Source organism: Python bivittatus, unplaced genomic scaffold (genome assembly GCF_059951505.1).
Source record: "Python bivittatus isolate LINGU-HERP-01145 unplaced genomic scaffold, Pbiv_v1 ctg000440_np1212, whole genome shotgun sequence".
NCBI classification, from domain to species: Eukaryota; Metazoa; Chordata; class Lepidosauria; order Squamata; family Pythonidae; genus Python; species Python bivittatus.
The window spans coordinates 4,708,398-4,762,504 of record NW_028277063.1 but is presented as its reverse complement, the minus strand read 5'-3'; the positions used below and the strand labels follow the sequence as shown (position 1 = coordinate 4,762,504).

General features: G+C 42.1%; 1 protein-coding gene across 2 annotated transcripts; it reads right to left on the bottom strand.

Annotated features, from left to right (window-relative positions):
* Window positions 1-18,252: 18,252 nt before the first annotated feature.
* On the bottom strand, window positions 18,253-37,754 carry LOC103059163 (osteoclast-associated immunoglobulin-like receptor). Of its 2 annotated transcripts, XM_088142702.1 has the most exons (9): window positions 37,620-37,754; window positions 37,464-37,499; window positions 34,246-34,548; window positions 33,173-33,463; window positions 32,352-32,408; window positions 28,453-28,509; window positions 25,326-25,424; window positions 24,066-24,103; window positions 18,253-22,675 (listed from the first exon to the last, which is right to left on the bottom strand). In XM_088142702.1, exons 1-9 carry the CDS (start codon window positions 37,648-37,650, stop codon window positions 22,517-22,519), a joined length of 1,071 nt encoding a protein of 356 aa, XP_087998828.1. In that variant the 5' UTR covers window positions 37,651-37,754; the 3' UTR covers window positions 18,253-22,516. The 2 variants fall into 2 exon arrangements, with proteins under 2 accessions (XP_087998828.1, XP_087998829.1); XM_088142703.1 differs by lacking the exon at window positions 24,066-24,103 and having other exon boundaries at window positions 22,529-22,675.
* Between the last annotated feature and the right edge of the window lie 16,353 nt (window positions 37,755-54,107).

Genomic DNA, 54,107 nt, shown 5'->3' with positions numbered 1-54,107 from the left:
CTCTCTCTGCCTTTACTTAGTTGTACCCACAAAACATTTCAAAGGACCCAAGACAGACCCAGGCCCAATAAAGGTCACCTTCTCCTGCCCTATCCACTACTAAGATATCTGCCCCATTTCCAGGTCTTCCAGAAATCCAGTCCGTCTATGATTCATTGACGGGGGGAATGGAGAAAAGGAAATATGCTAAGTTTGCTATGTTACCTCCCCAAGGCAGCTCCAGTGGGTCACTTGGCTCTGACCAGACAAAGGGCCTGCTTCTGTGGTGGTACTGGCAGGTATAACTTTATGCCTCTTCCAACCTCCTCTGGTGGAGAAAAAAATCCACTGCCTTTTCCTCTGGCTCTGCAGCCTTGTAAGCTATCTGCTTCCTTGATTTCAGAAGAGCAAAAGCCAGATCTTCTTTTGTCCTATTGCACCGTATAGAGACATTTGCTTCTAGAGCATCTTCTTTTTGATTTATAATCTGGATGGAAGGCTTGGTCAGGCTGGGATCTAGGAGGAGGAAGGATTCAGTGAAAATCAGAGATCCTTGTAAGCAAATATCTCCTGCTGAATTCAACCATGAATAACATCCCTTCCACCTCCAGTTTTCAATCTTTTTGCCAGAGAAGGATCCTCTTCACATTCTCAGATACAAGCTTGTCAAATGCTGATGAGAAAGCTTGTTGTATTGTCTCCCCTTGTCCCATCAACCTATCCCAGATCCCAAATTTCCCATATATATATATACCTTTGGTGGGGCCCCCCTCCAGTATGTACTGTCTAAATAAACACTGCAATGAAGCCTTGATTATTTTGCCTTTGTGTCCTGTGCTTTGATTCCACAGCAATAATGCCTCATGTTCCTTGGCCTTTTCTAAAACCAGCTTGAACGTCTAGCAGCTCTTTTTCTATGTTGGGCTGTAATCTGCATTGGACGATCCTGAGCATTATTTTGCTAGCATGTGAAATTGAGGATATTACATGATACTTTGCACACTCTGTAAGTCTCCTTTTTTTGGTATGGGAATGTAGATTGACCTCTTCCAATTGGTTGGCCAGGGTGTTGTTCTCCAGATTTGCTGGAATAGCTTGGCTAGAACCTTGACTGCTTTTTCTTCTCTGGCTTGCCATATTTCAGTAGATATTCCATCAGTTCCTGTAGCTTTCCAACTTGGTAATGACTGGAGAACTTCATCTTCTAGTATTAGAGGTTCTTGTAAGTAAAAAAAAATCTTCGAAGGTATCTTGGATTTTGACATTTCTACTGTATAGTGTTTCAGTATACTTCTTCCACCTTCCTTTGATCTCCTTTGAATCGGTTACTATCTGTCCATTGGCGTACTTTAGCATAGCAATTTGAGGTTGGAACCTCAGAGATCTTTTTAAAAACCAATATACAAACATATAAAACCCTCATAACCATCATAACCATGGTCAGTAGCCAAAGTCCATCCTTGCATCAAACTCAACAAAGCCATTGTAAAAGCTCCTTGAGTCAAGATTCTTGATTCAATCTCTTCTTTTTTTCTTACCTGCTCCATTCCCACTGCATTCAACTTAATGTCATGTTTCTCATGACGTACCCAATCTATTTTCATATAAATCAGAGCGGGCAGAAGCTTTTATGCAGACCCAGTTTCTCTTGGTTCAACAAACATTCCTTCCTCACCACAGATAATACATTATCCACTACCTGTCTACCAGCATTTGCATATCTTAACAGTTTTTCCATTCATTCCCCTATCTTTCGTAAACATTTTATCAAGGCACACACATGTATTTCCTTGCTTTAGTTTTCCACTATTTATGTAGAACTTGCAATCATTTGCTCTTTATTTCCTGCCACATACCTTGGTCTTTGATCCATGATATTCCAGATCCATATTCCTTAATGCATCATACAACCTTAACACATAATAAAAGTACCTCTTTTTTCAATGCTTTTATGGAATTGGTATAGTGTATGGTCCTTTAACAGGGCTTAGAGTGTAATGAATTAGCAGATTTCATAGTATGCATGTACGTACGTACGTACATATGTATGTATGTATGTATGTATGTATCCAGAGCCAGTTTGGTGTAATGGTTAGAGGAACGAGACTAGAAACTGGGAGACCGTGAGTGCTCGTCCCGCCTTAGGCACAAAGCCACCTGGGTGACCCTAGGCCGGTCCCTCTCTCTCAGCCCTAAGAAGAAGCAGGCCAGGGCAAACCACTTCTGAAAATCTTGCCAGGAAAACTGCAGGGACTAGTCCAGGCAGTTGCCAGGAATCAAAAACTGGCTCGAAGGCACCAAAGGAAAAAAAAAAAAGGAATGCAAATGCTTTTGTATTTGCTAGTTTGCTACCAAGGCCTTCATTCTACAGCATGGTCTGTCACCCTACAACAGAGGGGAGCATCACGCTATCATTATGACTTTTGTATATTCTTTGATTTGCAGGAGAAGAATAAAAGTTTAAAGAGTTGCAGATGCATTAAGAGATGGATGAAAAAAAGAATTTGGGTACTAATATTATTTGTATTCTATGTACAGAAAATGCAAAAACATTGAAACCTCTTTTGTGAAAGAACTCTGAAGAAAATGAATCCTGTCCTTACCTGTTATATTGATATACAGTACGTTCTGTTACTGAATTCTGAATATCTGTCAAAGCCCTGGTATAATCAATAGTCACAAAAATAGACCCCTCCGTCTGATTCTTGGGCACTGGGAATAAGGAATTCGGCTATTTTCTGCACTGTGCTTTTGGTTTCTGGTTGTTCTGAAGCCCCTTGTTTGATGAGGCTAAATTCTGCAAGTTGGTCATATTCATTTGTGCACTGGATGGTGACTTTTTCTCCTCGGACAACCAGGTCACCGGGGATCACTGAAATGGAGGGGCTGGGATGAATTTGTTCTGAATGAGGGGAAAAAAGTGAGATTTTAATACTGCAATATTTGCAACAGCCTGAGTCTTTAAAATGGCAGATTTTTGCATTTCTAAGCAGAAACAACTACGATGAGGTCAAAACCCACCTGGGGTGGGAGGCCAAGAATCAAGACAGCAGCTGTGACCATGAGGTGATCCAAGCCAGCCTTTTTTTTTCCTGTGTTGAGCATGAGATGAATGTAGAAAAGGGTCAAGGCTTCAATCATATACTTGCAGCCATCATCTTGGCTTAATGATCCCAACCTGGAGACATTCTTGAGACTGCAATTGTTTCAAAAGGCTTTGATCAGGCAAGTGCATAAAATGAGCACCTTCCTAATCTTTTAAAATCCTTTTTGCTGTCAGTGACATAGAATGGATGGTGTCAAGAACCGAAAGGCCTAAGGCAATATTCCCCCCCCCCCACTTATTCTGACCCCGGCCATGGACAATCTGTAGAGAAGTAAGGTCCATTTGGCTTTATCCTCCACTATCCTTGGAGGACAGTCAAATGACTGGGAACAGGAGTAATAGGGCAGGTTAGGTATCAGCAAAAGGACAGCACAATCATGCCAGTATAATTTCCTGCTGGCTTAGATGGAGAGATCGCAGCGGTTTAATGACGCTGAAAGTTGCCGGCCAGAAATGGTCGACGCTTCAGCAGTTCGAGTCCAGCCTTCGCGTTAAACAGGGTGAGCTCCTGTTTCCTCCCCAGTTCCTGTCAACCCAACAGTTTGAAAACTTACGTGAGTAGATAAATGGGGACTCTCACTTCGGTGGGAGGAAAAATGCTGGCGGCGCCTTGCAAAAAGGAGTTGGGAGCAGTTGTGGGTAAGCGTGAAAAACCGCGCACGCCCGAAAAGGGCGCGAAGCAACGGAAACCCCGCCTCCTGCGCTCGCCAGCTGGGCTCTGCCCTAGGAAGGAGGCTCTGGCAAACCACTTCCGAAAAACAGTTGCCTTGAAAACTGCAAGGACTTGTCCAAGCAGTCACTGCAGGGTCAGCAATGACTGAGCGCAGACAAAAAAAAAAAAAAGTTTCTTTAAACTTGCAGGGATGAACCAAATCCATGCAAATTAGTGTCCTCTTCTCTCCCTTTTTGGGGGCCGGGAGGGGGGAAGGGAGAGATGCAACAGCAGCCACCTTAGAAAATCTTCTTAATTTAATTTATTAATTGACACTGATGGCTAAATTGGCTCCTTGGCTTCAGAGGTTTTGTACTAAGATTGACAGAATTTGACCCAGAAGGATAATCTCTCCCTGCAATTTGAAATACCAGCATTCAAAATGGTAACCATGGTCCCACAGGATTCTATGATTATTAAACCTGCTGGTAGAAAAGATACTGATTGCCAAATATCCAGCTGGGAAAGCTTTGACTAATCAGTAGATATTTCTGCTTTTCAGTCTCACAGGCATAACAACACCTCTTTCATCCAGGAATCAGCATTGGTGTAAATCTCTGTGGTCAAAAATTTTCTGAGCTTTCTGCTTCAATGCCCATTGAATAAAGAACAAAGAAGTTCAGTTTATTTAGGCTAAATGATTACTGCCCAGTTAGCTACCCTGGAAAAGACCCCTGAACAGATCTAGGAACCATCCACAAGATGAGGGTTAATGAAAAGAGGGACTCATCTGCATTGATAACTACAAATATAATTAACCTAAACAAGAACAATAAATCAACAAAGAAATACATGATACAAATAGGTTTATTCCTATTGTTCCAGGTATTCTATTTCCCCTTTAATTGTATAGAAAACATGTGTTTCATATACTGTTCTGTCTTGATCCTGAAATTTAGAGGGCATTATTTCCGAGTTCCCCCTACATGGAGGTATTGGGGTGGTTGGAAAAATGAGGAGGAACAAATGGATTACAGCCCAAGGGGGCATATTAGTTGTTCAAGAGCACACACCCAGCCTGCTGAGTTTGGCTGCACAAGAAGTTTCAGTTTGGACTGATCACTTGTGAACTCTGCAGGAATCAGCCTTAGTGAGAATAATGGCTATTTCCATCTCTCTTGCATCTTGGAGAATGCAGATTTTCAATTCCCTTTACAGGTGTAGGAAATAACCAGTTTAGTCTCATTGATGAAAACAGCATGGAAGAACCCTTACCTCGTACAAAGATAGAAGCTGGGCTGCTGTAGTATGACCAAAATGAAAATACCTTGCATATACAACTGTATTTTCCCCCATGTGATTTTTGGGCATTGACAATATGAAATTCAGCCTCATTGCTGTGTGTCGCAATGGTAGGGAATCTCTCATACCACTGACCAGAGATTTCTTTCATTAGAGCAAAAGTTAATGCTATTCCTTGGTTCCCTTCCTTTTTACAACTGATGCTTATATTCTCTCCAGCAGCAACCACGTTACTGGGATTCACTAAGATGGAAGGTTGGGGATACTGTCTTGGATAAGAGGAGAGAACAAGAGAGAGGTTATAACATGGAAATCCTGCAAGCAGTTGTTTGTGTAATCTGGGAGAGATTGGTAGGTTATTTATTTATTTGTATTTGTAAACTTTATTGTCATTGCACCTTGTACAACGAAATTAAATGCCACCCCCAGAGCAACCTTATAAATATAAAAAGCATAAAATAAAAATACACATCCTTCACATTCTATTCACCATTGCACAACCCCTGATGTTACATTAATATTGCACTATACAGTAGAGTTCAATATAGTTGCAGCTCTGGGATAAAAGCTATTTTTCAGCCTATTTGTCCTTGTTTTTATTATCCTGTACCGTCTGCCAGATGGTAATAGTTCAAGAAAAGAATGTCCCAGGTGGGATGGGTCCTTAAGAATGTTTTGAGCTTTCTTAAGGCAGCTGGAGCTGTAAAGTTCTTCCAAAGAGGGGAGAGGGCAACCAGTGATCCTCTGGGCAGTGATGGTAACCCTCTGGAGCGCTTTCCTATCTGCCACTATGCAGTTAGCAAACCATACACAGGTGCAGTAGGTTAAAATGCTCTCTATAGTGCAGCAGTAGAAGGTCACCAGCAGTTTTTCATTCAGTTGTTGTTTTCTGAGAAGTCTCAGGTAGTATAATCTCTGCTGGGCCCTCTTAACCAAGGCTGCAATATGAGCGCCCCAGGTCAGGTCCTCCTTTATGGTAACACCCAGAAACTTAAAACTGGCCACCCGCTCCACTTGGTCTCCATTGATAACGAGGGGCTGGATGTCTAATCTATTCCTTCTATAGTCCACTATAAGCTCCTTGGTCTTATTGATATTAAGGGCCAAATTATTGTCTCCACACCACGAAAGCAGCCGGTCCACCTCATCCCGGTAGGCAGACTCATCCCCCTTGGAGATAAGCCCCACCACTATTGTGTCATCTGCAAATTTAACAATAATATTGCTGAAGTGAGTGGGGGTGCAGTCATATGTGTAAAGAGTGTAAAGTAAGGGACTCAACACGTAGTCCTGTGGTGAGCCAGTGTTGAGAGTAAGAGCTGAGGAGATATAGTTGCCTAATCTAACCCTCTGGGAGCAGCCAGACAAGAAGTCCAAAATCCAAAAACAGATTGAATATGGAAGCCCAAGATCCATAAGTTTAGATACTAGTCTATGTGCAGAACTAAAGTCTACAAAAAGCATCCTCACATAGGTCCCCCGCTATTCCAGATGAGTCAGAGCAGTGTGGAGAGTGATGGCTATAGCGTCCTCTGTGGATCTGTTAGTTCTATATGCAAACTGATGTTTATCAAATGTATACGGAAGGCGGGAAATGATGTGCCTGCAGACACATTTAGTGAACAAACAATATTTAATGTGCTGTGAGGGCTATAATGGAAGCCTGCAAAATATGAAATATTCCATATATGAAAGAGCAGCAGTGTTTCCCTTGCTCAGTGACTCACACTCACGTGAGTTGCCGCAGATTGAGAGAGAGAAAGGCTGCACTAGTGCAAGATACTGTAGTTGCTAGGAGAGAAGAACAATTCCGGGTCCCTCTGGTTCCAGGAGTGAAACCCAAAGGACTGGGGGTGATTTTTTCCCCACTTTAGAAGGGAGAGCATCTTCCACTTTGGTTTCAAGGGCACAGGGCAGATTATGAAGATAGCCCTCTCGTCTCTAACAGCTTGCTTTGACTTTAGGCATCTGCCTTCTGAGGAAAATGCTCCACTCAGCCAAATCTTAGGACAAGTAACTCAGGAGAAGTAGCAACTCTTAGGACAAGTTGTGAGTAATGAGTTTTGGAAACTCCATCCACACAGTTCCTCTGGACTTAAGGCGACAGGAACACCCAGAGTTCTCCCTTTAAAGAACTCGGCTCTCATCATTGTCACTCTCCATTAATGCCGTTTCCGTGGTTGCCTGCTTGCATAAACCAAGACACAGAAAGATATTTGAACCCACCAACTGATATCAATATGTGTACTCAGGGGAGGGGTTTCAGCACTTTTGTTACCGTTCACCCTGAGCAGGTCCTTCTCCCTTCCTATTGGCAACAGCAAAAAAGATGAGAGCCCTGGATTGCACCTCATCAGAAAACAGTCACGTATTCACTTATTTATTTATTTGTTGTATGATCATAGACAAGGAGAGAGAATCTTGTATTATGCTGGGGGAGCTGTGTATAATCCAATGAGAGGTGAGAAACACTGGACTTGCTATAAATTATAAAAGATATCTAGCTGCCCTGCTGCGATAAGAAAAATGGATTTGCTATGAGGAGGCCGTGACATGTAATTCCCATTTTGCATCCATCCAACATTTGTCTCTCTAATGATACTCACCTTCAGCCATCCACCTCTGCCTGGCCAGCCACCATCCTGAAAAGATTCCATTAGTGTCAAGATATCTGAGCAGCAGGAATTGATCCCGAATCTTTGATCCTGGCACCAGGCCACCGATGCCCACCACTCCCACCTTCTGCCTACCGGCAATACCAACCCAGGAGGAACAGGTTGAAAATGAGCCTCATGTTGGGAGTTCGGTAGGCAGCAGGTCTTCCAGCTTCCAAGCTCCTCTGTCTCATCCTGCCCTGTTGCCCAAATGAACTTGCCAGTTTGTTGCTGGGATCTCTGAAATGCAACAGGAATCTATGGAAGAGATCTTCTCCTGCTCATGCAGCCCCAAAAATGCAGCATAATTCAGATAACAGCCTCCCTATTCTGCCTGATAATAATCTAAAACTTCAGCAACAGTTGTGAAAGAAAAAGAAGAAAATAGGAGGAGATTCAGTACTGGGCAGTGGAGCTGAGTGAATTAAAGGCTTTGATTGGCAGCAAGATAGCCAGGAGATCTCTTACAGACATCCCAGGATCAGCCATCGCGATAAGGAAGGATGAAGGAAGCCGAAATACAGCACAAGCAAAAGTGAGGGAAAGAGAGTTGGGAGGGTGGGAATGAAGTAGCATATTCCTTCCGTGATAGGTACCTATAGACATTGTTCTGAATATAGGTTTTGTAAATTATATTTTCACTTGTATATATGAGCTCACACTATTATATTTGTATAAGAATCTTAGTGTTTAGAATAATTTCCCTCCTTTGTTTAAGAGCTGGCTGTGTGTGGGTCTGTATCAGCTCCTATCCTGACCCGCCCTCCGACATGATCTATCCTTGGAAATGGGCAGTATAAAAATATGCATAAATAAATAAATTAGGGGAAGCATTTCAACACATTTTCAATCATGGCTCAACTGTCACGGCCACCTGAGACTCAGAAGATGAAGAGGAGTTACAGGAGGGTTATCAGTCTGAGGGGATTGAGCTGGAAGAGTCGCAGGCAGGGAAAGCAGCGTTGCCTAGCAACCAGGAGAGGCAACCATTGCTGGCCTCTGAAGACGAAAAGGCGGAGCTAACACCTGCCCCCAGTGCAAGGACCCGCAGTGAAGAGAGGAGGGCTAAACAAAGGTGCTCAGCAAGACCATTGGTCAGAAAGAACCCCGCCTTGCAAAAGGAACAAATCCGGGTCATGCTACCACTGTATAAGGAGAGCCGCATGCCTCACAGATCCATTGGTGACAACTCTGTTTACCTCATCATTGTGTTCCTCCATTCCCTAGCTTGCCTTCTCAGGTAATGACCCCGAAACCTCATAGCACATTTATTTGACCCTCTAGTACCTTACTTACAATTTGAACTCTCTCTTGCCTCTCATTTAAGCTGGTTGAGTTTTTTGTGGTCTGGGTATTTTGGGCATGAGGGACTACGACTGATAGTTCAAAACTTTTTGCCTTTAGAGTTGTGTTAGAAAAACTTTTTAGTAAAGATATGAGACTCTCCTGTGTGCTGTGATTTCCGTGGCCTGGGACAGGACATTGTCGCCAACTTATTCCCAGTCACCTTGGGAGAATAATTAACTGCTCACGCAGCAGGTCATGCTACTTATAGCACAGCTACAAGCTCTGCAAACTGAGTTGCTGTAGGCAGCAGCAACAGCGCCGCCCCCTCCCCACATCAGAAATGTCCGGTAGCATGCCCAGAAAAATTCAGTGGGATGCTGACTCAATTTCCCGCCTTTTGGGGACAATGTAACCTCTATATGAGCCTGAGAAATGAAGATTTTACCTCAGACTTAAGATCGGATTTATCATTAGTCTATGGATGGGAGATGCTGCTAAATGGGCCATGCCATTGCTAATGCAGTAGAGCCCCCTGCTGGACAACTTTGCTGAATTCAGTAGTCAGTTTCAGCCATCTCCTAAAGGCCTAAACCATGAATCACCACATTACAGAACTAAGACAAGGGTGCTGCTAAGTGGCCAAATATGTAAGTGAATTCAGATTAATTATTTAGGATTTGGCTTGGAACGAAACTGCACTTTAGATTAATTTCAGGAAGGGTTGGCAGATGAAATTTTAGATGAATTCACCAGAACTGAATGTCCAGGCACCTTGCAAGAATTCATATAGTTATAGAATAGATGGGTGTTTACAGCAGAGGAAGGCCAGAACCTGAGTGTACAAGCCTGTAACCAAGCCCACAGCATTCCTGCCGCTGCCCATCTGGGAACAATCATCCACAGAAGAACTTATGCAGATTGGGGGCATGTGCTCTCACCTAAGACAGAAAAGACCTGAAGGATACAAGGAGGGCCTGTTTGTACTGGGGCCAGGGACACATAGCTGCCACATGCCTTGCCAAGAGACCAAATTCAGCTCCATCGGGAAACAGAACCCATCTGGTTTAGATGGGCTGCTAAATTGGGAACAAATTTTTGCAACTCAAGCCCAAAGACCCCACATCACCCCATCCAAGCACCTAGTGATCTCTGTCCTGCTGAGAATACCAGGAAAGTCTGCCTTGCAAACCCAGGCCATGATAGACTCAGGAGTTACTGCCAATTTCATGGACATTAATTTTGCTGAAACCAAAAGGATTCCCAAGCATCCCATTCAATCACCACTGGTTGTAGAAACCACTGATGGCCAGACTTTGATATCTGGACCTGTGGCCTGTGACCGAGAAACTGCAGATGCAGATGGGGAACCATTGTGAAAAGATGGAATTCTATTTAACCTCTGCATCTCACTTTCCCATTGTGTTGGGACTGGAGTAGCTACAAACTCATGACCCTTACATTATGTGGTTCTCACTTTTGCTTCCTCCCGCTGTAAGCCACACGTTAATGCAGCACCTGAAACCCTTGCAGTGGAAGGAATGAAGGAACCACTTCCAGATCTTCCCTGCAAGTATGCAGAGTTTGCAGATGTGTTCAGTGAGAAGGAAGCAGACCAACTGCCTCCACACCAACCATATGACTGCCCTATTGATCTGCCTGGTGCCAAGATTCCAGTAGCCCAAATTTACCCACTTTCAGAGTCAGAGTTAGCAGCATTGCGAGACCTCATTGAGAAAAATCTGAAGAGGAGGTTTATAAGGACTTCTTCCTCACCGGCAGCTGTTTCTGTCTTGTTTTTCAAGAAAAAAATCAGGGGAGCTCAGGTTATGTAATGGCCACCAGCTGCTAAACCAGACACCATCAGGAATCACTACCCACTGCCTCTCATTTTGGAACTTTTGGAGAGGTTACGGGGTGCCAACGTTTTTACCAAACTCGACCTCTGTGGAGCTTACAACCTGATACATATCTGTAGTGGTGACAAATGGAAGACCACCTTTTGCACCCGCTAGGGCCACTTTGAGTACACTGTCATGCGTTTTGGACTATCTAATGTTCCTGGGGTATTCCAGCATTTTATGACCGATATTTTTCAGGATCTTCTTGACTAATATGTTCTTATTTACCTGGATGACATCCTCATTTTCTCTTTATCTCTGTCTGACCATGAGAAGTATGTCAGGATTATATTGAGTTCCTCAGGGAACATCAACATTTTGCCAAACTAGAGAAATGTGAATTTGAGAAGAAGACTATTTGGGGTCACTGCATTTCTTCAGATGCCATCACCATAGACCCTGATAAAGTAAAAGCACTTCTGATTTGGCAACTGCCGTGCAGCACTAAAGATGTTCAACCTTTGCTCGACTTCGCCAATTATTATAGGAGGCTTTGCAGATCTCACTGCAACTTTGACTCACCTTTTGTTTGGGATGCAAATGCACAACAGACATTTTCATCCCTGTTGGGATGAACATGCACAACAGGCAAAGACAGCTTTCGCATCAGAACCCATCCTCCAGCATCCAGACCCTGCATGACCTTTCATTGTGGAAACCGATGCTTCTAATGTGACATAGGGGCAATGCTATTACAAGCTGGCCAGCATTCAACCACCTTGTTCCCATGTGCATACTACTCATGGAAACTTACAACATCCAAACAGAACTACACCATATGGGACAAAGAACTCCTTACAATTAAGGTGGCCTTTGAAATGTGGTGACATCTCTTAGAGGGGGCATGGCACCCTGTGGAAGTTCATACTGATCACCAGAACTTAGAGTATCTGCAAACAGCACAAAAGTTACACCAATGACAAATCCGGTGGTCTTTATTCTTTGCTTGCTTCAACTTCAAAATCACCTATATTCGAGGGCGGAGCTGGCGTCGCGGCGATACGGCGGGCGATCCTGGGCTCCCAGGATCGCAGCCGATATCTCCTTCCCCGGACGGTCCCGATGGACCTAAGCCGTCCCGTAGAGATGGCGATCGCAAAGGGCGCGTCCCGTGGATCTCAGGGATACCGCAAGTCCCAGATTGATCCCGGGAGAAGCTCTTGAAGCCGGTGGAGGAGAGCCAGCCAAAATGGCTGCGAAAGCCGGGACAGCTCCAAAGGAAGAAGGAAGAGAGGGGTGTCAACTGGGTGAGATGGACTTTTACTATTCAACTATTCTTAGAGAACACCTTAAGTAACTTAAAGAGATTTTTAAAAGTGAAGAAAAGTGGATTAAGCGGCGAGGTTGAGCCTTATAAAAAAAGGGGGGGAATTTTTTTTTTCTTTTCAACTTTCCCTTTTTAGTGGAATTGGCAAGATGTTTTTCTCTTAAAAAAATATATTTTTAACTGGATTGGCTTTTTCTTTTTAATACTTAATAACTCTTTATCTTAAGCCTTTTTTTTTTTACTAAGATTTCTTTATTGTTATAAGAAATTTATACTTTTTGATTTTGAAATGGGGAAAGTGGAGTTAAGAGAAAGTAAATGAAAGAAAGTTGCACTGCCATCTAGAGGCTCGACATAGTGCCTTTTTTCTTCCATTGTGACGCATGCTCAAGGACCCTGGGCTTTCTAAAAAGATAGTGGGATGTGCATGTTTATACAGGTGCCATCCGTAACTATAAACAAGAAAGTGGAGTTGAAAGTGATTTTGAAAATATCAAGATGGAAAGTTTGAGCTAGTCACAAGAGCCCTGATTAGTGGCAGTAGCTCTTCTTTCTGCTAGAAGCTCTGCTTTGCTCTCCATTCCCCCCTCAGTTGGATTTTTTTTAAAGAGACTTAGTCTTTTCCATCCTCTTCTTTTTTTTTCTTTTTTCTTATTTTTGGCAAGAACAAAGATAAAGAATCCTTTGACTCAATGAAGGTTTATCAAGATAATAAACTATACGAGAAACACAATGCAGAAAAAGATCTTTAAACTATTGAGGATGACTATAAAAAACTGGAAGAAGAGCTGCAGAAATTCCCGCAAAAAAAAAAGAAAAAAAGATATTAAAGCTAAAATGGACTTAATTAAACATAAAACGGGATCAATGGAAAAGGAAGAAATAGTACAAGAAATCAGAAACATTAAACAGAATTATTGTGAGGCCTATAAACTGAGAATTAAAAGGGTTAATTAACTGATAAATGAAGAGGGACAGACTTATTCTTGGCACTAAGGGTGAGAAAAAGATTATACAAGATTATAATGGAAAATCGTACTAAGAGAATGCACAAAAAGAAGAAGTAAAACAATATTGAAAGAAACTACTTCAGATGTTTAAAGAAAAAACGAGGGGAATACAACAATGATGGAACTGACAGAAGCTTCAAAAAGCAGAATGTTTGAAAGGACATTTATTATTGCTTTCTTTTATTCAATAATATAGAAAAAGGAATAAACAGCTAGATATTTTGGGATATTGAATGAAAAGGGTGAACTCAAAATTATGCAAGCACTGGAATAAAGTATAAATCCGAGATATATAGTTAAAAATTGTATTTGATTGTAAATGTTTCAAGAGATTAGACTAAAATTTCTGCATGGTTGAATATAGTAACATATAGATTTTAAACTAGAGACATTTTTGTTGAAACATGTAGTGAAGAATCTGGTTAGAACTGTAACCCGGTCAGAACTGTAACTGATATTGTAACTGATACTGGTTAGAACTGTAACTTTTAAGAATTGGAAAAATTAAAAAGTACTTATGCAGGAGGAAGTTATTGAAAATTATGGAATGTGCAGAGATGAGTTAAATTTGAGATTTGAAATTAGAGTAAGAAGATAAGTAATTTTATATGACACTGAGAAAATATAGTAATGTAATGGATGAGGAAATTTTATAATAGAAATTTGATATTAATTATTATATATATACACATATAATCAATAGATGAAAATGTATTACTAATCCTATTGAAAGTTAAAATTTCTTGTAGTAAATGATTCTATAGATTAGCTATGAATGATTAATAATTGTTAATTGATAAGTATACAAGTATATTTTGAATAGATGATATGAGAATTTAAGATTATGAAAGGGGCACCAACGAGTTGGTAACTGGTTGACACACGGTATAAAATGGAAGATGCTTTTTTTATGCCTTTTTATGTTTTTGTTTGTTCATGTATGTTTTGTGTTTGTTGTAAAAATAAAAAAAAAATAAAAAAAAAATCACCTATATTCCCAGCAGCCATAACCAGAGAGCTGACACTCTCTTCAGAAAACCTGAGTATATCTGCTCTGATGCTTCAGAATATCCTATGAATGTTATATCCCTCAGAGAAACTTGTTGCCATTCAAGTTCCTATGGATCTCCTTCAGCAGATATGGGAGCAGCTGGATCAAGATCCCTATGTATTCACTCAGTGCCAAGCCTTACAGAATGTAACCTCTGATCAGCCAAGCCCTTGGACCTGGGAACAAGAGCTCCTCTGTTTCCAGGGTTGATATTATGGTCCAATCAGCCCAAAACACAGCAAGGTGCTTAACCATGTCATGAGAGCTCAGCTGCAGGCCACTTTGGTCTTTTTAAGACCCTTCATTTAATTTTATGAGATTTTTGGTGGCCACAAATCTGGGACAATGTCAATCGATATGTCTCATCATGCTCAACCTGTTGCAGACCAAAAAATGTACCAGGAAGGCCATCAGGATTTTTGTTGCCATTGCCTACCCCGACATGAATCACACAGTTGTTAAGTGAATTCGGCTTAACCCGTTGACTCTGCTTGTCAGAAGCCCCCTGGGAAGGTCACAAATAGAAATTGCATGACCCCGGGGACGCTGGAACCATCATAAATAGATGCCAGTTGCCAAATGCCTGAATTTGGATCACGTGACCATGGGGATGCTGCATTGGTCATAATTGTGAGGACCGGTCATACATCACTTTTTTCAGCACCATCATAACTTTGAACGGTCATTAAACAAATGGTCATAAGTCGAGGACTACTTGTACCTAGTTTTCCTCCTATTGCCACTAGTTGGAAGGAAATGGTAAAAGAGAAGAAAAGAAATCATATCATTCCTTCTAGCCTGTGATTAGACAGGAAAAGCAAAAACAGACCATTAGTCCCCTCACCTTAACAAAAGAGTTTACAGAGATAGAGGAACTGCTTGTGGTAGATTGTTATATATTTTGTTCATTGAATATCCCAGTGAACTTCAGGTACTTAAAACATCTAAAAATAGAACTTGAAAGTACATCTGTGATTGCTCTTCTCCCCTGGGACCACCTGCCTCCTGGGATACAGTCTCTGGTCTTTGAAAAGGAGGAAGACCTTTTCCTTTGCAAAGCTTTTGGGTTTGGTGGTAGAAAAGCTGCTGATAGATTGGATACTTTTAACTGTATTATTTATTCGGTTGCTTTGATTGTGAACTGTTATGAGTCTTTGGAAGTAAATCTTACTTGTTCCTTGCAGTCATACCCTAATACTACCAGGAGAGTCGCACATTTTTCTGCCTTACGCAGGAAACTGCTTTCTTAATGGTCTGATTCTATTAATGCATATTTTCATTCTCTTCTTTGGAATGGATATAATGGTATGTGGGAAAGACACTGGGAGAATGGGCAAAGAGATGCTAACCAGGGTACAGTCTGATAAGGGACAGCATAGCTGGGAGCTGGATACTGTGCAGGAGAAGAGGCTCAGAAGGGACCCTCTCTAGTTTCTTGGGCTGTAAAGGAGACAGCAGAATTGTATGTTCAGACATGCAAGATTCTGTTAATGTAGCTTTACAATAACGTAGAATGAGTTTATCTGGTCATGTTTCCTGTCTAGTCTACCTATTAAGACTGACACTGAATGATGTACCTTAAACTGGAAACCTGAACAGCAGAACTGGTCTCTACTGTTCTTGGCACAAATATCTATCTTTTCCTCCCTTTTGGAAATTTCAGGTTCCAGTTTGTTTGCATGTAGATGTCTGCCCTCATTAAGGGTGCTTCCTCATGGCTGGGCCTACATGCGTTTCTGAGTTGGCTGAAAAAGTACATCACCCTAATAGTCCCCACAGCTGAGCTTTGTTGTGCCTCAGCAATGAGGCTGATGAGTGTGCTGTCCTTACAGATCTAATGTGGCAAAGTTTCAGGGCCACCATTGGTAGATTCCCTGGCTTCCTTTGCCCTACCACCCAATGAATGCAAGTTGCTCTCCATAAGATTTGGCTTGGCAGTGAAGGGTTGGAACATGGATTATGGCTCATTCCAATATGTCTTCTGTCAGCCACCACAAACAGAAAGCTAGGCAAATACAAGTTTGAAAGTCTTCATTGTTGTGTTGTCCACTTTCTGATAATAGCCAGGAATCAGGTGAGTAATTAGCCAAGAACACTTGAGGCTTGAATTCAAAAAGTACATAACTGGCCTTGTGACATGGGTTGTAGGGATCTGCTAATAGGATAAAAGATGGAGGTGGTGCCACAGGAGTTGTTGGTGACAGCCCAGGGTTCAAGGCCCATAGAATTCCATGAGCCAGAATGTCAAGCCTGGAGTCTCAGTGCAGGACCAGGAGCATGTGTGAGAGGAATGCTTGTCTGGAGTATGGGAGTTGTTTCCAAGAGAGGGCAAAGGCTTGGAGGCTGCTCTTAGAGAGATCCTGGGTGCAAGATTAACTTGACTGAGGAGTTGCTTCCCTGTTCTCTCAATGCTGACCATCTTTGCTCAGCCTTTTGCAGCTGTCAGCTGATGTGTTTTTGGGCTAGGTGTCTTGCCAGCATCTGGACCCTCATGATCTGAATTAGATCTTACCCTCTTGGGGTCATTGTCTCCTAGAGCAACTACAGGGTCCTGATTGCCTGCTGGTTCCTCAAGCTGATGGTTTGTCTGAATTGCCTCTTCAACTTCTGACTCAGATGAAACCATACCTGTCAGCCCTTCAGGTAGGTCAGATATCACCAGAACTATATTGGTATGGGCTATAATAACAGAGTCTTAAAATCCTGACAGAGTTTTTCTTTCCCTCCCTCTTATACCCAGGAGAGCCAAGACAAGGCAACCTTGAGTTTCTTCCTCACCCCCTCCTCTCTTTCCTGGCTAACCAGATATTTTTGTAATGGCTGTTGCATATTTTCTTCAAGGCTCCCTCTGTACTTTTCTACAATAATACTGCATCATCCAGCTCCCTCCTATGCCTCACTGAATGTTCACCCAGAATACTTGAAGTGGGGGGAAGGGAGGGCTACATGTATAACCTACCAACCTCTCCCACATTACACAGTCAAACAACTGCTTCTAGGTTCTCCATGTTATAAAGTCTCTCTCTTGTTCTCCTCTTATCCAGGACAATATTATCCCCAACCTTCCATCTCAGTGTATCCTAGTAACATTGACTTTCATTCTAATGAAAGAAACCTCTGCTCAAATTATAAACTACCCTACAGTTAAGATACACAGCAATGAGGCTGAATTTCATATCGTCAAAGCCCAAAAAATCACATGGGGGGGAAATACAGTTGCACATATTTCAACAAGACATCTTCAGCTGAGTCACACTATAGCAGCCCAGCTTATATCTTTGCACAAAATAAGAGCCTTTCCATGTTGTTTTCATCAATGAGACTAAACTGGTTATTTCCTACACCTGTAAAGGGAATTGAAAATCTGCATTCTCCAAAATGCAAGAGAGATGGAAATAGCCATTCTCTCACTAAGGCTGATTCCTGCAAAGTTCACAAATGATCGGTCCAAACTGAAACTTCTTGTGCAGCCAAGCTCAGCAGACTGGGTGTGTGCTCTTGAACAGCGAATATGCCCCCTTGGGCTGTAATCCATTTGTTCCTCCTCATTTTTCCAACTACCCCAATACCTCCATGTAGGGGGAACTTGGAAATAATGCCCTCTAAATTTCAGGATCAAGGCAGAACAGAATATGAAACAGATCCGTTCTTGCACTCAGGAATTGGTGAGAGGCCAGGACTGGTGATGGGGCAAGCAGAAAGTGTGGATCTATGCTGTGTCCACCTTGCTTTGCCAGCTCAACAGCCCCCTTTTCTCTCTCCTACAGGGAAATCTTCCTATAAGAAACTAAGCTAACTCCTGTTCTCAGGTTCTACTCATCAGGTCAATAAAACAAAAGTATCGTTTGGGTGACTGGCCTTCATGCCTCCATGACAGATTCACAAAGGAGAGTATTCTGCCCCAGCGTGGCCTCCTGTGGGCTGTCACACTCACACTACTCCATTCCTGGCACCCACTAGCTGGCAGTTATAAGCAATGTTCTGACATACAATCAGAAGCAATCAAGATTTATTTTATGATGACAAATCACTGAAGGAAATTAAAATACAAAGGCATGCAATAGCATCAAGGGCATCAGCATCACTGGAGAAGGAAATGGCAACCCACTCCGGTATCCTTGCCAAGAAAACCCCATGGACAATGTCAAAAGGCTAAAAGATATGACACTGGAAGATGAGCCCCTCAGGTTGGAAGGTGTCCAATATGCTACTGGGGAAGAGCAGAGGGCATTTCCAAGTAGCTCCAGAAAGAGTGAAGCGGCTGGGCCAAAGTCGAAAGGACGTTCAGCTGTGGGTGTATCTGGAAGCGAAAAGAAGGTCCGATGCTGTAAAGAACAATATTGTATAGGTACCTGGAATGTAAGATCTATGAACCAAGGCAAGCTGGATGTGGTCAAACATGAGATGACAAGAATGAAGATCGACATCTTGGGAATCAGTGAATTAAAATGGACGGGAATGGGTGAATTTAATTCAGGTGACCATTATATCTACTACCATGGGCAAGAAACCCTTAGAAGAAATGGAGTAGCACTCATAGTCAATAAGAGAGTGGGAAAGGCAGTAATGGGGTACAACCTCAAAAACGACAGAATGATCTCAGTGCAAATCCAAGGCAAACCATTCAACATCACAGTAATCCAAGTCTATGCCCCAACCACTGATGCTGAAGAAGCTGAAGTTGACCGGTTCTATGAAGACCTACAACACCTTCTAGAACTAGCACCAAAAAAAAGATGTCCTTTTCATCATAGGGGACTGGAATGCTAAAGTAGGAAGTCAAGGAATAATCAGAATAACAGGCAAGTTTGGCCTTGGAGTACAAAATGAAGCAGGGCAAAGGCTAATAGAGTTCTGTCAAGAGAACAAGCTAGTCATAGCAAACACTCTTTTCCAACAACACAAGAGACGACTCCACACATGGACATCACCAGATGGTCAATACCGAAACTAGATTGATTATATACTTTGCAGCCAAAGATGGAGAAGCTCTATGCAGACAGCAAAAACAAGACCAGGAGTTGACTGTGGCTCAGATCATGAGCTTCTTACTGCAAAATTTAGGCTTCAATTGAAGAATGTAGGGAAAACCACTAGACCACTCAGGTATGACTTAGATCATATTCCTTGTGAGTACACAGTGAAGGTGATCAATAGATTTAGAGGATTAGATTTGGTAGACAGAGTGCCCGAAGAACTATGGATGGAAGTCCGTAACATTGTACAGGAGGCAGCAACTGAAACCATCGCAAAGAAAAAGAAATGCAAGAAAGCAAAATGGCTGTCTGATGAGGCTTTACAAATAGCTGTGGAAAGAAGGAATGCGAAAAGCAAGGGTGAAAGGGAAAGATATAAACAACTGAATGCAGATTTCCAGAGAATAGCAAGGAGAGTTAAGAAGGCCTTCTTAAATGAACTATGCAAAGAAATCGAGGAAAACAATAGAATAGGAAGACTAGAGATCTCTTCAAGAAAATTGGAGATATCAAAGGAACATTTAGTGCAAAGATGGGCATGATAAAGGACAAAAAAGGCAGGGACCTAACAGAAGCAGAAGAGATTAAGAAGAGGTGGCAAGAATATGCAGAAGAACTATACAAGAAAGATCTAAATGTCCCTGATGTCCATGCTGGTGTGATCACTGACCTTGAGCCGGACATCCTAGAGAGTGAAGTCAAGTGGGCCTTAGGAAGCATTGCTAACAACAAAGCTAGTGGAGATGACAGTATTCCAGCTGAGTTATTTAAAATACTAAAAGATGATGCTGTTAAAGTGCTGCACTCAATATGCCAGCAAGTTTGGAAAACACAACAGTGGCCATGGGATTGGAAAAGGTCAGTTTACGTTCCAATTCCAATACTGTCACTCTACTTATTTAACCTATATGCAGAGTACATCATGAGAAATGCCAGGCTGGAAGAATCACAAGCCGGAATTAAGATTGCAGGGAGAAACATCAACAACCTCAGATATGCAGATGATACCACCCTAATGGCAGAAAGTGAAGAAGAACTAAAGAACCTCTTGATGAGGATGAAAGAGGAAAGTGCAAAAGTTGGCTTGAAACTCAATGTTAAAAAAACTAAGATCATGGCATCTGGACCCATTAGTTCCTGGCAAATAGAAGAAGTAGAAATGGAAGCAATAACAGACTTCATTTATTTGGGCTCCAAGATCACCGCAGATGGAGACTGCAGCCATGAAATTAAAAGACACTTGCTCCTTGGGAGGAAAGCTATGGCAAACTTAGATAGCATATTAAAAGCAGAGACATCACCTTGGCGACAAAGATCCGCATAATCAAAGCTATGGTTTTTCCAGTAGCAATGTATGGCTGTGAGAGCTGGACCATAAAGAAGGCTGAGCACCGAAGAATTGATGCCTTTGAACTGTGGTGCTGGAGAAGACTCTTAAGAGTCCCCTGGGCTGCTAGGAGGTCAAACCAGTCAATCTTAAAGGAAATCAACCCTGACTGCTCATTGGAAGGATTGATACTGAAGCTTAGACTCAGATATGTATTGTCGAAGGCTTTCACGGCCGGCATACGATGGCTGGTGTGGGTCTTCCGGGCTGTGTGGCCGTGTTCTTGAAGTTTTGTTTCCTAACGTTTCGCCAGCACCTGTGACCGGCATCTTCAGAGTGCAGGAGCACAGACAGGAGCAGTTCTCTCTGTGCCCAGGGTGATGTGACCCTTCTGTGGATATTTAGAGATCTGAGGGGGGGGGGAAGGGGGGATTGGGGGTGTGTGTGGGGGGTTGAGTTACTGAGTGGCTGCTTGTTTTGATGTCAGCATCTGTGTGTATCTTCCTGGGGATTAGGCAGGGTTTTTTCTTCTATTGAAATGTTAACGAGGGGCTGCTGGGGGTGATTAGCAAGTTCATTGTGTGAACTATTCACATGTCCCGGTGGTTGAGCTGAGTTCGTTGACCTTTTGCAGGCTGTATTTTTCAGGATTGGTAGCCAGGTTTTGTTGATTTTTAGACTCTCCTCTTTTTTATTGAAACTGTGCTGGTGTTTGTGAATCTCAATGGCTTCCCGGTATAGCCTGGTATAGTGGCTGTTGGTGTTGTCCAGTATCTCTGTGTTCTCAAATAGGATTTTGTGTCCAGTGTGCCTGAGAGCATGTTCAGCTACTGCAGATTTTTCTGGTTGCTGTAGTCTGCAGTGCCTTTCGTGTTCTTTTATCCTGGTATGGATGCTGCGTTTTGTGGTCCCGATGTATACTTGCCCGCAACTGCATGGTATGCGGTATACTCCTGCGGCGGTGAGGGGATCCCTTTTGTCTTTTGCTGATTTTAGCACTTCTTGTACTTTTCTGGTGGGTCTGAAGATTGTTTGGAAATTGTGTTTTTCCATCAGTTTTCCCATGCAGTCTGTGACCCTTTGATATAGGGCAGAAATACTTTGTTGGTGGGTGGCTGTTTTTCTTCTTCAGTCGCATGTTGCTTTCTTGGTTTGATGGCTCTTTTTATTTCATTTTTGGAGTAGCCATTCGCTTGTAGGACCCAATTAAGGTAGTTAAGTTCAGAGTTTAGGAATTGGGTTTCGCAGATCCGATTGGCACGATCCATGAGGGTTTTGATAATGCCTCTTTTTTGACGTGGGTGGTGGTTGGAGTTTTTGTGTAGGTACCGGTCTGTGTGGGTGGAAACACTACAGAAAACCCACCCACACAGACCGGTACAGACCAACAAAGCATCAAAAGATCAAGAGTCTCAAAAATGGACAAACACAGGAATGAAAAAGGGGCGGGGGGGGGGGGAGAACAAGGGAAAAATGGCCTGGAAGCTATGTTATAAATAACATGACAACACTTTTTGAAAATCTTTGGCCTGGCCACTTTGTTGAAAAAAGACTAATTCCAAGATTGACAAAGAGCAACCATTGCCACAGATCAGGAGTAGATTTCAATGTCAACAACTTCCTTCAATTTCCTATAAGCGATATTACTGATGGATGGCAAGAGTGATGATGCGAAGAGCATGTGCCTCAATGCCCCGCAAACCACCTCCCTTGTGCCAGCACTCTAATGCTCCTCATGGCTTCTACTGCTGCTCCATGGCACCTGATGGTTTCACAGAGTGAATCGCTTCACCGGTCTCCACCGTTGTCCTAAGTACTGTAGTGAAGAGCATTCTGATTATCACATTTCTGGAGCCACCGGTGAGATCTGGCCCTTACATTTGGCATCTACAGTTACACGTCCATTTGCATGACTGTGGGGAAATAAAAATAAGCCGTTCTTGCTAATGTTTGACTCAGGATCCCCCAAGGTCCTATAATACGACATCCATGCCTGAAAGGTTCTGCCTATTGCTTCTTTGCAGTTGTAGTTTTGGCCACCGATGCACATAAGCAAGGTTCAGAGGTTTTGCCAGGATTGGTGGCCTGTTGGGTTTTCTGTGGCTGGTGATTCAAAACAGCATAGGAGACTTCATCCAGGTGTTCTCCAGCATCAGCTGTTAAGGCCTGGAAAAAAGAAGAAAGACTCAGAGGGCATACTTTCCCCCTCTTTTGCAAAGCAAACAAATCAGGTGGTCTCTCCAAAGAAAAGAATTCGGCACTGTAGACCTGCAAGATTGATGTCAGCTCTTCAAGGTAGACCAGACTAGAAGACCAAAGTTATGAATACTAATACTACTTTTATTATAAGGTCACAATAACAGAATCTTGCCAATCTCAATGAGCTTCCTGCCTATTTGTGAGAGCTAGGGAGGGTCAAATGTGAGACTCTTTCTCAAATTACACTTCTGCCTTGGACTCACATTTCATTTATCTGACCCCTGTCTTGGTTGCGGCTCTTCCTCCTGTTCCTCAAGGTTATTCCTACTCCCATTACATGCAGTGATTCTTTAGCTAGTCATAACCTACGCTCTACTAGGGACAATGGGATCTAAATAGCAAGATCTTTGTCCTCCCTTTGTCCATCACTCTGCCGGCTGATCTCAGATCACTTCTTTTGACTTTTGTTCCCAGACACCCCCAAATGGAGCACATGCTCTTTCATTCTCCTTCTGATAGGATGAAGGTGCTAGCTTTTACCTGCCCCTATCATATATTTCTTGTAAATAAACCCCCTTTCTGTTATAGTTAAAAAAAATTGCTTCATAAATCATTGCTCATTGCTCAGGCCAGATTCCTGTTCTTAGGACCCTCACATGCATCCACACAGTGCTTGTACTTCCAGTTGGGAGAGAGAGCTAGAGAACTCCCATTTTTGCACGAACCCTGTAATGGAACCTTTTTGGCTTCAGAGAAATTGGGCCAAATTGTGTAGTTGCTCAGTGGCACAGGGCTGTATGGGAACAGGATCCCCATTTTTCCCATTCCACAAGTTCCCTGATAAATGGTTTGCATGAGACAAGGGGAGTTAGTCCTGCCTCGAACAAGAATGGTCAGATCTAGCCTCCTTTCTGTTAGTTAGTGGATCATTTCTGAGCTTAGAGTATTCATATGCACACTTATGTCTACCCACTCACTTACTCCCATGATGTCATTATGAATTGAATGCCACCAATTTCCTTAAGTGGGGCAGTTTCTTAAATTCTAAGTCAAAGATGCCCAACCACCTTCAAGCTCAAATGTCATTCTTCAAGCCACGCTCCCCAAAGCAAGTGATCCCAGGGCAAAAAATCAATGGTTTAGTAGTTAATGTTGAACGTCATCAGTTAATTACTGTCAATATGTTTACTCTGCGTGCATTTAATAACGTCCTCCTTATATCAAATGGAAATTGAGAATTGCGAGATAACTTTGGAAGGATTCGGGGAGGCATACAACAGGCATTCCTATTCTAACATCTGGATCTGATGAGATAATGCAGACAAGGAAGGCACACTCATGGAAGGAAATATCTTACCGTGCTCACCGCTGGGTTGTCTTCGTTGGTTATGGAGCCTGTGGATCAGTGACACCTGTGAGATCCTTTGCCTAACTTGTATCTCATTAAAATCATAGCAGCTGCTCCTTTCCAAAGTATTCTAACTCTTAAAATTCTTCAGCGACTGAGTCTCCATCAGGGCTGATTACTGTATAGCAGAAAAGTTTTCTGCCAGGATGGCCCTCCCTCTGCTGTTGCGTTTAGAAGAGCCGTGAAAACCTGCTTCTTCAGCCAGGCCTTTGGCTTCATCGCATTTGCCATCTTCTATCTCGATTCTTATCTTTTATTGATTTTGTTGTAATTTCTTTGTTTGATTGTTGTGAGTCACCCAGAGTTGTTGAGAGTTGGGTGACATACAAGTTTATTATTTTTTTTAATAATTATTCAGCTCCAGTGTTTAAAAACTTGCTCTGTTTTTCAAAATACAGCTGCTGAGACCTTCATATTATTCTAGTTAGAGAGGCTGGTGTACCTGGAGGACTTTTCCTATGAAGCCTGCAGTTAAAGCAAATTCTACCCATTCCCACACTAGGCTTTTTCATCCCAATTCCCACGCTAGGTCTTTGCACCCCAGTTTTGTAATTTCCTCCCTGGAGAGGTTTGCTGCTGCCACATGGTTGAAATCAGGCATGAGGTTAAGTCTCTTCTTTTTATTCAAAATGTTGCAAATGTTATATTGTGCTGCTGATTTATTGTGCAGATTTCTTAATTTTGCATTTCTCCTTCATCAGATGGCTTCTTTTGCTTTTAAATATTTGTTGTAAGCCACTTTTTAAGCCAGTTTAAAGATGGAATGTTTTGAAATGTAATGACCATTATGCATTTCTTCAACTTCTTTAAGCCAGCCTAGTTCATCTCCCTATTTGGTTTTTCTTAATTCTCTTTCACTCTGCAAAAAGAGAAAACAAGATATACACGTCCCTTCCCTTGGATGAACAGAAATCTTCCTGGGCCAGTTTTCAACGTTTTCATGTTTTATCACCTATTGCCAGCAAGCTTCAAGATTCTCTTAAACCACAAGGTGTAGAAACTTACTTTGCTTTCAAAAGGACCAACTTCTCTTTCTGACACTAATGAATCAGCTTTTGCAGAGAAGCTTTTTTGTGCTGTTCTGTGAAAATGGAGGCAACACGCTCATCCTGTGAGCTTTATATACCATGTTTAGCATGGTACGGTATGTAGAATATTACTCATCTATTACTCTGTCACAGTGTTTATTACTAGATCATCCCCACTTACCTTTTCTCCTTTTTTTGTACCATACAAAGACCAATAGCAACAAGATAAGCAGGAAAAGGCTTGCAGCAATACCTCCCCATAAGTATGGGCTCGGAACACCTGTAAAGCCAAAACACTTGCATTATCCTGCTGCTCCTCTAGAGGTTCATCTCCTGCAGAGTTTCCTCTAGAAGTTCCTCCTCACCCTTCTGCAGATGACACTGATTGAAACTGGGATCCTCAGGAGGCAAAGTATGTGCTCTAAAATAGAGTTATGGCTTTTCCACACCATCTATTGACAGTGGGGAAGAAAAGGCTACCATGATTCTTAAATCAGTCTGTTGGTTTCTCTCAATGGAGCTCTTTTCCCACACAGTTCTCAATCCATCCCATGCATTCTCTTTTTCACACACACACATTTCCACGCACACTTGGAAGCTCATAAGCTGGGCAAAGTTGGCTGAAGGAATATGGTCTTTTGAAATTTTTCGTCCCCATGTTTCACTTCCCACCACCTTTTATTTCAAACTGCCATGCTGTCTCTGAGTTTCTGTATCAGATCCAAAACCTTTTTGGCTACTATAGACTAACATGATTCTCCTACAATATTTATAAGATGCAATACACAATTACTGTAAAATTTTTAAAAAATCATTCTTTTCATATGCTGTTTTGTACCTTTAACTCTTCAAACCAAGTCATCACGTCCCTGTTTGATTTTATAAGAATATGTGAATATGATATGTCCTGATGAATGGATAAATCAGGGTGGGAAACTTGATGCTTTTCAGGTATTGCTGAAATAAACTTTTGAGCATCCTTTCTCACTAACACACCAGTAGTGGCTTCTGGATTGTGGTTCAGCAATATCTGCCCCTTACAGAGGTGATGGCAATCTGCTGAGATTTGGATAGACAAACCATCTTGGGTAGTTAAGAAGGAGGGATTTGAAAATGGAGAAGAATGGAGAAAATCCTTTATAATAAGCATTTTTAAATGAAGTAACTGAGGTCAAGTGAGGACACTTGGAAGGAAGTCAACTGAGGACATTATACACAGCTGTCTAAGATAGATTTGAAGATGCCTTGCTAACTATTCCTGAAGGACACGTCCTCATGGCCTAGCTTTACTCTCTCCCACCCATAGCCAAGGGTGCCTAGCTTTGGATTTACCAAATTCAAAGTTAAAGTAGTATTTTCACCTACTCATATGTGGCACTTTGGCAGCAACTGTGGTGATGATGAAGCAGGGACTGAGATCTTCTGAGCTCCTGATGGCCCTTTGGGGCTGCCAGGAACACCTGTCCTCTTTTTCTCCAGTCACTGGTGACTTCTCTCCATGTCCATGTTGGCTTGTTGGGAGCAGATGTGATCAGGCACTGGGTTTCTGCCTGTGTAATGCTTGATCAGTGCCTCACAATATGCTTGTCAGGCATTAAAAGAGCTCCTAATCTCCTTATCTACTGTGGTTCCTTTTTTGCACAGATCTAGTACTCTCACATGCTAGACACGTGGCAAAAGAAAAAAGAAAGGAAGAAAACAAACCCTTGAGTGGCAGGCAAATTTTGTGGTGGAGCGGTGCTGGTGAAACAGTGAGTCATCCCACCAGTGTCGGTCAGCTGTTTTTAGACAAGAGCAAGTCAGCAAGAGAGTGTGCAAATGTAATGGTATGTGAAAATGACCTTGGGAGACAGGAGAGAGAGCCACAGACTGGACAACAGGCATGTAAAAGATTTCTCTGTCCACAGAAAGGGGAGACATGGGAAACACTTCAGAAGGACCCTCCCTAGTTTTTTGGAGGGCAAAAGGAAAGGAGGGGAGAAATGCTTTCAGCCTTGCAAGATTCTGTTAATGTAACCTTACAATAAAGATAGAGCAAATACTCCTGGTTGTGCTTCTTGTCTGGACTACCTCACAGGGCTAATATCAATCTTGATCAAAACGGTCCACATTCTTATGTACAAAGGGAAAAGTCAGATAATTTCTTAGCCCCTGGGACTCTATGGGGATATTCCTACATGAAACACTGGACACTCTGGGTATCGTCTTGACGGTGGGTTTGATTGTCTTGGAATCTAGAAACAGTCAGGATTCAAGAAAGATTCATTTCTTCCATTGAATTGGAACAATATTTCTCACGAAATCTCATAGCAAATACCAACGGTTTTTTTGCATGTCTGTTAGCAAAGAATGAGTGACTGAAGACCAATATTTTGCTTGGATGTATGTCCATGTATCCACAAGAAATATCAAAGATAAGATGGATGGATGTTAAAAGGTACTGAGAAGACACTGCCCCCATTTTCTCTTTGGTAAGTGGGCATTTTCTGATTAGTCAAGTCCATCATGCTGGTTATTTTGAAAAGAGGCAGGCTCTCAAGGGAAGCTCTCATACTACCTTCATCAGTCTGAAGCCATCTTGGTGATTGCCCACAATGTATTTTTGCTTTTTCAAATATAGTTGCTTAACCCCCAAAGCTGACCCCTCCTGCTCTCTTTTTCACTGAGCACCAGTATCTAACTCCACAAAATGTTCCACTGGGGATTTCTGGGTGGAGGGATTACGCAATCATTCAAAATACTGGGACGTGTCTCTCTCATTGAATGGAGGCAGGAAATCGGAAATTGTGTCGGGTTTGGTGCTGTGCCTCCAAAATCCAACTCAGACTGGACTTGAGCAATTTTATCTGTGCTCACCATAATCCTCACAATAGCCTTCAAGATGTTCATCAGGTCCTCCCTTTCAAAAAAGGTACAGCTCAAAAACTCTGTTCTTGAATTATTGCCTCTGCAACTTCCATTAACTCATTAGTGGAAAGGGAACTCATTTCTCATTCACCCACTGGCAGTGTTCATACACCAAGTTTAACTTGGTTGCTGAATGAACCTGCTATGTGGCTTCACACATTACATTGAACCATTCACTAAAAGGATAGGGAGAATTCACATCAATTATTCAATCCCAAGATTAATTAACCAAATTTAAAACTAGCCATGCTTACTATGTTGTCAAAGGCAGCTGCTAGGTTTATAACTGATTTAGCAGATTATGTAAACAGAGTCTGCAGAAAGATGGTCCTCATTCTTATTTATGAAGCACAAAGTCACAACATTTCTTAGCCCCTGGGATTCTATGGGGAGATTCCTACCTGAAACATTAGATCCTCCAGGAATTGTCTCAAGGGTGGGATTGATTGTCTTGGAATCTAGAAACAGTCAGGATTCAAGAAAGATTAATTTCTTCCTTTGCATTTCAACAATATTTCTCACGAAATCTCATAACAAATACCAAGGTTCTTTTTGCGTATTTGCAACAATAAAGATAGAGGTAGTACCTCTAGTTGTGCTTCTTCTCTGGACTACCTTGCAGGGCTAACATCAATCTTGCAAATCTGAAAGTATTTCTCCCCTCCTCTCTTTTTACTCTCCGTAAAACTAGGGAGGGTTCCTTCTGAAGTGTTCCCATGCACTACCCTCTTCTGTGGGCTGAGACAGCTTTTACATGCCTGTTGTCCAGTCTGCATCTCTTCCTCCTGTCTCCCAAGGTTATTCCCATATACCATTAGAGCGAATAAGTGAATGAATGAGCATGAGAAGTACCAGAGGCAGACAATGGGCAAATGAGAAAGACAAACAAGAGAGCAAGGAAGATGAGGGAGAAGAAGGGCCAAGGCAAATGAGCAGGTTAGTGAAAGAGAGAGTGATAGAGTGGGAGAAGTAGAAGAGTGAGAAAAAATGAGAGAGAGAGACAAGTAAGTGAGAGGGAGAGAGGGAACAAAAGAGTGAAAGAGCAAGTGTTAGAGCAAGCAAGAAAGTGAACGAGAGAGCAAGTGAGAAATCATCTGCAGGTCATTTGGACTCCTTGGTGAGGTAGGTGAGGCTCTCCTGCTTTCTGGAGGGAGCCCACCCAACCCACAGGTAGAACTGATGGGATGAGGGGAGGCTTTCCAATAAAAGAGGAGAGGTGGAAAATGCCCACCCCACAGATCAGGTTCTGAAGGATGACTAAACCCACTACTCTAGCTACCTATCAAAACTCACTCCTCCCCCACTCCAGCCCATGCTATGGGGAACAATTGGCAGGGCAGCAGCACTCGTCAGCCCTGTGGCTGGAGGAGAGGAGAGATCAGCTCTGTGGGCAGAGCCCACGTCTGCTGGCATACTTTTTGCCACTCGACAGACTGGAGGCTGATTGTGTGGATGTGCGCTGAGGACTGCGTTGCAAGCTTTGGGCAAAGAAAAGCAGAGAACTGAGTTTAAAGTGGAAGTTGAAATATTTGATGACAGCAGACATGGGGGATGCAGTCGGGCTAGGTTTGCATTTTTATGTGAACTTTTCATTTGCATTTCCCCAAAGTAAGGGCAAAGCAGAATACAGTTATATGCTGACCTTCATAGTTCTCCAGATATTCAGTGGAGTTGCCATCTTCAACAAATATGTACAAATATGGATATTTTAGGGGAAACTGCCCAGAAAAATGCTCACAACAACACATAATATCAGAGTACATAACTTGAAAAAGGGAGGCATAGAAAAAATGGAGGAAAATACACGTGGACTTTATGAAGAAGCATTAATGGATTGCAAATACTGTACATAATGTAAGAGAGCCAGTGTAGTTTAGTGGTGAAGTTGCTGGGCCAGGAGCAGGGAGAGTCTTAGCTATGGAAGCTGCCTGGATGACTTTGGGTCAGTCACTCTCTCCTAGCCCAATCTATCTCTCAATGGTCTTTTGTTACGAGGAAAAATAGACATGAGCGTTATTTACGTTGCCCTGAGCTCCTATGCAAAAGGTGAGCTCAAATCTAATAAGTAAAATAGGTCTAGGAAATGGAAGAACAGAGAGCATGAAGAAGTGCAATACATGCAGTGATGAAGGAGAGAACAAGACCATCTGATTGTTCAGCCTTGAAAAAAGAAGTTCAATGTTTCAAATCACTTGAAGGGATCTCACACAGAAGGAGGACAAACCTGTTCCTTTCATTCCAAAGCACAAGACTGGAAAAATGGAGTTAAGTTCTAGGAAGACGGATTTTGATTGAACGTCAGTAAGAACTTCCTGACAGTAAGAGCACTTCTGCAGTGGAAGCAATGAGGTGGTGAGCCATCTTTATTGGAAGTATTCAAGTGAAAGCTAGGCAGCCGTTTCCCTGAGATAATTTAATTTGAATTCCTGCCAGGGGTGTCCAAAAAAGAACACGGTGGTTGTGCCACTGCAACTGAAGCCCAGCCCCATTTCTATGTGTGCCAATATTACATGTACGTACAAAGGAGAGGGCTTGGATCGTATTGTTGCAGCACCATCTTGCCTGTTTTGAGCAGACCCTGCAAACGTCACTGATTTCTGCACTGCGCAAGTGGTTGGTCTCAATGGCCCTAGTGGGATTTTTCAGCTCCGGAATTCTGTGAATCCAACCAGTGGAGTCCTTGGGGTTCTCTGAGCTTGGTTGTTTTCTTGCAAATGTTTCATTACCCGGCTAGGTAACATCTTCAGCTAGCTTCTGAAGCTAGCTTCATCTAGCACTGAAGATGTTCATTACCTAGCTGGGTAATGAAACATTTGCAAGAAAACAACCAAGCTCAGAGAACCCCAAGGACTCCACAGTTCAACCCTGAGCTACACATATTTGTGTCTATTGGAACCAACCAGTTCAGATCACAGCCATAAGAATTCGTTGCAAAGATCAAGAGAACACCAAAGTGTAGTGGGCAATCCAAGTCAGTAGGAGATGGATATGCAAAGTAACCATTATGAAAGTTGAAAATCTATGTAATACATTTATGGAAGAAAAAAAGGGGACACACATACAGTAAACAGAAATACAATTCCTACCACCCTCAAATCTGCCAAAACATCTATAATCTCCGATGTGTTTATCTTTTTTATTTTCTGTTTCCATCCTACCTTCTGTAAGATCTCAATACAATAGAAAGTGACCACAAAAAACTACCTTGGGGCCTGCAAGGCTCTATGTCCAGTACAAATAATTTTAGCTTTAGCAATACTGCAGAACAAAGCAACATCCTCTAGCAACGTTTGATATGCAAGAATGTCTTTGGACTGCCAGATAGGCCCAAGAAGTACTGTTAGCAAAGAATGAGTGACTGAAGACCAATATTTTGCTTGGATGTATGTCCATGTGCCCACAAGAAAAATCAAAGATAAGATGGATGGAGGTTAAAAGGTACTGAGAAGACACTGCCCCCATTTTCTCTTTGGTAAGTGGGCATTTTCTGATTAGTCAAGTCCATCATGCTGGTTATTTTGAAAAGAGGCAAGCTCTCAAGGGAAGCTCTCATACTACCTTCATCAGTCTGAAGCCATCTTGGTGATTGCCCACAATGTACTTTTGCTTTTTCAAATATAGTTGCTTAACCCCCAAAGCTGACCCCTCCTGCTCTCTTTTTCACTGAGCACCAGTATCTAACTCCACAAAATGTTCCACTGGGGATTTCTGGGTGGAGGGATTACGCAATCATTCAAAATACTGGGACGTGTCTCTCTCATTGAATGGAGGCAGGAAATCGGAAATTGTGTCGGGTTTGGTGCTGTGCCTCCAAAATCCAACTCAGACTGGACCTGAGCAATTTTATCTGTGCTCACCATAATCCTCACAATAGCCTTCAAGATGTTCATCAGGTCCTCCCTTTCAAAAAAGGTACAGCTCAAAAACTCTGTTCTTGAATTATTGCCTCTGCAACTTCCATTAACTCATTAGTGGAAAGGGAACTCATTTCTCATTCACCCACTGGCAGTGTTCATACACCAAGTTTAACTTGGTTGCTGAATGAACCTGCTATGTGGCTTCACACATTACATTGAACCATTCACTAAAAAGATAGGGAGATTTCACATCAATTATTTAATGCCAAGATTAGTTAACCAAAGTTAAAACTAACCATGTTGTCAAAGGCAGCTGTTAGGTTTATAACTGATTTAGCAGATTACGTAAACAGAGTCTGCAGAAAGATGGTCCTCATTCTTATTTATGAAGCACAAAGTCACAACATTTCTTAGCCCCTGGGATTCTATGGGGAGATTCCTACCTGAAACATTAGATCCTCCAGGAATTGTCTCAGGGGTGGGTTTGATCGTCTTGGAATCTAGAAACAGTAAGGATCAAGAAAGATTTATTTCTTCCTTTGAATTTCAACAATATTTCTTACAAAATCTCATAGCAAATACCAAGGTTCTTTTTGCATTTTTGCAAGATACCTTCATTCATTGGCAAAACAATTGGGATGGAAGCCCACCACCACTCCTGCACAAAACATATTAACCCCAAAGATTGACAGCAGTGAGTAAACCTAACCCCCCTCCAGCTCTTTTTCATCAAGAGAGGCTCTTTTTGCTCTTGGCACACTTCCATGCCATGGGGGCCCACCCGAAGCTGGTCACGTGATCCACTTCTGGATCAAGCTACTGCAGGTCCGGCCAGGACCAAATTTCCTCTCCTCCCTCCTCCCTTGCATTAAAGAAAACATACATTGCTGACACCTCCAGCCCTTCCATGTTTCCCTGGGAGCATTTCCTTGTTGTTGGCAAATAATTCAAGCAGTTGATCTCAAGGGATCACTTTAACATATTATCATCCAAATCTCCTTGTTTTATGCTTAACCCAGGCAATCATATGCCAGTATTTGTCTCTCTCTGCCTTTACTTGGTTGCACCCACAAAACATCTCAAAGGTCCCAAGACAGACCCTGGCCCAAGAAAGGTCACTTTCTCCTGCCCTAATTTATATGACCACCAGCCTATCTGATACCAACTACTAGGAGATCTGCCACAGTTCCAGGGCTTCCAGAAATCCAGTCTATCTCAGATGGGCCACATAAAGAAAAGGAAATATGCTACTTTCATGTCGTACCTCCCCAAGACAGCTCCAGCGGGTCACTGGGCTCTGACCAGACAAAGGGTCTGCTTTTGTGGTGGTACTGACAGGTATAACTTTGTGTCTCTTCCAACGAAGTCTGGTGGAGAAAAATATCCACTGCTTTTTCCTCTGGTTCTGCAGCCTTGTAAGCTATCTGCTCCCTTGATTTCAGAAGAGCAAAAGTCAGATCTTCTTTTGTCCCATTGCACCGTATGGAGATGTTTGCTTCTGGAGCATCTTTATCTTCATTTATAATCTGGATGGAAGGCTTGGTCAGGCTGGGATCTAGGAGGAGGAAGGAATCAGTGAAAGGTCAAAGATCCTTGTAGGCAAATATCTTCTGCCAAATTCAGCCATGAATAACATCCCTTCCTCCTCCCATTTTCAATCTTTTTGCCAGAGAAGGATCCTCTTCTCCATTCTCAGATACTCGTTTCTCAAATGCAGATGAATGGCATCTGTAAAAGCACAAAGATGTCAAAATGATGGTGCAGGTGCCATGATGTCATGACATGCAAATGGAAGCATTGTGTCATGTCATGACACCTGATGGAAATATTTATTTATTTATTTATATGTGACCGTAAATATGTAAGTAATATTTGCATTTTGACATTTGGCACATGCTATCAGTTGCTCTTTTCTGTCCTCCCCCCATGAATGCCCAACAGAGATACGGATTTGGCATTTCAGGGATTGTGAAAGAAAATAATTCACACCGGGGCAAGAAAGAGATTTTAATCTAGATGGCATCACTATGGACATAGGTGGGCGGTCTCTTGCAAAATGCATGGATGCTTTAGTCAAAGTAACTTGGCTTTCTATTCATGCCTTGTAAAGCCTTATTTCCCACCTCTTCTAGAAGTGCTCTGGGTGGTGTACAGAGTGCTCCCTCCTCTTTTTTCCCCAACAACAGCCCTGTGAGGTATGTGAGCTGATAGCAATTTCCCCAAAGTTACTCATGAGATTCTCTGGCAGGGGAAGGAAATATTTGGCTGACGCCAAACTGTGGAGTTCTTTGCAGTGTCATTGGTGTGAAAAAGAAACAAGTAGTGAGCAGACCTCACCTGTTAGATTGAGATAGATTTTATTACTGAGGGGTGAGAATTGATTGCCTTCAGGCAGGTGAGATCTACAGCTGTAGATGCCTCCATTTGATGGGCTGAGATTGGTCAAGGAAAATTCAGCCTTTTTGTATTCTGCCTGCTTGACACCTGGAGTTGTCCCTCCATCAGATGAGTTTTCTTGTCTGGTGAGATAGAATTCTCCATGAAATTCATCCTCACTGCTGCAGAGGATGGTGACCTTTTCCCCCAGAGCAACCATCGCACTGGGGCTGATGGATATAAATGCCTTTGGGGGAGTTTGACCTGGACAAGAAAAAAAAAAAAACAGCAAAATAAAATGTGGGCAACGGACTATCTCTTTATCCGCCTCCTCAGAAATGGAATGACCAAAGGAAAAAGCAAGACATCTGCTGTGTTTAGAACCAGAATTTTCCTTCATGAAGAGCGGCCAATGCTTTTTGGAAGGAATGATCACCATCAGGAGCACTTAACCCCAAAATACACCCTCCAATAATATCTATTTTGTTGCCATTTATTAACATTTTTCATGCTTTCAGATTGTTGATGTTTTTGGTGATATGATACCGCAATAGTGATCCGCAAATAGGTTGATGTCTTTAAGAGCAGAATGTAGATTCGGGAAGATCCTATTAACCCTACTGGTCAAAACCGGTTAGTCATTCTTTCTCATATAAACTTTTTTTCAGCAGTGGATTCTGTTTGCACACCTGCTATTTTTTGTGATAACCCCTATATGTCCTCCTTGCTTCCATCACATCCAAACCAGCTTCCAAATGATACTGCAAATTAAAAGAGTAATTAAAAAGCAATATTATTTCTTCATGCACAGCTGAGATTACACAGAGCTATGGACAGGTTATACTGGAATTTCCCCTCAATGCTTCTCTCTAAACTAGGATCCTCTGAACACGGTTAAAGGGCGCCATAGAAGCTGAAACTCCAATTGAGCAAGGGTTCCCATTGCCTGGAGTGCAAACATACGTACAGAGATACAGACCTATCGAGGGAAGGAACTTTCTGCAAAGCACAGAAAAAGAGGATGAGATAAAATACCAACCCATTAAAAGGTAGAAGATAAGGGAAAGGAAATTGAATCAGGCTTATAGCTACATGATTCACTATACCACTGTCTCTTTTGGTTTTGCAAACCACTCTCTTTGTGTCCACTACATCCACACACAGCTTCATAATGATCTTTGTTCTTTAAACATCTCCCTTTTCACTTATTCAGGATCTAATCAACTCCATCTAATCACAGTTCCTTCCATTTCCTCCCTTCCTCTCAACACAACCTTTGCTCATCCTTCCTACGTTACTTTTGTGATTTCATCCCCCTACCTTGTCTCTTTATGATGAGGCCTCAATGTGCTTCATACGGTGTGCAACATTATCCATGTACAAAAGCAGCAGAACTTGTTTGTTTGTCATTGCCCCCCTCGAACCCCCTTGAAAAGGGGGCAGAAGCTCACTCTGGTACAAAACTGCCCTTTTCACTCCTTTTGACATTCATTCTTCACAGCAAGCCATATGCTGTCAACTACCTTCTACCAGGACTCAGAGCTCTTAAAAGGTCTCCCTCCATTTCCCCATCTTTAGGAAATGTGGTGGGTGAGAAAGATGGAGCCCAATTCTGAGGAAATAGATTGCACATGTTGAAACAACAATCACAAGAGGAACAGGGAACAATAGAAAGGAAGGTCTTTTCTAAGGATTTTGAAGTGTGGGGTGGGAAATTCTAGGGCTCTGATTCACTCTCAGGATCTTGGGACTATATAGGGAAAACTGGATAGATTGATTGTGTAAGAGAGCTGTTTTATTGTTAAGAAACACTAAACCTATCAGGGATGCTGGAAATAGAGATTGTTTCTCCTTAGCAAGGGGAGAACCATTGATGGGGTTAAGGGCCAATTAGGTTTGCCTTAGTCCAGAGTTTAATAAACTTTTTTCTCTCAGGGCCCTTCTCACTTTTAAAAATTATGGAGGACCCCCAAAGAGCTTTTGTTTGAAAGGGTTATATTTATCGATATTTACTGCATTAAAAATTAAAATTGACGTAGCCTCTGGCACTACTGCTTCTCATGATTATTTGATGGGATTTTAATATTATATTCTTTTTCAACATAAGGGTCCTTGGACCACATGTTAAAAACACTCCCTTAGTCAGTTGCAAGGGGCTGGATTTTCCCTGCCTCTCATCACTTTCATTCTGTCTGTTGATGGTGAGCAATACTTCTTTCTTTTTGGCAAGGAAATCTGGTCCCCATCATGTTTCTGAGGTCAGGGAGAGGTGTCCTACAAATAAACTCTCCTCCCATTTCAGCCATAGCAATGCTTTTTGCCAAGATGCACAGAATTGTCTACTTGCTACAGTTTTTCATCATCACTTATAGCTCTTCACTCTGTTTACTTTGCCAAATACAACCCCCCTGGTCTTCGGTACATTAACCTTCAGATTAGTGTTTTATCAGACAATATTTTCAATATTCCCTGCAAATCATTCAAATTGTCAGCCAACAACAGGTCATCATTTGCAAACTGCACACAGAAAGTTTCACCCAAAACACCAGAAGTGCAGCAAAGATACACAAAAACAGCACCGCAGCTTCTTTTCAGTTGGTTCTCCCCCAGTGATGCTTATGCAGAAGGGCACTCATGCATACCTATCCTGATAGCTCAGCTGGTGCATCTAATAATCTAATTACGTGGACTGAGAACCATAAACCCACGCTTAACCCATTAAACTGCCTTGAGCTGATTAAAACTAATCAAACTTCATGCATACTGCAGATGCAATCCTGAGCTTTAACCAGACAAGTTAAGCATTTTGTGCAATGCCAGCCATCCAGGCATGGCACTTCCAAGTAGGACTGGGAAAGATGCTCCCCTGAGGCCCTGAAGAGCAACGGATTCCTCCCAAATTTCACTGCAGAAGAGACCTTTGAAATAAATACCTTGACTGACCGTTGTTGTCAAAGCGTACTATGAAAATAATCATCTCTGGATGTGACTGCTTGTTGGAGTGCTTACATTATACCTCTGTCTAAGCTTAAATCCTCCAAGTGTAAACATTTATTTCAGAAGGTCCATAAGCATCCAAGGACCTCGTCCTCCAAGGAATACAACCTCAGGTAAGCTAAGCCACCCCTAGAACCTCTCAGCATTCAAGGAAAGGAGGGCAAGGAACCATACTGACTCACCTCTAGAGGTCCAACACTGTGTGGCCAGCCACCATCCTGGAAAAAAGATGAAGCCATTAGAGGCAAAGCAATTGAGCAATACAAAGCAGTTCTAAATCTCCCACCTCTGTCAAACAGCACATATGATTCTCTTCCCCTTCCATCTCAGATACCAACCAAGGAAGAAGAAGTTTGGGGACAACTTCATTTTGACAGGTTCCTCTGCTTTGCACCCAATATAGCCTTCTAAGCACTTCAGTAGATAATGATCTCCATGGAGAATTTGAATTTCCTAAAATACAACATGAACTGGACTACTTATATGGTAGTGTCCAATCATGAACCAGATCTCTGTGAGGTCTCATAATAATGTCATCCACAGAGCAGGCCTTGTCATCTGCAAAACCACATCCCGTTTCATATTGCAGAAGAAGCATATCATGTACCCAGAAGAAGGAATGTGCTCCAAATAACCAGAATTGTGATGAGTATTCAAAATGAACCTGGATAAGTTAACATTTTTTTCCCTTAGCACCATCAAGAGGGTCAGTCGTGCCATGAAAAGGATTATGGCCCGTGGAATGGAGAGCATCTTGCTTCGTGCCTCCTCCTTCTCCAGCCTCTGGGAAACCTATTCCAAGGTGGGTGGGATGGTGGTAACTTAAAACCCAACCTTGGGCAATGATGGGCTGTCCTGCAAAGAAGAGGAGAATTGCACACCAACAAACTTGAAAGATTGCACAGAGCATGTATCAGCTTCCAAGCCTGCTGCTTTAGAAAAAACCCAGTCCTCATTAAGCCCCAAGCAGTGACTACAGGAGTGGAGAATAGATGGTCCTGCATCTCTGAGGAATACAACTTCCAGCAGCTCTAGCATGAAGGATCAAGTATGATGCATCTTGGGAGCTGTAGTCAGCAACATCCAAAGGGCCGCATAGTCCCCAGCCCCTGTCATCAGAGTTTGATGCCACCTCTTGCTTCAGTGCAGCTTCCACAGGCTTCAGAGGCTACTCTTCTGGGACAAGCTCGCCCACCACACCCCCTCCCTTGCGGTGACTATAAAGGGCCTTATCCCTCCCTGGCTTCCCTTCATGGATGGACAACTGCATGGCTAATTTCATCCTTAGGTGCCTGTAGAGGATAGTGGGGATGGTGGAGGAGGGGCCGTTACCTGGCAAGGGGAGAAGAAAATGAAGGCAGACGTGAGTGGGTGAGTGAGGCTTTTTACCAGGAAAATCAAATAACAAAGAATTTTTTATGGTCCCTTCTAAACAAAAGAGCCTTTTTATAGTGAAGAAATAGGTGTCAAACCCTGAGGAGGTCAATGCATGGATGTTATTTCTCTGTGTGCTGATTAGAATGAAAATGACTTTTCCGTCTCTTCCCTCTGATGGGGCCACTTAGTCCCTGCGTGAGAAACATGTTGCCTCTGGGGTTATAGAGTGTCAATAGCCTGACCACATACTTTACTTGTTGTTGTTGTTCAGTCGTTAAGTCGTGTCCGACTCTTCGTGACCCCATGAACCATATTGCGCCAGGCCTTCCTGTCCTTCACTGCCTCCCTGAGTTTGCTCAGTTTCATGCTCATTGCTTCAGTGATGCTATCTAACCATCTCATCCTCTGCCGTCCTCTTCTCCTTTTGCCTTCAATCTTTCCCAGGATCAGAGTCTTTTCCAAAGAGTCCTCTCTTCGCATTAGGTGTCCAAAGTATCTGAGCTTGAGCTTCATTATCAGTCCTTCCAATGAGCAGTCAGGGTTGATTTCCTTTAAGATTGACTGGTTTGACCTCCTAGCAGTCCAGGGGACTCTTAAGAGTCTTCTCCAGCACCACAGTTCACAGGTATCAATTCTTCGGCGCTCAGCCTTCTTTATGGTCCAGCTCTCACAGCCATACATTACTACTGGAAAAACCATAGCTTTGACTATGCGGATCTTTGTCGGCAAGGTGACGTCTCTGCTTTTTAATATGCTATCTAGGTTTGCCATAGCTTTCCTCCCAACGAGCAAGCGTCTTTTAATTTCATGGCTGCAGTCTCCATCTGCGGTGATCTTGGAGCCCAAATAAATGAAGTCGGTTACTGCTTCCATTTCTACCCCTTCTATTTGCCAGGAATTGATGGGTCCAGATGACATGATCTTAGTTTTTTTAATGTTGAGTTTCAAGCCAGCTTTCGCACTCTCCTCTTTCACCCTCATCAAGAGGCTCTTTAGTTCTTCTTCACTTTCTGCCATTAGGGTGGTATCGTCTGCATATCTGAGGTTGTTGATGATTCTCCCTGCAATCTTAATTCCGGTTTGTGATTCTTCCAGCCTGGCATTTCTCATGATGTACTCTGCATATAGGTTAAATAAGCAGGGTGACAGTATACAGCCTTGTCGTACTCCTTTCCCTATTTTGAACCAGTCGGTTGTTCTGTGACCAGTTCTAACTGTTGCTTCTTGGCCCGCATACAGATTTCTCAGGAGACAGGTAAGATAGCCTGGTACCCCCATCTCTTTAAGAATTTGCCACAGTTTGTTGTGATCCACACAATCAAAGGCTTTTGCATAGTCAATGAAGCAGAAGTAGATGTTTTTCTGGAACTCTCGTGCTTTCTCCATGATCCAGCGAATGTTGGCGATTTGATCTCTAGTTCCTCTGCCTCTTCGAAACCCAGCTTGTACATCCGGTAGTTCTCGGTTCACGTACTGCTGAAGCCTAGCTCATAGGATTTTGAGCATAACCTAGCTAGCATGTGAAATGAGTGCAATTGTGCGATAGTTTGAGCATTCTTTCGCATTGCCCTTCTTTGGAATTGGAACGTAAACTGACCTTTTCCAATCCCATGGCCACTGTTGCATTTTCCAAACTTGCTGGCATATTGAGTGCAGCACTTTAACAGAATCATCTTTTAGTTTTTTAAATAACTCAGCTGGAATACTGTCATCTCCACTAGCTTTGTTGTTAGCAATGCTTCCTAAGGCCCACTTGACTTCACTCTCTAGGATGTCTGGCTCAAGGTCAGTGACCACACCAGCATGGACATCAGGGACATTAAGATCTTTCTTGTATAGTTCTTCTGTGTACTCTTGCCACCTCTTCTTAATCTCTTTTGCTTCTGTTAGGTCCCTGGCTTTTTTGTCCTTTATCATGCCCATCTTTGCACTAAATGTTCCTTTGATATCTCCAATTTTCTTGAAGAGATCTCTAGTCTTCCCATTCTATTGTTTTCCTCAATTTCTTTGCATTGTTCATTTAAGAAGGCCTTCTTATCTCTCCTTGCTATTCTCTGGAAATCTGTATTCAGTTGCTTATATCTTTCCCTTTCACCCTTGCTTTTCACATTCCTTCTTTCCACAGCTATTTGTAAAGCCTCATCAGACAGCCATTTTGCTTTCTTGCATTTCTTTTTCTTTGCGATGGTTTTAGTTGCTGCCTCCTGTACAATGTTACGGACCTCTGTCCATAGTTCTTCAGGCACTCTGTCTACCAAATCTAATCCTCTAAATCTATTCATCACCTTCACTGTGTACTCACAAGGAATATGATCTAAGTCATACCTGAGTGGTCTAGTGGTTTTCCCTACATTCTTCAATTGAAGCCTAAATTTTGCAGTAAGAAGCTCATGATCTGAGCCACAGTCAGCTCCTGGTCTTGTTTTTGCTGTCTGTATAGAGCTTCTCCATCTTTGGCTGCAAAGTATGTAATCAATCTGGTTTCGGTATTGACCATCTGGTGATGTCCATGTGTAGAGTCGTCTCTTGTGTTGTTGGAAAAGAGTGTTTGCTATGACTAGCTTGTTCTCTTGACAGAACTCTATTAGCCTTTGCCCTGCTTCATTTTGTGCTCCAAGGCCAAACTTGCCTGTTATTCCAATTACTCCTTGACTTCCTACTTTAGCATTCCAATCCCCTATGATGAAAAGGACATCTTTTTTTGGTGCTAGTTCTAGAAGGTGTTGTAGGTCTTCATAGAACCGGTCAACTTCAGCTTCTTCAGCATCAGTGGTTGGGGCATAGACTTGGATTACTGTGATATTGAATGGTTTGTCTTGGATACGCACTGAGATCATTCTGTCGTTTTTGAGGTTGTACCCCATTACTGCCTTTCCCACTCTCTTATTGACTATGAGTGCAACTCCATTTCTTCTAAGGGTTTCTTGCCCATGGTAGTAGATATAATGGTCACCTGAATTAAATTCACCCATTCCCGTCCATTTCAATTCGCTGATTCCCAAGATGTCGACGTTCAATCTTGTCATCTCATGTTTGACCACATCCAGCTTGCCTTGGTTCATAGATCTTACATTCCAGGTACCTATACAATATTGTTCTTTACAGCATCGGACCTTCTTTTTGCTTCCAGATACACCCACAGCTGAACGTCCTTTTGGCTTTGGCCCAGCCGCTTCACTCTTTCTGGAGCTACTTGGAAATGCCCTCCGCTCTTCCCCAGTAGCATATTGGACACCTTCCGACCTGAGGGGCTCATCTTCCGGTGTCATATCTTTTAGCCTTTTAACATTGTCCGTGGGGTTTTCTTGGCAAGGATACCGGAGTGGGTTGCCATTTGCTTCTCCAGTGGACCACATTTTGTCAGAACTCTCTGTCATGACCTGTCCGTCTTGGGTGGCCCTGCACAGTATAGCTCATGGCTTCTCTGAGTTACGCAAGCCCCTTCGCCACAACAAGGCAGTGATCCATGAAGGGGTACTTGTACCATTTCCTTACTAGTGGTTTTGGCAGTTCACAGTTCGAAATTTCATGACTCACAGTTCAAAAGTCCCCATCTCCATCTCTAGGATGCCCCTTTTAGGTCCCAAAAGTACTCACCTCTTTACCTCTCCCACCTGTGCTGAGAAAGCAAGTGCCACTCAGTTTCTTTTCCATGGGGGGAGGAAAAGAAAGGTCCAGAGGTCTTGTGCTTTCCATTAATAGACCTGTTGCCCAATACTCTTCCATTCACTCTCCTTCATACTTGATGTCTTCCCATCCAGGCCCTCTACTGGTAGACCATCCGCTTCCCATTCAGGCCATCCCCGGTGGACCATCCGCTTCCCATCCAAGACATCTAGTGGTGGACCAATTGGGGGAGGGGGCAAAAGAAAGGACCACCCCTTCACTATTCTTCCAGTCACTTCAGTCACTTCGCTACAAGGAGAATCTTGCAGATCTCTTGTTAATTTTATCAAGAAAAAATTTACTGCGGGCTTATAAAAAGAAAATAAGAAAGGTCCATCAGTAAACTTATAAAACAACAAACAAACCAAGTTCACGCTTTCACTAGTCCACTAGCTAAACTCGGGGTGGGGTGGGGAGTCCTGTGTTTCACCATTTCAAAGTTGGAAGTTCCCTTCAAAAGAACCTTTTCATTTTCACATACTGTGATTGAAAGAGGTCCAAGGATTCTTTTAGAGGAAAGGCAACATTTCACAGAAAGAGGAACTTCACATGCCAGATCTCATTTTCTCTTTTTTTCACAGTTTTTGAAGAAGTGTAGCCTACATTTTACTAATTAATCTTCTATACATTCTCAGTTTGTTTTCCTTCCCCAATTACTTTCAGTCCAATTCTCTTTCTTGATGCCACAGTCCCTTCCTCACTGTACCCCTTGCAGCTTTCTGTGCATGTCCAGGATTTTGTCCAGCACAATCTGACTCCTCTGGCCAACGTGCACAACCCCAGAGAGCGGCTGAATTATTGGCTGGAAAATCCTACGTGAGCTTCTCCAAAAATCTGATGGCCCAGAGATTCTGCCTAATGGTGGGGCTGGCCCTGTTGCCCTGCTGTATGCCCAACTCTTCTGAGGACAAGCACAGGTTTTCAGAAGGCATGTTTTACTTCTTTGTCAAATTCTGCTTCTAACCATTTACATACAGAAGCTGTTCCATGCTTAGGTGCACCATCTAGAAAGCAGCATCCTTGAACTTTAGCCCCCCCCCCACGTCACAAATGTGGGAGGTCACTAGTAGTTTCTCCCAGGACGCACAAGTCAGGCAGGTTTCTGAGAAGACAGTCCTGCAGGAACTTTGGTGCCAGGCCATATAGGCATTTATAGGTTGAGACCAGCCCTTGGAATTGTATCTGGAGACCAATGGGGAGTCAGCATAGGGTCTAGAGCACCAATTGATATGCTCATGGCAAGAAGTGCCAACCAATGTAGAATGCATTACGTAGTCCTCCTGCATAGTGATGATGGCATGAGTCACTGTCATGAGATTTTCCTGATCTAGATACGGCAATGCTGAGCAAAAACCCACTGGCCACATCCTCCACCAGCAGTAGCTATGAGTCCAGGGGGACTGCTGAATCACTCTCCTGAACCTTTCAGGGAGAGCTGTGCCCAATCAAGAAACAACGCCAGGCTGACTGATGTGCCAACAGCAATTTTGACCTGCTTGGGTTCAACTTGAGCCTCTTTTATCCCACTCAGACCTTGACAGCTTCCAGATACTGAGTTAAGCCATTCACAGCATCTCCTGCTCAACCTGACAATGATATTCCCCTGAGGAATCATGTGTATGTTAAAAAGGGGGAAGTGAATTGACCTGACAAGGGAGGAATCCCTAGTCTGACCTGTCTTCCCCCTCCTACCAACTGGAACTGCCGACTAATGAAGGAGAGAAAACACATCAAAATACTGCCTGTAATCCTTGACCATGGCAGGTAGTCCAGAAGATTGATTGATTGATTGTACTGGAGGCTGCTAGGGAGGGCACAGTACATTCATTGAAGTCCTAACAAAAGACATTCATAACAGCAACCAACACGGTTTCCATCCCAGGTCCAGGCCAAGAGGTTCCAAATTGTGTGTCTCTGGACATGGGATTGGTTTGGTCACTATGGTACTGAGGAATTATGGGAGTTGCTATTCAAGGCAGTTGAAGGAAATCACATCAGAGAAAGAATTGGTCCACAGATTCTTTGTAGGACATGTTCCTTACTCACTTCTAAATAGGAGGAGAACTGGATAGGGTTATGTCCAGAGCAGGAGAAGGAAGAGCATGATGAACATCATTTTGGGAAAACCAGGAATATAAGGACTTAAAGACTGCTTTATTATATGACTTTAATTTTCTTACCCCAAAGGAAATTTGCCATTTAATACAAGCATCATGAAAAGCAGAAAGCAGAATTAGAACAACTTTGGCGTTCTGCACATCCCTTGAAGTCCAGGCTGACAGGACTTGGCTTTAAATCTTTATCTGAAGCCATTTCTATTCACACAAAGAATCCTGGGTGTTTTCATTTATACACCAAGGCATCGGTTCAATTACAACAAGGAAATGTCTTGGCTAGCAGAACAAAGCCATTTAGGACATGCTAAAGGCTCAACATTGATGGTCAGTAACAAGGTCAATAAGACCAAGCCAGCTAATCCAAAATGGATGCATGTCACTGTGGAAATAATATCTAAAATGTAAACTAGAATGAAAGTTTAGTTGCAATGAAATGACTGGTGAAATTGTAAGGCTTCTAATGGGCAATCCATGGTCCACAGATTTCAAGCAATCTGTGTCAGGAGTTTCTCATGGGAAGAAATTCATCCCGTTATCTGTACAACAATATTATGCCTAGTTTCTGTAGCTCATGTAAACAAAACAGCTTGTGACTGAGTGTTGTGCATGTCTACTGCTAATTACTGCCATCTATTGGCGTGTGTATGCTAGTTACCCAGAGGGGGGGGTATGGAGTGCCAATATAACTGGAGCATTGTATGCCCAGCTTTGCAGTTACAGTTACAGTTGCAGTTGTGTTAGCGTTAGCCACTATGTAGGTATGTAAGTTTTATAGGTTATATAGTTGTAACTAATAACCAAGTAGTGTACCTCTTCTCTGAGAGTTTTTGGCTAGAGACTTTATGTTTGTGGATAAGTCTTGGATGCTGAATATATGAGAAGAAGTGTTTTTTCTATATTTTGTATACAACTTGTATTTTATGAAGTTTTGCATTTTTATCAATAAACAACCAGATAGTATATATTTTCTGGCTGCGTTTTTTTGGAGAACAAGATATGGACATTGCAGTTTGCAAACCTATCATGCTGGTGTGTATTTTTCCCCTGGGCAAAGGGTTTCTGGGAGCACTGCTGTACTCTGCTCAACAATCTGGTACTCCATTTGCACACACATTCCTAATCCAAGATTACATCTCTGCCCTTTCTCAGTCTATTTTTTTTTAAGTGATTGCTATAATAACCTAAAAAAAGAGAATCTATCCGTTTCTATCTCCCTACCAGCCTGTCTATCATTCAGTATTCCTCTCTGCCTTTCTCTGGTTGGATTCAGAAAACATTTCAGAGGTCCCAAGATAGCCACCAGGCCACCAAGGGCCCCTCCTCCATGCCAGATGTTTCACAGCCACTACCAAATGCTCTGCCCCAGTTCTAGATTTTCCAGAAAACCAGTCAGTCTCTGATTCACAGGTGGGGGAAATGGGGAAAAAGGAAGTGTGTTGAGTTTGGTGTTTTACCTCCCAGGGCAGCTTTAGCAGGTCATTTACAGTTCTCTTTACAGGAGCTTCGATCAAGTTCATCTGGTTACATTTTCTTCTCTCTTTTTAAAATTACTTTTTATATTCTCAATTCTGTTTCACTGTTTAAACCTTGTAAACTGAGCTTCTTAATAATTTCTTAAATTACTGGCGTACAAAAACCTTTAATAAAAGGAAAATATTTTTGGAATATTCACTCCGTGATGAAGTATAAATCCACACTACCTAATGCAGAAAGTTATCAAAGGTACCACAGACTGTTAAGCTGTTTAGAGTTAACCTAACCTCCCCACAATCTGTTATCCACCAGTTATGCTGGGTTGCAATTAACAAAATTCCCACCCTGTGCCACCACTACCTGTGGAGAATTCCAGAATTGCTCTGCACTTTATATCAGCCAATATTCTGAATGTCTTCAAGAAATTTATTCCGTGCTGCAGGGTAGCTGGGCAAACACAGTGCCTCCAGCTATGGTCTCATTCACATGGAACAACGTCTGAACAGTGGGAGAAAGAATTTGTACTAAGGGAATCAGTTCATCTCTCCAAATCACAATCACTGGGTCACTTAGCTCTGGCTACACAAAGTGATTTCCCCTGTGGTAGTGTTTCTCAACCTTGGCAACTTGAAGATGGGTGGACTTCAACTCTCAGAATTCCCCAGTCAGCATGCTAGCTGGGGAATTCTGGAAGTTAAAGTCCACATACCTTAAAGTTGTCAAGATTGAGAAACACTGCCCTGTGGCGTTATTGACAGGTTTTTTCCCCTGTACTCTCCAACTTCAGCTGGGATAAAAGGAACTCAATAGTGTCTCCATATTGTTTTGTCAGCTGTGAATGTGTTAGTTTCCCTGACTTGCACAGATTCCTCTCTGGTCCTGGCACTTGATGATGTTATTTAAGCCTAGATCTGTATGTCTCACCATGATCCTTGATTTGGAGAGTTGAAGGTGTGTTTATAAGAAATACATTGGAAATATAGAGTCATATTATTATTTAAACTCTGTCTTTTGCTTATTCTGATGAGGCCAGTAGACATCTCCCCTCCCCACATCCAATTCACTTCTTAGTGCATCTTTTTCTGTATGTATCCAGGGTTAAGTGTTTTCAATAGTCATTCTTTGCAGCACAGACATTGATACCAGTAGTCACACAATTCAGCATTCTTGAAACCTTCCTTTCTTCCTTACTTCTTTTTTTTCTTCCTTTCTTTCTTTCTTCCTTCCTTCCTGTCTGCCTGCCTGCTACAAAGAAAGGTTTGTTTATGGACAGGAAAAACTGAGATCTCAGAAGCTGCCAGGGGAATAAATTGTTACAGATTTCTGTCTGATAGACCTGATCTCAGTGTCCTAAGAATTATTGTTTCCCTGGTCCTCAATAAAATAACTCAGAATAAAACACATAGAATAAGCAAATAAAATCTTAGAATGTATGATTATATACCTGTACATGCATACATGTGATTATATGCATAGCTTCATCCATATATAAAGTATGATCCTTTAAAAACTATAATAAAGTAGGCAGAATTTAATTGCTTTTCATAGACAGCTTAAAATGTATTAGAGAAAAGTTTCCTTTAGTTTGGGACGCAAAGCTATCATTATTTACACAAGCAGGAGCATCACCACTGGATTTCTGGTAAATGGATGCCACCTAGTGTCAACAAGAAAACTTAAACTTGCACATTTTGAACACTTAAGGACTTTGGAACAATATTATTGAAAAGGTGGCATAACTAGAAATTGCATATCTTTGCCAATTTCCCTGCCTGATCTGCCCTCCACCCATCTAAAGCAAAGAGAATGTTTGCCTCATCTCTGAATCTACTCCCTTATCAGTTCCAGAGTGAAAAATTCTCTTGCTGCCAAAGTCAACCCATGTTTATTTTGGTGAATTCAGGAACAAAAATTAGTTTTTGAGGCAGTAGTCCTAGGCATGCTTTCTACTAGGAATCTTCAGAGTTGAAAGGATTCATTTCCAAGTAAATATGAAAAAGATTGTACTAGCATAGGCATTGTTTTTTTAAAAAAGTGTTCCACTCAAAAAAACACATCACTGCATTACTTGATGCTGCTCAAGATCTTTGGAGGCACCTGCCCATTTCTTTAAAAGTACACTCCACAACCACAAAAATGGTGGTTGTTCCTTCTCTAGAAGATAAGAATTTCAGCCCTTCATTCTTCAACCAGCATACCCATAATGAGGGGTACTTGGAGAGATTCACCCAAAGCCCATCAGAAGGAGTATGATAGTGGGCTTCTGGGGAAGAAATGGCCAGTTGAATACAGCTCTGTTCTTTGTGGAGCCGATGCCTATGGCAATTAGAGGAGTTGGCCTCGGTCCAGCTCTTCAGCGTCATCTCCAGATAAAGGAGATCAACACCCACAGGTACTCCTGACAGAGATTCCCTGTGAAGAGATTGCAATCTAGCAATCTCTAGCAGGTGGAGTACTCTGGGAGTTGAGGAAAACATCAAGCCCAAGCCCAAGTGGTGTGGAGCCTTCAAATGGACACTAGATCTGCTTTATTTCCTCTTTTAACTAACATTGTAAACTGCCTATTTGTGATTTATTTAGCAATTAAAAACCTCCTCAAAGACAAGTTGCTGTACACTGGGGGAATTTCCTATTATCGTGGGAGAAAGAAGACCAAAGTAATTTTAAAGATCAAAAAGAAATACTTCAATGTTTGGAAACAGCAAAAGGGAATTAAGAATGTTGATTGGAGACAATTAAGAGGCAAGAAGGATTTGAAACAACTTTTTTAAGGATTGTTTTAAATGTTTAAGAAAATACAGTAAGTGAATTTGGATTTAATTGCAAGAAAATCTGCCCTGGGAAAGTTTGGCTTCTGAAAATAAACATAAGATAAGAAAGAGCTTTCAAGGTCAGAGGGAGTGGAGACTAACAATATATCTCTTTTAACAATGGAGGAGTATTCTTCTTCCAAGGAATAATTTTTAGCTGTTTGGAATCAGTATGTCCAGGAACTATTTGTAAAATTGGGGCTAACAGAGGTTGTAGAAGAAGAAAAGATTTTACTGGAAAAAATAGCAACAGAGGATGACTTGAATAAGAATTTTAAAATGGACTTTAAAGAAATGCCAGATTATAAGAGAGACATGGAAGAAATGGAAAAAGATGCTGGGGACCTGAAGATGGACTCAAAGTTGCTTGATTATGAGAATGAGATGGAGAAAGAAACTGTAATGGAGTGGAAGAGTGACTTTGAGAACTATTCTATTGTGGACATAGTGAAGGGAAATACCAAATCTCTGAAACCTTTTTTGAAAATAGATAGGAAGAGAATGCTAAGAAATTGTTATCTGGGATTTTATTTGGAGAAGAGACTGAAGACTGAGCCTTTCAAAAGGAAGAGAAAGGAATTCAAAGTGGGTTAATCAGATCAAGGTTAAATTGCCCATGTTTTGATTTTGGATTGTTAATACTGAATTCTCTTTTTCTGACCAGAACTGTAAGACAATGATTTATACCTGTAAAAGTGATCTATTTGGTTTAGCTCAAAACACATATGTGATTATTATTCATCTTTTGTATGGTTAAGGGGAGAGATCTTTAAGGTTTCGCTTCTCAGAAAGAACTTAGAAGCTAAAATGCAAAACTGACCTATTTGTTTAAGCTTAAAATGTATAGTTTATTATTACTGGCACTCTTAATCCTTTTGCTGATTAGATTGATTGTTGAATATTTTTTTACAATTATGTTGTTATTTAGGGATGAGAAAGGGGATAAAGAGGGGTTCTTTTCAGTAATAATAGAGAAGGTGTTAAGTTACTGTTAATACATATACTTGTTTGGAGGGGGGGAAAGTCATTTTTTACATTTCTTTCTTTTTCTTTCCTCTTTTTCTCCTTCCTTCCTTCCTTCCTTCCTTCCTTCCTTCCTTCCTTCCTTCCTTCCTTCCTTCCTTTCTTTCTTTCTTTCTTTCTTTCTTTCTTTCTTTCTTTCTTTCTTTCTTTCTTTCTTTCTTTCTTTCTTTCTTTTTTTGTAGGTTATTTAGTTTTGTATTAGTTTTTATGTATATAAACTTTAATAAAAGTATTTTAAAAAAAGAGTCTGATAGCACCTTTTCTAACACTTTTTTTAAAAAAAATTCATCTGATGGAGCCAGCTACAGTTCATGAAAACAGCCACGTCAAGGTAGTGCCATACTGGGGGATTATCATTATTACTATTATTATTACCTTCAAGTCAGTCTCAACTCACAGAGACTAGCTGGGCTAGTCCCTGCAGCTTTCCTGGTAAGATTTTTGGAAGTGGTTTGCCACTGCCTTCTTCCTAGGGCTGAGAGAGAGAGAAATCATCCAGGTGGTTTCGCGTCTAAGGCAGGACTAAAACTCATGTTTTCCTAGTTTCTAGCCCAGTGTCTTTAACCATTGCACCAAACTGGCTCTCTGTTTTATTATGCCTGGTATTTTAATTTGTTTGTTTGTTTTGATATTTTTAGTTCAGATTGTATTTTTGTATTTTACTGTGTTTTCATATATATGCACACCTCTTGAAGGGCTATTGCTAGTAGAGAGTTTAGAAATGAAATAAATACGTTCTACAGGATCCTATCTATTTTTATACACTACCTGATTGAATCATCTTGAGCCTAGGGTGGAAAGGACATGCTCCCACTCAAAACAATCCAAGTTATCTTCTACCCGTTCAGATAACGATGACCTGCCATTTAGCCAGCAATCTTCCTAACTCAAAAAAAGGTATTGTCATGTTGCATGAGCAGGTTTGACCAAGGAGGAATTTAAACCCAACTTTTCTTCTAAGTGAAGATCTCAGCTGCAGCTTCTGACAGCAGAGCTCTTCCAAAAATGGTCCATTCTTTCTGCCACTTGTCAGGATCAAAATCTTGCCTTGCCTGAAAAAGAACATCCTCTTTCAGCCATGGAAGTGGGGAAGAGGAAATGAACTAAACCCTTTTGATTCTGGTACGTGATGTTGTGATGCTGATCTGTGATATATAATATCTGCTTTCTGTTGGACAACAGGGAGCAATGGAGTACTCCTCATGAATTTCCTTAGAGATAGTTTATTTTGCAGCTACCTTCTCCAAACTGTTGGCCTGAGGACATCTTAGAATATAATCCCCATCATTATCACCAAAGCCTCCTTGGCTAGTGGGGATGAAAGTTGTAGTCCAACTTCTCTGGAGGATACCATGTTGGGGAAGGAAACTCACAAAGCTATACTAATGAAGAGATAATGTTCTTATTTCATATCCAGCTCAGAAAAGATTTCAGTAAGGCCTAGTGAATTCTAGGAAACACAGGATATTGTGATAATGTAGAAGACAAGCATGTTTGGAACCATCCAGCAATCTGAATGGATTAAAACCTAAAAGTCCTCTTATCAGACCAGGATAAAAATAATCTTGTGATAGGTTTCAGTCATATCACCTGGGGCAGATAATACAAATAGTGCCTTCCCCAAGATTGTGAAAATCTAATAACAAATTAAATAAGTGACTTTTTGCTACTTGTTATTGGTATTTCAGTGACTTCTGCCTGATTGTGACCACTTCGTTCTGTCTGCTGTAAAGGTCAGCCTTGCATTTTTAAGACCTCTCTCTGATCAGAAGCCTTCTCGTGTGCATCAACCACAGCCCGGAGTTTCTGGAAGAAAAGAATGTTATGCATTATTTTGCCTGCTACAAATGATAGCAATATGACTTGTTTTCTATTTATGCTTAAAGAGGAAATGGTTTCCAGCTGGGATTTTCTTGTTCACCCGATTTTTGAGGAAAAGGAACATTAGTTGACTCAATCATGGCTCCCTTCCCCTCAAATTGACAAATCATCTGCTGTGGTTTGGAGTCACTTGGTTAAGCAACCAAGTGTTAAGATAACTACATCCAACCATTTTGCATAGTTGTCAGATGAGTGAATAAAGCTGACTTAAAGCTGAGTGAAAACCTCATAGAAACCTTTGCAGATGCAGTTGAAAAATGGTCTCAATTTGGAAAAGTTCGGAGTCCTTCAAGACTATTCCTTTGCAGGCTACATGGATCATACACTAACGATTCAACCTGAAAGTTGACTTAATAGATCGAAACACAGTTGCACAAAATCTCAATAAAAAGAACATATTAAAAACACACCTGCGAGGGAACAAAGTCTCTCACTTCTACCACCACATAACAACAGGCAGCTTCTAAGAATAATAACTGACAGTGGATAAAAGTGCAGGAAAGCAAAAGAGTTACATGAAGACCAGGGTCATTTCCAACTCTCATTCTTTGTCTTCTATTCCTGCACAGTACAATACTATTAATATTAACCTATTTTTAGTGCTTCTTTCTAAGACTCAGTTCCATGCCAAATTATTTATTGCATGTGATTTCCTCTATTTCCAATGTTCAAACTTCAGGTGCTGTTTCTCAAGCACTAGCCTAGGGACAAAAGAGATATATTAGTATGCTGTGGTTGTCTCTTCTATGTTCATTTGAAGTGCTGTCAGCCTTGCGAGGTAATCTGGCAAGAAACACACCCAGAAGTATTAGCTCTACTTTATTGTAAGGTTACATTAACAGAATCTTGCAGGTCTGAAAGTACATTTCTCGCCCATCGCTTTTACAACCCAAGAAACTCAGGAGGGTCCCTTCTGAGATGTTTGCTGCACCCACATTCCTTCTGTGGGCTAAGCTGCTGCCTGTCCAACCATTCCCCTGGCTGCGGCTCTTCCCCGTTTCCCAAGGTCATTCCCACAAACCATTACAAGCGCTGAAGATCATTCAAATCATTTGGTAATGGCAAGCCTATGCCAGAAGGCCAATCAAAGAAGCTCAAATGGGGTGTAAGTCAGCCTCTCTCGGGCCCCAAGGCAAACCTCTCAGAGGACACAAACTGTCAGAGCTTTCTGTATTTCTTTGCTGCCATCTAATGGTCACCCAGATGTTTGCAGCCTAGGTATGGTATGCCTACTCTCTCTCCCTTCATTCTTTCACAAACAGCGAGGAGGACAAAGTGGGGGAGAAAAAGAGACCACCAGCAGTGATCAATAAGGAAGCGATCAGGGCTCCAAGATCTACTAATGCTACTGATCTACGTGGTAACTACTTGACCACTGACTCAAGAATGGCACGAGAGGAACTGGTAGCCACAGCAATGATGGCAGTTCTTCCCTTGCTCATTCTTTCCTTTTGGCTGCTCTGTTGTGCTGCTTTAGCTGCTCTTAGGTCCCTCACCCTTGAGGTGCCATGTCTGGGCCACTAAAGTCCAGAGCACCATTTGGCACGGCAGCAACAAGATGCAGAAACTTTAATACTTTATTGACATCTAGGAATCACCTGGAATGTTGCAGCCCTGCATGTTCAGATCTACTGAAGTCATAAGGGAAGGATGGAAAAGGGAAGTCCCCCTGTATCTGTGAACCCCAAAATAGATGCCCCCTGTCTTAAGGCCACTGAATTCATGGTACCATGTAGGAAAATCAAATACTGCAAGCAAAGGCAAGGAAGAAGACAGCAGGAAACACAATCTTGGAGAGCTCCATGTGAGCTGTGCTGGCTGAGGTTCTGTCTGATCATAACAGCAGAGGGATGCTGTCCAAGCATTTCTCTTCTTTCCTCTTTTTCTTCTATTTTATGGTAGAGGGAGGCCAAAATAGCTCAGTGCCGCAGCCTGATGTAAGCATCACTGTTTGTCATGTGGTTAATTCCTAACTCTTTTGGAAGAAACTTCTGGACTGTTAAAGGCCCCCACTTTTGTCCATGCCTTAAATTTCTACAAGTTGGAGATTCTCCCAAGAGCTCATTTATGAGTCAGAGGCTGATGGCAAGACCATGGCCTTGTGATTGACTGTGTCCCAACAAGTTGTTGTTGACTCTTAGCGACCACATAGGTAGATTTTCTCCATGATAACCTGTCCCTAACCTGCTCTTTCCAGTCTCCCAAGGATGCACCCATCACCACTGTAACTGATGGCATGGACTGTCTTTATGGAGCAGTCTGAGTCTTTTTCTTAGCAGAGTCTTCTGCTGTAGAGAGTGAGAACCGAGTAAGCTCCAGAGCCAAGAATATGGATGGAACGAGGGAGGGCAGAACATTAGGTGAAAGGATTGTAGAATGAAGAGGGTGGAAACCCAAACAGGGAGTGTCATGTATCAACCACGTGGCTAAGACAATCTCCTGGGATCAGACAGATATAGATTCATGGAGTTCCCTGGGT

Bases quoted from the DNA above. Each gene is read 5' to 3' on its own strand.
- LOC103059163 (XM_088142702.1), bottom strand. From the start codon at position 37,650: ATGAAGTTGTCCCCAAACTTCTTCTTCCTTG. The intron at 33,464-34,245 runs GTGAGGTCTGCT...TCCTCCTCCTAG, and splicing joins AATCTATCTCAATCTAACAG to ATCCCAGCCTGACCAAGCCT. The intron at 28,510-32,351 runs GTAGGAATCTCC...GACTGTTTCTAG, and splicing joins TGGAGGATCTAATGTTTCAG to ATTCCAAGACAATCAATCCC.